At 29.1% G+C, this 72,089-nt stretch overlaps 4 protein-coding genes, 1 non-coding gene and 1 pseudogene across 5 annotated transcripts; 3 read left to right on the plus strand and 3 right to left on the minus strand.

Annotated features, from left to right (window-relative positions):
• The first annotated feature begins 15,247 nt into the window (after window positions 1-15,247).
• LOC111298488 (putative serine/threonine-protein kinase At1g54610) lies at window positions 15,248-21,302 on the plus strand. The gene is made up of 8 exons (XM_022893202.2): window positions 15,248-16,190; window positions 16,772-17,056; window positions 17,239-17,556; window positions 18,263-18,490; window positions 18,872-18,972; window positions 19,369-19,483; window positions 20,091-20,564; window positions 20,814-21,302. The coding sequence occupies exons 1-8, from the start codon at window positions 15,741-15,743 to the stop codon at window positions 21,027-21,029; spliced, it is 2,187 nt and encodes a 728-aa protein (XP_022748937.2). The 5' UTR covers window positions 15,248-15,740; the 3' UTR covers window positions 21,030-21,302.
• An 867-nt stretch (window positions 21,303-22,169) lies between these two features.
• Window positions 22,170-22,242, minus strand: TRNAF-GAA (transfer RNA phenylalanine (anticodon GAA)). Its single transcript has one exon. It is a non-coding gene; the product is annotated as a tRNA-Phe (tRNA).
• Window positions 22,243-22,657: 415 nt separating this feature from the next.
• LOC149514243 (uncharacterized) lies at window positions 22,658-28,760 on the plus strand (annotated as a pseudogene).
• A 1,082-nt stretch (window positions 28,761-29,842) lies between these two features.
• Window positions 29,843-31,130, plus strand: LOC111298487 (transcription factor bHLH162-like). The gene is made up of 3 exons (XM_022893200.2): window positions 29,843-30,054; window positions 30,169-30,494; window positions 30,613-31,130. The coding sequence occupies exons 1-3, from the start codon at window positions 29,881-29,883 to the stop codon at window positions 30,707-30,709; spliced, it is 597 nt and encodes a 198-aa protein (XP_022748935.1). The 5' UTR covers window positions 29,843-29,880; the 3' UTR covers window positions 30,710-31,130.
• Window positions 31,131-35,394: 4,264 nt separating this feature from the next.
• On the minus strand, window positions 35,395-36,330 carry LOC149514244 (uncharacterized). The gene has a single exon (XM_089745718.1). It carries the CDS (start codon window positions 36,328-36,330, stop codon window positions 35,395-35,397), a length of 936 nt encoding a protein of 311 aa, XP_089601844.1.
• A 4,985-nt stretch (window positions 36,331-41,315) lies between these two features.
• LOC111298486 (transcription factor bHLH162-like) lies at window positions 41,316-42,683 on the minus strand. Its single transcript, XM_022893199.2, has 3 exons — window positions 42,413-42,683; window positions 41,976-42,302; window positions 41,316-41,859 (listed from the first exon to the last, which is right to left on the minus strand). The coding sequence occupies exons 1-3, from the start codon at window positions 42,584-42,586 to the stop codon at window positions 41,719-41,721; spliced, it is 642 nt and encodes a 213-aa protein (XP_022748934.1). The 5' UTR covers window positions 42,587-42,683; the 3' UTR covers window positions 41,316-41,718.
• Window positions 42,684-72,089: the final 29,406 nt, after the last annotated feature.

The raw sequence follows: 72,089 nt of genomic DNA on the forward strand, positions 1-72,089 counted from the left end.
AACCTTTCCTGCACTTAACCGACTTCCGAACTTAGTTTTATTCATGTAAACTATAACCTATTCTTTTTAGGATTCCTTAGTCAAGCTTAGGATAACCTTAAAAATGATAGATTCACATAAGTGGTCAATCTTTAGATAAAAAAGATTGGTGATAACTCTATATTTTTGTATATAATAGACAAGTTCTCGAACTTAAACGTTATGATAGTTTGGTGACCCTGTTGGGGACATTAAAGAGTCAAATCAATAGTTAGTCATATGTTATGTTAACTTCATTTTAATGGTTTTTATTATGTAATTATTTATGATTTTTTTATGTTCACTAACCTATTGTTTATTTTGTAGCTTATAATTTTTTATGTGTACTAATTTATTTGTTTATTTTGTAGATTTTGATTTTTTATGTGTACTAATTTATTTGATTATTTGGATTGGTATGTTCCTTCACATACATTACACTTGCATTAATATGTAATCTCTAGATCTAAGTTTTGTCCTTTCTTAGAAGAGAGTAATTACCTCCACTTTCGTGAGGAGATAACTTTTGTGTAAGCTAGTGAAAACTTCCAATTGAATTGATAATTTATTTGTTTATTTTGTAGATTTTGATTTTTTATGTGTACTAATTTATTTAATTATTTGGATTGGCATGTTCCTTCATATACATTATACATGCATTAATGCATAAGCTCTAGATCTAAGTTTTGTTCCTTTTTAGGAAGGAGCAATTACTTACACTCTCGTGAGGTGATAATCTCTGTGTAAGCTAGTGAAAACTTCCTCTTGAATTGAACCTTTTCCATTTGAATGTATAATGGTGGGTAAGGATTAGGGTGCTTTACTAATTTGTAATAGACGGTGATGTAAAGAATAATTTGAGAGTTTCTAGATTATCAAACTTTTAAACCCATCATGTAAATAAACCCTAAGTATCCAAAACTAAGTTAAAGCTCTGTCCTCCCCTTTGTATAAAAAACCTTAAAATAAGACATAGGAAGGGACATCTCTTACCTTTTACCTAAAAATTGTATTTTTTTTCTCTTTTTTATTTGTGTATGCATTGTATATACTAACTCATTTTTTTTAATTGTATATTCATGCATCATCATAGTTAAAATTTTATAATATGTTGCATCATATTGATTTATACATATTCATTCATGATATAGTGCCCTAATTATGGTAATAAAGGTGCAAAGATAGCTCAATCTTCAAATAATTTGAGCTGATACAACACTTCGTATTAAGCTAGAATTATGGCAGAAAAACAAGCTCTCTGCATCCTAAAGACGGAAAAGTTACAAGAGGAAATAAAGGGGCAATTAGAACATATAGTTGAGTTATTGAAAATTTTGAACAAAAGGAAACCAGTGGCCAAAAAGGTTGTTGTCCAAAGTGAAAATGATGATGATCCACTATACCCATTTGATTTTAGCCCATACCAAACTCAAGCATATCAAGGGGCCCAACCTCAAATGCCATTCACTAAAAGATATCCCTATATGCATTTTTGCATGCCGTTAAGAACTATATATGCTTACTTTCAAGGACTCATCACTTCTATCCTTGATGTGAAAGCATTTGATCCAACTTAAGTTTCTAATTTGGTTGACCCAAAAGAGCAAGCAAAACTAAAGATTAGCACATTGGAAACACAAAAATACCTTGAATCATAACAAAAGATAGATTATGTAGATACCCCATTTTGTCTAAGAAAAATTTTTGGAATTGAAATAGGCTTCAATCATGAATTGATCCTTAATACAAAAGTTTTAGGCCCAAAAGATCAAAAGCCTAAAAAGGTGTTGATTTTTATTTTTATTTTAACTTTGATTTTAATTTTTAATTTGATTTTTGATCTTTTAATTTTAATATTTTTGGTTTAATCTTGTTTTGATCAAAGGTCAAAATTGGAAAAGTAAAAAAAAGTTAGAAAATGAAAAAACATGAGATTTGTCTTGGATTCGATTATGGGATTTAATTATTGAATGACTTTGGCATACTTGGATCCCAATCTTTATGCAAAAAGGAAAAAATATGAAATCAAATCAGATCTAAGAAAAATCCTAGATTCAATAAGACTAAAATCTTTCCAAATCGAAGGGGATTGAATCCTTATATAAAAGACTTAAATATATAATCAAATGAGGGAAACGACAAGCAAGAATAAGCAATACGTAGAAAAGTAATTGGCAAACCACAAAAATCGGAGTATTTGAAAAAGTGTTATGGGTTCTTGGTTTTAGGTTCAATCTTTTTGTGTTTGAGAATTTGTTCTAAATTTAGGTTATTTGGGTTTGATTTTTGAATTTTGGGTCTTTTTAAAGTTTGTTTGAATTTTTGGAACTTTTTTTGGTTTTCTGGGAATAAGTTGAATTTTTTGGTGGAATTTTGAGTTTTCTAGTGAAGTTTATGGTGGCCGGAGGGTTTTTTTGGCAATCGAAATTTGGGATCTTGGATTTTTTGGGAAAGTTTAAATATTTTGATTGTAGATCAAATTTTCTAGTGCCAGATTTCACAATAAAAGCTTTAGAGATAAGGCATAGGAAATTAGAGACAGTGAGAGATAGTAAAAGAGTAGTATGAGAAAAAGCTAAGTTTTTTGCCTTTTATACCAGACCGAAGTGACATCATTTTGGCAAAGAAGCTGACTCATGCTTGACTCGATTACCCACTTACTGATTGTATTTTGACCCAACTCGAATTGCAAGTTTCTTTTTTTTTTTCCTTTTATTTTTTATTTTGATTTTGATTTTATTTTCTGGTTTTATTTTCATTTTTTAATTCTTATTCTATTTTTATTAATTATTATTTTAATTGTTTGATTAGATTTGAAAGGATAAGGAAAAGAGAAAGAAAATTTTTTTATTAATTTATTATTTCATGATTATATTTATTATTTGCATGATATTACATGATGTTTTTATTGCATGAATATATAATTGAATGATATTTTGCATGGTTTAACTCAATGCATGATATATTTAATTGCATGATTAGATTGTCATTTGCATGATCTTATATTTATTGCATGTTTTTGCATGGATATATAATATATATTTTGCATGAGTTTAATTATTTACATGAATTTGCATGATTGCATAATATTTGATTTGTGTGATTCATTAATTGCATGATTTATTATTATTTTATTTACATGATTATATACTTGCATGATTATTTATTAATTGTATGATTATTATTATATTTGCATGATATTTTTTCATGTTTATGTTTTTAGTATGATTATTGCATGATGTGTTTTATATTTAATTGCATGATGTCTCGACATGATTTTTTATAGAATTTTTATATTGGCTATTTTTTTATATTTGCATGATTGCATGGTGATTTTATACTTATTGAATTATATCTTTGCCTGATTGTTGGTATGATTTATAATATATTTGCTTGATACTTGCTTGTTTTGATATGGTTGTATGATTGCATGATTTAATTTTGATAAAATTTTTATATGACAATAATTTGTAAATAAATAAAAAGATTGGAATTAATGATTTGTATGATCAAAACCCATCTTGGATTAAGGCTTAGGTAATATAACAAATAGTTAATTTGGTATCAATTTTGGGCGTAATGGGATGTCAATACCTTTCCTACACATAAATGACTCATTAACCTTAGTTCTATTGAATTAAAGCAGAACCTATTCTTTTTCGGGATCTTTAGTTTACACTTAGGACAACCTTAAAAAGGATAGATCCACATAGGTAGCCAATCACACTTAGATAAAAAAGATTGGTAGCTCATTGAGGAAAGGTTCCAGGTTCTTGAGATGATGGATTTTTATGGTTCAATGTATGTTGTTGAATTGTGCTTGTTTCCTGATATGGTCATTCTACCTAAGTTTAAAGTGCTTGAATTCAAAAAGTATGATGAAACCAAATGGCCCATAAAGCATTTCACTATGTATTGTCATAAGATAACTGCACATGTTCATGATGAAAAGTTGTTTATCTATATTTTTTAAGATAATCTTACTGGATCTGCTATAAAGTGGTATGTCTAATTAGATAGATCTTGCATCCATGGTTGAAGGGAACTATACAATACAAGCATATCATAGATTTGGTTCCACATCATTTGTCCTTATAAAGTATGGAAAAGAAATATACTGAAAGCTTTAAAGAATATGCCTAGAGTTAGAGGGATGTTGTTGTCTAAGTTTAATCACTACTTATTGAAAAGGAGACTATAGTTCTATTTGTCAATACTCTTAAATCTATATATTATGAAAGGATGATTAGAAATGCCACTAAAAATTTTGCTAACATGGTGATTTCTAGCTAGATAATAGAGAATGCAATCAATAATGACAAACTTAAGGGAATTCCTACAAATAATGCAAAGAAAGTTGATGTACCAAAAAAAAAAGGAAAGAGATGCTTAAGCAATGATTTATGAGGGGTAGTAGTTAAAGGTTTTACCCTTTACTAGCTTTATTCGATATACCCACCTTATTACCCTTCTATAAACAACCTTTTCCAAAATCATTATTTTTGCCAATCTATATAGTAGTTCGGCTTTCATAGAAATCCTTATCCCCAAACAACTGCCCTTACCCCTGTCACTTAATTTGCTACCCAACCAGTGGGCAACCAAATAAGATTAAGGAATAATCAAGAGAGAATTCAAATTCAAAATCCTAACATTTTGCCTTTACTAATAAAACACTAGTTTCTTACCTTTATGCCTTTGAAAACAACTTCAAGTCCATCAGCAATGATTTATGATCTAAATAGTTGATGTGATTATTACATAGAGGTAATTGGACACAACTAAAAGATGTAGATAATTGAAAGAGAATATTGAAAATCTTATTAATAATGGCACTTTGACTTTGAAGCTTATGGAACAATGGAAATCTACTTTATAATAATTTTTCTTTTAGATGTAAAGTATCAAACAATTTATTTATAGGAAGATTTCAAATTTTTGTGCTTTCAATTTTGTTTGCATATAAATTTTTGCATTACTTATGAAAATAATTTTGAGGGAACTGGTGATTACTATTAGTAATGAACATGCTTAGTTGTTTCACTTATTAGTTGTTACTCCAATTCAATTGAGAATCATACCACTCTAAAGTATGACTCCCAAGTCTCACAACCCTGATTTTCACTTGACCTAAAGGGATTTTAATGTTAATAATCTTCGTTAAGGCTATGAGCAATAAAATTTACACAATCTTTATAAGCCAACACATGAAGCATACTTTTAAGGATTCTAGATTTTGGTAATTTATGAGTGTCAAGGCTAGTCCAAACATTCCACTACCTAAGTTTCTACACAACGCTTAACCTTTTCAATTCTTTCCTTGAGGCATAATTTTAGGCCTATTTATACTACATTTTGTCTTAAATTACCTGTTGCTCATATCTTGGGGTATATTTATAACAATGCCTAATTACTTGATGCCCCTAATATCTTTTTGATTCATGCAACAACAATTTGACCTTCACTTGGTATGACAAATTAAGATGATACATGAGTTGCAAAAAAAAAAAAAAAAGAAAAAGAAAGAATTGATTGTAGCGTGATGCATATAAGATATTAAAATGATTCCAAAAACAATGAAAAAAATCTTTTTCCTGAGAATTGATTTTTATTGTAAGCATCCACATTTGATATGAGAAATGACCATGTTCATTTCAAAAAGAGAAAATTTTCATTTGCTACTCCCTTTGAGCCTATTGAATTCTTTTTGAAGAAACTATAACCAAGGATCACCCTTACATTATGGGCAAAGTGTGAATGAGGATCTATTTAAGATAAACATTAGATTTAAAGTTAAAGACAAGGAAGAATGCCTACAATCAAAAGGCAAGTTCCAAAATTTTGGACTCAATTTATCAAAAGTGAAAGCTTGTGAGAAAAAAAGAAAAGAAATGAAAAGTGAAAAAAGAGAGAAGAAGATGAAAAATGCATGTTTCAAGAAAAAGGAAAATGTCTTTGAGAAAAGAAATAATCCTTAGTTTTTGAGCTTATTTCTTTTCTTTTAAAACTTCAAACCTTAGCCTAGTTATGCCATTAAAAAGTCCATTTTGATTAAGTGTGGATATCTAAATTGAAAAACTTTTCCTTGGGAAATCACCATCGCTTTTTGATTTTAGATGAATTTTAAATTTTCAAATGCATGATGGAATAGTAAAAAAAATGTAAATTATAATTAAATAAATTTAAATAAAAAAATCTTAAATGAATATAAATAAATCCAAATAAATATAAATGAATCTTAAAATAAAATTAAGATGAAGAATAAAAATGTATTTATTATTATTATTATTATTATTGAATAATAAACAAATAATGAACAAAATAATTTTAAATAAAATTGTTTGTAAATATAAATAAATCAAATGAAATTCTGTTCGTATTTGATTCGTTTAATTATCATAAAAAAAAAAAGCATCTAAAACTATTGTTGAGCAACTATATATATGATGATAATTATGGTGATCGGTGGCTACAAAAAATATAACGGAATGCATTAATTCAATAGTAGTAAGAATTACATATTATTGTTCAGTGATGAATTCAATATTTTTTTTTAGATGTTCATTTATAATAATATATAAAATATTATTAATAAAAAATGTTTAAAAGAAAATTTTTGACGTATCCAAAAGAAAATTTCTTTTAAATTTTTTTTTCTTTCAAATTTTGAGGATAGACATCCCGCCAAAGCATTTCCATCCTTATTATTGTATTGGAAAATTAGTTTAAAAAGTTGGAATAAGATGGAGTTTTCACTTCTGTACATGTAAGAGGTACATCAGCCCTTTAATTGTGGATTGAAAAGGAAAGAAATGCTTTTGCTTCCAAGGCTAGGCAATTGTGGAACCCTACCTTTCAACTTAAGAGCAATACTTGAGTGCTATCTAGTCCAAGATCAAGGTCAACACATGCAAATTATGAAATAAGATTATCTTTTTTCTTTTAGATAAGATTGTGTAGAAATTGGTTTTGATAGAAAAAATTGATAAAAAATCAATTTATAAGTTAAATTGATTTTAGTTTTAATTAAATCAGTTAGACAATCAATTTTTAATTCTAAGACTCATGAACTGAATCGATTAAAAAATCTAATTAAATATTATTAAAATATTTTATATTTTTATTAATTTAATTTTTTATATTCTTTTTATCTTTTACGTTTTATAAATTGTATAAAACTAAAAGTCTAAAACTCTAAAAGTGAAATTGTGAAACCTTATTTCTTTTGTTACTTTCTCTCACTGATGGCCAACGTAACCTCACCCAGACACCCATTCACCCTTGCAACCATTTCCCGATCAATATCGAAGGCACAAGTTGAATTGACAACTATTGACCACCGATGACCACTGCAACCTTCAATCAACTTCTCTCACCTTTCACAGCTCTTCATCCATTCAATGTTTTCTTTTTCGCAACTTAACTTTAGGTAAGATCTTTAATCCTTCTTTACCCATGCTTTCAACATGTTTGGGAAAGACCTTGTTTTATTTACCCATCTTTATTTACCCAGTCCTAATAAATGTGCTATTTTTGTAATTTTTTTTTAATTTTCTTTCATTAATGAAACTTTTTTAAATGACCAAAGGTCCAAGCACAAGTCAAATTTTGCTCACTTTGAGGCTTTGTTTCAATTAATTCTCACCATAATTTCTGAATCTTCTTCATCACATTGAATCTTTATGACTTTCTCTAATCATGTTGTTGGTTTGGGTTTTACTGATAATATGTTTTTTAGTGATTTCAAGTGATAGTTTTTTACATCCCAAGTTTTGGATTGCAATTATGTTGTTGAAATTAAAAATAAAGAGCACTTACAATAAAGAATTGAGAGTTAAAGAAAAGACTTAATAAAGTTAAAAATAGTATTATATAGGATTCATGACTCAATTCCCATCTCCTAATGTGTTTGTGTTTGGTATGATTAAAAACCTAAAATTTTCTTAAGAACTTAACTCAAACATTTTTACCTAAATCTTTACGATTCTCTTTACCTCAATTTGTTGGCAACAGACCTAGATGTAAATTTACAAAAAAAAAAAAAAGATTATTTTGAGATCCATGGGCAATTAAACCAATAGTTGCAACAACATGAGAAAACAAAGTAAAAGGTTACCTTTGAGAATCCATGGAGCTTTCAAATGCTAAAAATAATTAATTAATGGTGCTTTTCTCTTGTGGGATTGTTATATATATAAACCAAATAGGCTAATTCCTTAATAGTTAGGAAAACATCAACTATACATTAAAACTAGGTTTTCCTTTTTCAATTTGGAGTTGGGTTGTTTATATATTGCAATCCTTTTACTTCTATATTTGATTTATTTTCTATGCTAAGTAATTCAATTGTTATCTTAGGAAAAGAAAAAAAAAACAAAGTAGATAGAATAAAAAAAGTAAGGAAATTAAGAAATCTTTAAATTTTGTAAGTATAATAATATAATTCATGAGTTTAAAAACTTGAAAGAAATTAAAAAAGAAAAAAGAATTCTTATTTTTATTATTTTTGTCGTTGTCCATTATGTTTTTTTCTTCTTGTATTAATAAAAAAAAAGATTGTTTTGAGATCCCGAGGCAATTAAACCAATAGTTGCAACAACTTGAGAGAACAAAATGAAAGGGTTGTTTGAGTACGACCACTATTTGTTTATTCAACAATGTCTAATTCTCAAGGAAAGAATGTTTTTGCTTCTTTAACTAGTTTAACACTGTTGTCCAACATATTTTATCTTCTTTAAGACCCAATTGTATATTTCTAAGTATTGAATAAAGTTGCTAAGATACCACAAATCCATTCTCTCCATAATCCACCCTACAACAACCTTAATAAGGCAAGCCACCCAACACCAACATAAAAAAAAAAAAATACAAAATTAGACTTAGTATGCACCAATTGACTTCTTTATTCATGTACCGGTAATGCAAAATTTTCTTATACAATTTTTTTGGTATGCTTTAGTATGTATATCTTATTTTCTTTTTAGCATCTAATGTATATTTAATTAGATCTTTTTGTTTAATAATTTATAGAACGGTATTATTATTTATTATTTATTGTTATTTGATTGGACATTTATTTTATTATTTGATTGAAAAATTATTTTTAGCATGTAATGCATATTTGATTGGACATTTATTTGATTATTTTTTCAGTTTTGTATAAGTTGTGTTTACTTTTGAAACTTACATTTTAGTATTTTTTTGTTGAAGACGAGTGATAAAGATACTACACAAATGGATACTCAATCAATCCCTCAAGGTAAAAGAGACACGCATGGAACAAAAAGTGAAGATGTAAGCACAAAATCAAAAAGGAAACAACCAACACATGTTCGGATGTATAGGATCATTTCACCAAATTTCTAGTGACAATGGTGATCTCAAAGCTAGATCCAATTGTTGTGATAGAGAATTTTATGCTCACCTTAAAAGAAATGAAACCTCTACATTAAAGAATCACATGAGTGTTTTTACTAAATTTTCTCGTGCTAGTGGTGATCTTTCCCAAACGAAATTAGTTTTAAGCTCAAGAGAATGTGCGTCTTTAGGTACTTGAAAGTTTAATGAAGACGCCATTATAAGAGGTGTGGCTGAGATGATTATTAGAGATGAATTACCTTTTAGATTTGTGGAAGCTAAAGGATTTAGGTGTTGTATGCCTATTGCTTGCCTTAGATTTCGTATGTCGTCATGATGGACTATTACTAGGGATTGCTATCAAATTTATGTAGATGAAAACAATTTCCTAAAGCAATTCCTAAAATTGTTTCCTACGAAAGTATCTTTGACCACTGACACATGGACCTCTTTGCAAATAGTCAATTATATGTGTCTTACTACTCATTTTGTAGACAATGATTAGAAACTTAACAAAAAGATTTTAAACTTTTATCTCATTTTTAGTCATAAAGGTAAGGCTATTGGTAGGACAATTGAGAAATGTTTGCATGATTGGAGGATTGATAAGGTTTTCACTATCATAATCAATAATGTTAGTTCTAAAGATGTTATAATCTCATACTTGAGGAAAAAAATTTAATAATATAAGAACTAGTATTATAGGAGGCAAATATCTTTATTTGAGATGCATTGCTCATATTATTAACCTTATTGTAAGTGATAAGTTAAAGGAATTGACTAATTTAGTTACTAGTATTAGAGAAGCAATTAGATATGTGAAACAATCACCTTTTAGATTAGTCAAGTTTAAAGAGTCTGTTGTCAATGAACGTATTCAAAGTAAAATCGTGTTGTGCTTGGATATTAGCACTAGGTGAAACTGTATTTTATTGATGTTGGAATAAGCTTAAAAATTTAAAAGAGCTTTTGAGGTATTTGATGATGTTGATCCTTATTATAAAGTTGAACTCTTATTGGAATACGGGGTGTCCGATCAAAATGATTGAACCAGTGTTAGAAAATTATGTCTTTTCTTGCAAAAATTTTACAATCTCTTAGTTAGAGTTTTGGGTTTTACATATATCATCATTAACAATTTTCTTGAAGATATATATGGTGTTTATAGTATTTTGCAAGATTGGCAATTGAATGTTGATGTTGAGTTGAGTGCAATGGCTAAAAGAATGAATGATAAGTATGATAAGTATTGGGGGAATGTGGAGAAAATAAAAATGTTACTTTATATTGCTTCTATTTTTTATCCTAAAAAAAAAACTTGTATTTGTGGAATTTTGCTTTATGAAAATGTATTCTCGTAATCAAACTTTAGTGATGATTAAGAAAGTGCAAGAAGTAATAGTTGAGTTGTTTGATGAATATAAAAACATATTGCAACTTCAATATGAACAAGTTGGTGATAATAGCCATGCAAGTCAACCACCACCATCCACAAATAAATTTGGAACTACGGACCTATATGACTCATAAGCTATTATGGTTGGGTTTAAAAGGTTTAGGAAACAACAAGATAAAGAAGAGAATAAATCAAAATTGGATAAATATTTGAATAAAGAGCTTGATGCTATAAGGAGGGGTGGACTTTGATTTAGAGCTTGTGTATTGCTCATTGATGTTATTTAAGACTTAGACTTACTGTGTATTATGTATTGCTCATTGATTTTATTTGAGACTTAGACTTACTGTGTATGAAGCTTGTGTTTATGAAGTTTGTGTTTAGATTTTATGAAGCTTGTGTTTATGAACTATATGAATTACATTGAAAGTTGAATACATGAAATAAGAAATCAAAACATATAATATTGAAAAAATCGATTGAAATTGACAAGATTAAATTGGTTCAGTTTTTTCAGTTTTATATTACTATTCAATTGATTCGGTTTTATTTTTAGGCTAAGTCGGTTAAATCAATTTTCGAATTTTTTCAACCAAATTAACCGAATTGACTGATTACTCAACTGTACTTTTAGATAGGATTTCAGAATAATATAAATTTTAAACAATTTTTAAAAACGAGTCTAACACTTTATTTAGTAATATGGCAATAAACTAGATGGAAAGAGAAAAATGTAGTTATAGGATAAATGAAGTAAATGAAATAAATCGTGAATAAAAGATTAAATTTTTGGTTGAATAATATTTTACTTCAAATTTCCTTTCACTAGGGAAATTATTAAATTTTGCACATAAACAAATGTGAATTTACTTAATTTTTATTTTCATTATATCATGAGTGTCAGTGACGGATTTAGAATTTTTTCTTTTGAAGAAATCCATTGATAATACGTATAAAAAATTATAGATAGATTTATTAATTTTATCTAAGAAAATAATGTTCAAGAAAAGTTTTGGAAGTGTACAAGAAAAAAAAAATTTAACTTTCTTTTGTTTTTCAAAATTTTTATGAAATTACAAATATAAGAGAAGTTACAATCATAATAAGGTATTATATTCATATATAAAAAATTAATAAATAATCAACTAAAAAGCTAAAACATAATTAAATAAATTTGACATGAAATTGAATAAAACTTACAAAAGTTGAGACTTGGACCTAGAACTTCAAGGTTCTAAGCGTTCTTCTTGTCACTAAATCAGTGCCTGATTGACATAATTTTTAATCCACATGTGACGAGGGCAAATATATAGTAAGAAGAATTTCCTCTTACCATCTATTTTCTTAATTGCTTTCCTCATTTTCTTCACCAACCAAACAAATATTGATTTGAAGAGTGGCAAAACCAACATTCTCCCCCTTTTCCACTAGCTTTTCACCTTCTATTTGATCAATCCGTCACCTTAAAAGAAGAATACTACCCTTCTTTATTTGCACATTGATGCTTTTGAAGATATTAGCCAAATTCTAAAATCTCATGATTGTACATCTTAAACCTATTTCATTCAACATATATCGCACTACTTGTTTCACTTCAAACACCTTTCTCATACAGTTGGAAGTTGTGATAACACTCGTTTGCTCACTTTTTTATCGCAATAATTTGAACTCTGCACGTCAGCTCTAACTAATTTCAATAAGAAACAGAAAAAAAGAGAGAGAGAGAAGCAGGTTTTTTAAACGGAGCTTAGCTGCTTATTTATTTAGCTTCGCACTCTTGCCCTTATTAAGAAGCAAGGAGGCCGAAATTTAAGAGATAAAAATGAAAATTATTAGTGATGTAGGTTGAATCTCAATTTTGCATAAATTTATAGGTTAAACAAATAATAAATCATTTGAGTTATCCGTGAATTAAAAAAAAAAAGGGCTTTGACAGCGTCCAATTGAAACTTCAAATCTATTTTTTTTTAACAAAATTTTAATCTTGGTGCAGATTTAAGTGATGTTGCAAGAAGCTTTGGTCAACGAGTTTTTGGTTTTGCGGCTTCAAATTTTAGCATTTGAAAGGGTTGCTCCAGTCAAAATGTAATTGCCTTCTCCGTCAAGGCAAATCCTCTAACTAGTGGGATCGGGTGGGATTAGGGTAAGGTGGAGTCTAGAACATATAATTCATAATTATTATAATATAATTAATTAATTATAATTTAAAATTATATAAAAATTATAAAAAATTTATATACAATTTACATTTATAAGTGATGAATTTTTATATAATTTTTTATTATAATATTATAATAAAAGGATTCATACATAAAGTGTTTGAGAGACTTAAAACAATGTTTTTACTGTTTGGTGGTCTCTAATTTAAACTACTTGAAGGCTAAATTAAAGTTTGAGAAAGGATCTTCATGAACCCAAAAAAAAAATTTATCTTCTAGAGAATTTTATTGGAATTAAAGGGACTAAGATTAAATTTATCATTATGTAACATGACTCAATATTAATTTTATCACTGTATTTTAAATCAATTTCTTTGATTTTTATATAAAAATTAACGAAATTGAAACGCTTCACTTAATATTTTTAATGTAAGTGATCATTTTGGTTAATTTTATTATTTTTTTTAAAAAAAGAAAATTTAGAATATAGTGATAAAACTTAATAAAATTAAAATATAATAAAAAAATTTAATATTAACTCATAATATATTAATAAATTTAATCTTAATTTTGAAAACAAATAATAAAATAATAATAATTTAATTTTCTTTTTCAGGCCTCGTATTTCCCGTGGACTAGCGGGGTTGCACGACCTCATTTTTGTTGGAATAGGGTAGGTTAAATGAAATAAGATGGTGTTAACAATTATATAATTTATTGAGAAAGAGATAAATTTTTAATTTTTGTAATTACGATTTGATTTTTGATAATCTCGATTATTAAAAAAAAAAAAAAGGGATGGAGTAAATCATCCCATGCATAATCATAATTTGTTTTCCTTTTTATTAACTACCGAGGTTTTTTATTTTTATAAATTCACATTCAAATATTGCATTTTATGCAAAAAAAAATGCACATTCATATAGTAGTGGATTTAAGATTTTTATTTGGAGATATCCACTTATAATATATAAAATATTATCGACAAATTTATGAACTTTATCCATGAAAATGGTATTAAGAAGAAAATTTTGATATGTTCGTGAAAAATTTTCTTTAAATTTTGATTAAAATATTAAAAGACTTTTAAAAACTTTTCACTTTACATAAATAAATTTTTATATTTTATTGTATCGAAATAAACTTTTATTTTTTTTTATTTGTATGTAAGTAAATTCTTATTTCAAACAAAAAATTTATTTATATTAAAAATTTATTTAGGTATAAATTAAAGGTTAATGATTTATTTGGATGCAGAATAAAGATTAAAGACTTATTCAGGTGTAATAAAAATATATGAATTTTCTTAAATAAAATTATAAATTTTAGGGTTTTTTTAAATTTTTTTAACCTTAAATTTTTCTTATTTCAATTTTTGAAGATACCTAGAAGGAATTTTTGAAGGTATCCAACATAATTTTTTTAATTTTTTTTAATTTTATTTTTAAGTTCATGAACACCCAAGGATACCATTAAATCTGTCACAGAATTAGTCAATATATACCAACTAATGTAGTATAAGAAAAAAAAGTGATAAATATTTTTAAAAGAATTAGTCAATATATACCAACTAATCAAGTATAAGAAAAAGAATGATAAACATTTTAAAAGAATCATTCTCTGAGATTATCTAAAAAAAAATAATTTTTTAGTAATATTCTAATGGATCATTAAAACAACCGAAACATAGGTTTCGTTGATCGTAAGAGTATGAAAACTAATTCTAATTTCAACAGTCAATTAGTGCAAATGCCATCAAATACTATCATACATTGAAGCTTTTGCCTTTGAAACTTGTATGGGATGGTGCTAGTAAAATTTTATTTACATTGCACTTAAAATTTAATTCAATTTCAATTAATTTATATAATTATTATTAAAAACTCATATTTAATAAATTTAAATTTTAAATTTTAATACTGATAATTTTAATATCTTAAACTGTAATTTTTTAAAAAATTTCTATTTACTTTAGTTAAAAAGAAAAAAAAAAAGTAAAAAGTAGAGATTACTAAAAGGGAAAGGAAAAAAAAAAAAAAAACTCTTAACCATCCAAAAGAAAAAAATTTAACTCTCACAGATGTCCCGATTCTGATAGACAAAAAAAAATATTTTTTAAAATTACAATCATAATCAACTAAAACATAATTAAACAATAACTTTTACATAAAAAGAGAGAATGGTTTCTGTTGACTGAGCCAGAGCCGGCAGAAGCCGTCTGTTTCTGTTGTATAAATTAAAAAAAATTGTATGGTATTTTTAAGTATGCAAAAAATATACACTCCATATATTTATATACATATCTTAACATGTTTAAATTTATGCATTTGTCATAGCTCAAAGAGAGCCACAGTTTCCTTGGTGATTAATTGAAACTCTCTTTTTATTCTATCTCTTTGCTTCTCAAGTTCAACCTCTTAACAGATTTCCAAGTAGTGTGAGTTTGTTGCCGGTGTTGTAATCTTGTGAAATATTTCTGGGTTTTGATTGTTTCATGGATTGGAGTTATTTTCATCTCTTCCTGAGGTTCAATGCTCACGTGTACGTACTCTAATTTGGAAAACTTGGGTCTTGGGGGTGACTTTGAATGATTTAAGAAGAAGCTTGGATATCTATCGATCATGTAGTAAAAATTCTTCGACTTTGGCTATTTGGTGGATTGGATATAGAGAATTTTGGAATTCTTTGGCGGTATTGATGGGAAAGGATAGAGTTAGCTAGTTTGATAGTACTAGTTTTTAGATGGTGAATTAAGGCTGTTAAAGGAGGTTATTTGTTGTTGGTGAATGTAATTGTGTATATATAGAAACATGGGTTGCATGAGTTCTAAGTCTGCGGCAGTTGAAGATAGCCTTGAGAACCACAAAGAGAGGCTGACGCGAAAGGGGTCATTAGATAAGCTTGTTCCACAAGCTACTTCATCAAGAAGAGAGGAGGTGGTTCGATCAAAAGATAAATATGATGGTGGTGATGTGAAAGTCTTGTTGATCGACGAGAGAACTAGTGGTTCCAATCGTTTTTGTTATAATGATCAGGTTGAGAAGAGGATCATTGATAAGTTTGACGTGAACGAGAAAAATAAGGTAGAAAAGTGTGAGATTACAGTTTCTGGTCATCATCCTGGTCCACGAAGGATGCTTCATGCCATCGAAGGAGAGCAGGTTGCAGCAGGATGGCCTTCTTGGCTTGTTGCTGTGGCAGGTGAAGCTATCAAGGGATGGATACCGCGACGGGCCAATACCTTTGAGAAGTTGGATAAAGTGGGTTCTCTTACTTAGCTTGACCCTATATTACATTTATTTTGAAGCGTGATCAATGCTCATCATATACCGCTTAGCTAATAAAGTGTCTACAACTCTGGAAGATAATTTTGTTCAGCCAATTATGCTTTATATTTGCTCATTAGTTTGCCTAGTTTAATGTTTACATTGGCATCAGTTTCACTTTTTCACTTGGACCTTTTAGGATTGAACAGTGTTTTGTATATTTATTCTATAATTTCCTTGATTTTCAAAAAACACGCCGCCCTCATCTGCAGACAAGTATAGTAACTAATTTGGGGCGTCAACAACTTACAGCCTTTATATGAGTAATGAGTTCGAATAAGCAAAGATCTTTTGCTTTTTGATGAAATAATGAACAAAGATCTAGTCTAATTAGTTTCCCCTTTTTATAGGTAAACTAATCACACATCTGTGAACATATTGTACTCTGTAGTAGGGTCCATGGTGATTTAGCTTGTCATAGAAACTCATCCTATTATGTATCTATATGAATTCCCAGGTTGGTATTCTCATTTTCCTTCACTCTGTTTTCGCATGATAGTGTTTCATTCTTGCAGATTGGCGAAGGAACTTACAGTAGTGTGTATAAGGCTCGTGACTTAATTCATGATAAACTTGTGGCTCTGAAAAGAGTGCGGTTTGATAATCATGATCCTGAAAGTGTGAAGTTTATGGCAAGGGAGATTATTCTTTTGCGAAGACTTGATCATCCGAATGTTATTAAACTGGAAGGCTTGATCACATCCCCAATGTCATGCAGCTTATACCTTGTTTTTGAATATATGGAACATGATCTTGTGGGACTTGCATCACTTCCCAGGATCAAGTTTTCAGAGCCTCAGGTAATCTTATAATGGTTTTATAGTTATCTCTGGCAGCTGTTCAACATTGTCTTTAATAGAGCAGTATCTAGATGCAATCTTGGTGCAACAGTCACCTACACACCTTTATTTTGTAATTTATTAGGACATCTCTTTAAATTTAGTGTTTGTTTGTTCTTAACTTTCTTTCCATTTTCGGGCAGATTAAATGCTACATGCAGCAACTTCTAAGTGGACTTGATCATTGTCACAGCTATGGTGTCCTTCATCGTGACATAAAGGGTTCAAATCTACTCATTGACAGTAATGGAACCTTGAAGATTGCAGATTTTGGATTAGCATGTCATTTTGATCCTCACGATAGTGTTACAATGACCAGCCGTGTGGTGACTCTTTGGTATCGACCACCAGAACTTTTGTTAGGAGCTTCTCATTACGGGGTTGCAATAGATTTATGGAGTGCCGGTTGCATACTCGGGGAACTATACTCTGGCAAACCTATTTTGCCTGGGAAAACAGAGGTACCAGGTTCAAGAGCCTAATTTTAATGAATTTTGATTTTGTTCTTTGCTACTAATATAACAATTGTTATTATTCTAAGCGAAAATATTTGAGAAAAAAAAAATGATCACAACTTCCTAGCCTTAACTCAGGTTTGTGACGGTAAAAAGAAATAAACGGAAATTGCTAGATAATTATATTTGCCCTTGAGCTGAGAATTTTACTGAAATTTTGTGCAATCCATGCTTATATTGATGTTTTCTTGGAGTTTGAATCTTAGGTGAATAAATGAATATTCACGTGATATCCCTCTTAGAATATGATTGTTTCTAATAATTGATTTTTGCTTTATTAATTTGTCTTTACTTTGAACTTGATTAGACTTAACTGGTAATCTTTGTGTTTACACCCTGGTAGCTGATGTTTGCAAACAAAAAAGGCGGATTGGATTTGTTTTAATAAATGGTTTTATTGTATGATTTTTTGGAATGAGACATGTTTTTCAAGTGTGCTTGCATACCATTCTTCCTTCGAGAAGCTATATGATTTTTAAATCCAAAATTTTCTTTAGGTGAAATTATCTCCTATCCATGTGCTAATTTGCACGTTTCTATAAGTTCGTTTCTATTTTAATATTCTCAAAGTAAGCATTCTAGTGGTTGGCTTTTAAAAAGAAAAAAAAAATAGCAAATGACAGGTATGAATTAAATTTTACATACATTGTAGGTTGAGCAATTACATAAGATTTTTAAGCTATGTGGCTCACCGTCTGACGAATACTGGAGTAGGGCAAACTTACACCATTCAACGGTGTTCAAGCCTCTACACCCATATAGACGATGTATTGCCGAAACTTTTAAAGACTTTCCTTCTCCTGCTTTAAGTCTCATGGAGACCTTGCTTTCAATAGATCCTGTTCGTCGAAGAACTGCTGCTTTTGCTCTGAAGAGTGAGGTATGCACGATATGATCAATCATCACCAAAGAATTTATATATTAAGAAGGAATGCTGAGTGTTTTTTTTTTGTTTTTTTGCATGGACTAAATAGTTTGGAGTCAATTCAGGATAATTTTACTGATCTCTTTCTAGGTACTGGAGTTAAAACATTTTTCTTTGCAACTTTCAAGATAGTTTTCTGAGCAGAACTACCATGGGTGTGTTGCAACCGTGAAAATGGTTCTTTAAATACATTAACTTGTTTTTAGCTCTTGTTGAGTCATCAATTCTTTAATTTTTCATGGATAACTTAAGTTATTCCTGTTCACCTGGAATTTACGGTCTTATTAGCTGTTATGAATTTTCACGGATTATTTTTCTCTGCCTTTTTTTTGCCAGTTCTTTACAACACAACCTCTCGCATGTGATCCTTCAAGTTTACCCAAATATCCTCCTAGCAAGGAGATTGATGCTAATTTGCGGGATGAAGAAGCTAGAAGGTACTGTTAAAGTTGATTCTTATCAACTTCAAAAGTCAGTATGGTGTATATTTTATTTTTGGTATAAATTACTTGTCTGTCTTATTATCTAGTTATGTACGCATGTTGCTATCTGCTACAGTTCTGATGTTGTCAATGGCAAATGAATGATTAAACCTTGATAGGTGGTGAAATATACCAAAACCATTGAAGTTGAAATGTGTGCATCGTATGAACTGCACTTCTCCAATTGCTTCCTTAGAAGTATTTGGGTTTTATAGCATAAGTGTTTCTCTCTCTTTTCTTCTGTGGACTTGTAATGGCGCCTTTTTATTTTCATAATTTGGGCCGGGGAGAGGCTTACTTCCTAGTAAAAAGTCTTCTTCATAAGATTAACCTCTTCTCATATTCCCTTAGGCGAAGAGCAGATGGGAGCAGGGGTTCAAGGGTTGACATGGAAAGGAGGGGACAGAAGGAACCACTTGCAATACCAACATCCAATTCTAATTCTGAGCTGGCCACATCAATGCAGGTAATTTTTTTAAATGAAAAAAGATCTGATGGCTATTCATTCAAATGCTAGCCATAAGCAACTAGATGACTTTGTTTTCTGAATTTTCTTTTTGTAGTAAAGGATTATAAATTTGAGATGTAGATTGAAAAAATATCTCAAGGGTGTAAACCTTGTCACAGTCACTTTTGCGCTTTTTTGTAAGGACACGAGAAAGCAAATTGAGCATTTCTTTTATGTTTGTCAGTATACTCAAATGTTGGTAAGAGATATGCGAAATGAATATCTGTGTCTATCTATCTTTATGGTATTTAGTTCATATTTGTCAAGGTGGAGAAATGCAGCTTACAGAGTTACATGTCAAAATGGTCACAGGCAATCTAACATGGGCAGATGACAGAAATTACAGTTCTTTTAACACGCATTTCTTCACTAGATATGCACTAACATAATCCTTTTGGGACCAAATGTAATTGGATTTTTAAATTCATCCTTTTCTGTCATCTTTGTGTTTATATGGTTGTAAATTTGGTTTTCTCTGGCTCTTATTCTTCTAAATGTCCCTCGGTGCCTTTGCCTCTTGCTTCTCTATAGCTAACCATATTCAACTTTCGCCCTCTAATTACAGAGAAGACAGCCTCATCCTAATTTGAAGAGTAGGAGTCAGATGTTCAATTCTCGTAAAGCAGCTGCCTTTTCCGGTTTTTTTATTGATCCCACTAAACAGATACCTGCTGCAAAAGAAGAAAGGAGAGATTTCTTAGAATACAATAGAAAGAAAGTTTCACTTTCAGGTCCATTGGTCCATGATAATGTTTTTGAGAAGTGTGGGAAGGAACATGATGATCTTCCTGTGGTCTCATCCAGAGCTGATTTATCGAAATTATCTGGTTTAGTAGCAACTAGAACTTTAGCTTCTGAAGATCACAGAGACAAACCTGGACCTTTGACTCTAGAAGCAGTAAACCAAGCAGGCAGGTCTGGCAGATTATTTAATGAATTAGAATCTGCCGGAAAACAGGATGCCAGATGCCATATGGCAAAGACTGCAAAATCCCCGGATACAGGAGGTGGAAGAGCCTGCATTAAGGAATCAAGTCTGGTTAGTTCCTTACATTGCTTTTTTATTTTTTATTTTTTTTAAAGCGGAGATCACAGTTACAAATTGGTCAAGCGTATACAACCAACATTGACCACATTATTTATTCTTCCCCTTTAGGCTTCAATATTTCTGTGGTCCAAATATGTTTTCCCCTTTTAGCATTCGTACCATACAGGCATCTATTCTAACACCTGGCTTTTATCTTATCATCTATTCTAAAACCTGCATTCTTATGAATACTGTTTCCAGCATGGTCGTGGTCCCAGTGGAAACAAAATTTATGTCTCTGGTCCATTACTTGCTCCATCCAACAATGTTGATCAGATGCTCAAAGAGCATGACCGTAAGATCCAAGAATTTGCTCGAAGAGCAAGACTTGACAAGACAAAACTTGGGAAACTACAAGCTCAAGGGAAACAAGTGGAAGAAAATTCGTTGTTTGTCTCTGCTAGCAGAGCTGGATAGATGTGTTATCCTCTTTTCTCTCTTGTGGTGAAGCTGGAAAAATCAGCTAACCTGATATACCCAGATAGATAATTAATTTACAGGATCTTTTATGTATAGTAAGTCCATCATTTACTTTCCTGTGATTTGGTAAAGGTATAAATGTACATTTTATAGGATATAATTCTTTGGCTTTGTAGGTGATTATTACTTTTTATACATCAATAATGGAATCAAGTGGCAGCATTACAATTTTGAAACTATTCTTATTTCATAGAATTAGAATATTCAGAAATGATGTGAAAGTGGATAAACAAGAATGTTTTCTCGCCATCGGATAGGTTTGCAAAGTCTATAGCTTTCCGTAGCTAGGAAATGGTCCAAGCATCAGCATGAGATGTAGCCTGCTCTCCATCAAAACAGCCTAACCTAAGTTGTAGATTTGCTCGATGTTGATGGAATATTACACAAACCTTGGCATATTTCTAGAGTCTGACAGTTCTAAATTTCGAGTTGTTGACTGGTAAAAGCTGACCAATACATCAAAGTTGGAATTCATTTTAGACTATCAGAATCTCAATTCTGATACAGTGAATAAAAAAATTTCACCTCTTATGAGAATGCAGAAAATGTTTATAGTAAGAAAGGTTAAGAAAAAGGGTCTTTGTAATTTCCTGCAATCTATGATCAGATAACTTGCTTTGGTTATATAATAATATTAAAAACTTCGACAATCTTGAGTTTAATTCAGATGATATGAAATTGGAATGAATCTTGTAAGAAGATTGAATGTAATTTTTCATGAATTCATTAGATCTTTATATAAATAATTATGTTTGAATCAACCCGAAAGAGATGTACTAAAGAAAATCCAAAATCCCCTACGGCTGAAAAAAATCAACCATCCCACCAAACAATTATCGAGTAAATAAGTTCTAAGGAGTCAGGTTGTAGGCAGGGCCCTAACCGAACCTTGGACATAATTCTACGAGAACAAAGCCCCGTTTTGTTTGTCCTTGTGTTTCATTTTTGTTCAAAAAGTGAATGCAGGTGAGCAAAAATCTATTTCCTTTGGAAGCCAAATAGAAAAAGAATGGGAATACCCTTTAACTTTAAATATGGGCCTCAAATGGAGCCCAGGAAAATTTTGAAAACAGAAAATGCGGTGAGCGTGGATCGAACACGCGACCTTCAGATCTTCAGTCTGACGCTCTCCCAACTGAGCTATCCCCGCGATTGACGTATGTGGATGATTAATTATATTTGTCTTTCTTACTATCAACAACAAAACAAACGCTATGCTGATTGTGGTAGACCTGTCATAATCAGGCAACGCTGAGTAGCTTTTGTTTTAAAAAACCTAAAATATTATTAGGAACTGAGAGCTTAAATTTGTATTAATCGAAGAAAAAAAAATCCTGAATATTGGAAAAAAGGAATATATGAATACGACTACAAGATGCCATAGCCAATTTTGGGACTAGTTCAAGTTTGGTGCATGAAATAGTAGAATGTTATTGATGCGTTTAAAGTTGAATCATAAAGGTTAATTTGCCGCTTAATCCAAATCCAATGGATGAATTTTTTGGTCGTAGATAAATAAATGATATCACGTTTGCTATTTTTGGGCGCCTCGTGCCTTGTGGGATATGGCAATCCGATGCCATTTGCGACCGTCTTATGATGGTTTGTCGTTGGTCCAAGCTAGATTCAGTTGGTCATCGGAATCTCCCTCTTTATTTCTTCCTCTCCCTGCTAAGGTTGGTTGAAAGTGTTATATTTTATTCCTTTGGTGTGGACTAGTCAAGTCATTAATTCAAACTTAGCTTAATTGGTGTTAAATTATGTGAAACTATATTGATTTTGATTTTGATTTTGATAATACTTGAATCAAGTAATATAATTTACGTTAAGTATGATCTCTATGCTAATTATATTTTTAGATCTATAATGTGATGTATCAATATTGACTAACTTGTTAAGAGTGGTCCTACTCTCACCCATTGATGGTGTCACATAGGGGAATGAGGGGACCATGGTCCCCAAAATTTTAAAAGTTGTCTGAGTCTATATAATATTATCAATTAATTAATATATTTTTCAAAATAAATGAATGGCCCCCTTAAGATAATATAATTATTTTAATTTCTATTTGTAAATTTCTAACTTATTAAAATTTTTAAAAATCTTAAGAGCATTTTTTTTTTTCAAGTTTAATAAAAATTTAAACTATCTTCACTAAAATAAAAAAAATTAACATAACTGAATATATTTGTAAAGTAATTCTTTCTATAGAAAATTTTATTTATAGTGTTATTAATTAAATAGTATAAACACTTTAATACTAAATAAATGACAAGGTATATACATTTGTAAATTAAATTTATGAAGTTTACAAGTAAATATAGTTTTATACATAATGAGAACTACAACTAAAAATCAAAACTAAAACTACAATGTAATTAATAGCTTGTTGAATGTACTATTTATATGTAAGTTTTGAAAATTTTAACAAATTACATATCTTTGTTCTGTTTTAAATAAAAATATTTGAGTTTCCTTCATTTTTAATAGTTATATTTTTTATTTCAATATTTCAATTTTTTATGTATGTTGTATATGATTACAATATGAAATGTTATATTTCACATATGTTTTCATAACTTTTGATAAAATAATATGATATTAATTGCTAAATAAAAATTTTCAAGTCATAGATTTATTTTTGTATAGTTCATTCTATTGCAACATGTGGGTTCGTGAATCTGATCGTAGGATATAAAATTTTGGAAATAAAAGAAAAATTAGGAGTTACGATAAATTTTTTTTACTATGTGTGATTGGTCATCTAAAAAGTTTCTCTTTTTAATAAATAAAAAAAAAAGAATTTAAGGTTTATCAAAAAGATTTTTTTTATCTTTAAAAGCAAAATTTGTTTCAGGAGTATGGTTATACGCAAGGAAATATTAGCACCTCACAACGCTTGTTTAGAAAATAATACCAATTAATTATGAGTTATCTTCGGTGTTAGATAAAAATGATTTCAATTTGAAATTTAATAATAATTCCCTTCACTTTTTGAAAAATAAAATCAATTTTATTAAAAATCTTTATTTAGAAATATTGTGAAGATCTTTAGGTTAAAGAATTACTTTAAAATTCTCTAATTTTAGGTAGAATTTAAAGATAATTCTTTTCGCCTACGATTCACCACGACATTTCTTTAAAATACAAATAACATTCTTTGTAGATAATAATTGTTGGTGACTCTTCAACCTCTAGGTAGAGTACTAAGAATTATTTCTTTTGGAATATTATTTTAGTTTTATTTCAAATTTTATATTTTGTGAATAATATTTTACATGAAAAAAATTTTTATGCAAAAAAAAAGAAGATATGCTACAATTAACAAATAAATAGTAATAATTAAAAGGCATAAACATATGAAATGAATGCAAATAACAATCCAAAGACAAATATGTGCTAATGGATGTTATACATGATGATGACATACGATTTTTTAAATCAGGTCTTTAAATATAAAGAGTCGATCCAAACTCCCCAACCTCTAGGCAGAGTTTAGTTGCGACTATTTATATTTAAGATACTATTTTTATTTCTTTTTTTAGTTAATCTTATTATTATTTTTTATTTAAGAATCGTACGAAAAAATTTAATGAAATAAGATTTCCTAAATATATTATCTTTTAAGCGGTATTTAGTAACATATTATTTCATATGAGGTTTTCCTACAAATTCTTTGATTTTTGGGGTAGCTTTGGGTGTTGACATGGGTTCAATGTTTTGAAATTTGACTAATTTCAAGGTCTGGATAATTTAAGGTTTGGGGTTGGATTTATGGCTTTGATTATATTCAAAGTCAGGGGCTAGGTTCTGGGTTTAAGGTTTAGTTTATGGTTTAGGGTTTAAGGTAATGTTAGGGTTTGGTTTAGGTTAGATTTAGGGTTTAAGTTAAGTTTAGGGTTAGTTTAGGGTTTCCACTAGGGTTAGGGGTTGACTTTGGATTTTAAGGTTTGACTTCAAGGTTTAAGGTTTGATTTTAAGGTTTAAGGTTGACTTTAGGGTTTATGAGTTAACGTTAGGGTTTAATATTTGACTTTAAGGTTTAGAGTTTGAAGTTTAGGGTTATGGTTTGGATTAGGATTAGGTTTTAGGATTTGGGTTTGGGTTAGGTATGGCCAAATGTAGGGTTTAGATTAGGGTTTGGTTTTAGGGTTTAATTTTGGAGTTTACGGTTTACCATGATTTTTATAAACCTCCCAAAAAAACTCCAATATCTAAGTGGACTTTCGAAGTAAGCCAAACAATCATGGTTTTCGAACTTATTTAAGGCTTGATGATTATGCAAATGCTATGTCAATAATGCACATGACAATTAATTAAAATGCAAATGATGCATGAAACTAGACTACCATGCCATTATATGACTAATGCAATTTCACAAAACACTTGGAAAATATGGTAGAAGACCACATTTCTATTTCATCAAACCATAATTATTAATTTTATTTTGATACTGGCCATACCAGTCGGTATGCTTTAAGTATACCAAAAGATAGTAAACTTAAGATGATTTGTTGTACCGAATTTAGTATTAGGTAGTATTAGTTGTTTTTGTTAGTTTTGGTAGGTTTCAGTAAGTTTTGGTGGATTGGCATGTTTTAGCTAGTAAATGAATGCGAAATATATTTTATAATTTTTAACTTGTCTTTTGTTGTTTAACTATTTTTAATCAAATAAAAATAAAATTAATTGACAAAATAACCTTTGAAAGTTGAATTTCTTTATTTTTTATTGTAACTTATGTTCTTTTATACTTTATATTTTTAAATAAAAGTTTTTAATTTTATATTTTCAAATCAAAATTTATAAGTATTTCAATTTCTTTCAAGAAAGCAATTATGCTACTTTTATAAAGTTTAGCAATCATAAAACCTTAGTTAATTTTTCATCTTTTTGTTTTTATCTTAATATTTACATAAAAAAATACTTATTGAAATATCATATGATCATATTAGGTATTTAAAAATATTATGAAAAATTTATGATATTATTTTTTATACTTTTAAACTTATTGATTTGATTTTTAAAGATATTGCATATTTATTTTATAGATTATTAATAATATTATAATGTTCAAATTCATGCATGTTTATAAATATATTTGTAATAAACCGAAAAATCTAAAATAATATGCCAAAACAATTGGTACCAGTATATATCATATTTTTATAAAAAATCAAAAAATTATCTAGTATGATATCAACAACCCTAAATCAAACACTTAGGAAGCATATTAAAAGAAACCATTTTTATTAGCACAAACATTTATCAAACATATAGTAAATTACCAAAATAACTAGTTGAAGAAAATAATTTCCTAAAATTACAAAAAATGTAGCTAACAAATCACAAAGCAAGAAAACATATTATAATAAGATTGCATTAAAATACAATACCCATCTTGGCCTCTAGTGTAACTGTCCTAATGAGAAAAAATCATTTTACCTTTATTAATATTTTTTTCAAGCTTTTTCATGATTTTCCTAAAATCTTATGGTGCAATTTTTTATTTTCATGATTTTAATGAATCAAACTTCATAAAAAAAAATATAACTATGATTTGGAGCTTTTCACAAAAAATCAACCTTAAAAAACTCAAATTAAGAAAATTAGCCTTAAAGGGCATTTTGGTAATTTTATCATTTTGAGGTGCAATCAAGGTTTTCAATGGATCAAAATTCATGGAAAAATATTAAAATAAGATATGAAGCTTTTCACAAAAAATTGACTTCGAAAAGATCAAATTATGAAAATACTTCTAAAAGATATTTTAGTAATTTCACCATATCTGAGGTGCAATTAAGGTTTTCAATTCATTAAAATTCATGAAATAATATTAAAATATGATCTGAATTTTTTCAAGAAAAGCCAACCTCGAGAACATCAAATTACGAAAATACCCACAAAAGGTATTTTGGTAATTTCAACTTTTCAAAGGTGCAATCATCGTTTGCAATGCTTCAAAACTCATGAAATAACATTAAAATATGATATGAAGTTTTTCATAGAAAATCAACCAAAAAAAATCAAATTACAAAAATACTCCCAAAGGGCATTCTAGTAATTTCACCCTTATAAGGTGCAATTAAGATTTTCAAGAATCCAAATTATAATTTTATTAATATGAAATCTTAATAGTTCCATTCAATTGTGAATTCCAATGGTTGACCTAAGTTCGACCAAGTTTGATCGAGTTTGACCATTTTTAATCGTGTTGACACATGTTTGACCAAGTTTGATCATGTGACATTTTGGTCATTTTTACTCAAAATTCATTTTCAAAAATTTAGAAATCTTAAAGTAATATTTGGACATGAACTAGGCCCGACTTTAATTATCATAACTGGCTAGAACGTGTCCAATAAAATTAAATGTTTATAGTTGTCCTTCTTTACATATTTCTGAGAATAAAAAATAATGTAAAAACAAAGACATTAATTTTGTTCGAAATTTTTTTATTTTTCATTTTTTTATTTTTTATTTTATAATTGTTTTTTTTTTTATTTTTTGTCTTTTGTTTTGTTTTCTTTTAAACGCACTTGAACTTGGAAATGTTTTGGACTAAACTGCAAATTGGAAAATAAAATGACTAGGATTGAACTGCAAGCCCAAAAATTGAATATTTTGAATTTTTTTGGATTTTGAGCCTTTTTTCATGATTTTTCTTCTTTTTTTCATTGTTTTCTTTCTAATTTTTCCTTTTTTGAAAGCTCATTTTGTTACCGACACTACAATTTTTGAAAACAAATTTGAAAATTTTTTTTCAGAATTTTATGATTTTTTATTTTTCAATTTTTTCAATTTTTTTTAATCAAGATTCACAATGAAATCGAAAATTCAAAATTGAGAAACTCTAGATTCACATCATAATAAGACATTCACAACTGAATCCCGAAGCTTTCATTATATAGATATATCAAAGTTGACTCTTCGTCAAATCAAGGAAAGTGTTATCAGGCCGCATACTAATGTTATAAAGCCTTATCTAATTGATGCAAACAAAAGAGCAAGATTACAATTTTGCTTATCAATGATTGAGCAAAGTACTCTCACCACAAACCCTCTGTTTATTGCCATGTTTAATGTAGTGCATATTGATGAAAAATGGTTTTACTTGTCAAAAAATCAGAGAGATATTACCTTCATCTAAACGAGGTTGAACCTTTTCGTACTTGTAAAAGCAAACAATTTGTCACCAAAGTGATGTTTTCAATTGTAGTAGCTAGACCACATTTTGATGATTTTGGTAATTGTGAATTTTCTAGAAAAATAAGGTTTTTCCCATTTGTATACAAGGAACCAGCTAGGCATAATAGAAAAAATCGACTGGTTGAAACTTTAGCGACTACAAGGAACAAAAGGTCCTGATTTGAATGTGTTGGATCTTAGATTTTTAGAGCGATACAATCTTTACGGCACTAATAAGCTCCTACAACAATTGATGAGTTAGCGACAACTGTAGAAAAATCTTTTAGTGAGTTGTCACCAGAGAGTTTAAAACAATGTGTTTTTGACATTACAAGGGCTTGCATGGTTGAAATTATGAAAGTTAATGGAGGAAACAATTATAGGCTACCACGTATAGGTAAGCAAGGATTGGAAAGAAATGGAGAACTTCTGGTCCAACTTCATTGTGACCAAAAATTGTGCAAAATGCTTTGCAGATGATTCAACTTCGAAGTTGAATGCAAAAAAAATCTTGGATTTATGAAAAAAAGATTTTTTTGTTATATGGATAGTGATATTTTTGCATGTTTTACACTATAAAAAAATGCTACAATGTTAGATAGACAGCGATCTTTCTGTATGTTTTTGTTTAACCATGGCGTTACTTTTGTAAATCTTGAGTATATATGGCTTAAGTAATTATGGTGCATTTGTATAAAGGTTAGATGGTATAGCTCCATTAAATTTAAAAAGATTTTACATAGATTTTGTAAGCACTTTGTAATGAAAGGTTTTAAATATAGATTGATAGTTTTGTTATAGAAATTATTTTTTTTTTAATTTTACTCAATTTTATTATCAGATTGTTTTCTAAACCTTGAATTTGTTTTTTAATTCTTGATTCATGTGACTGCTAAGTATAATGGTCTAAAAAACTTATAGTTATTACGTTGAATTTTTTTTAATAATTTTAAAATTGAAGTATAATAAAGGTCAAAGAAGCAAATATAAACGTTAAAATTTATTGACATTTTATGGTGAAATTTTGAATGGGATAATTTTAAAACTCAAAAGTGATAAATTTATTGAGACGGGGGAATTATTAATACCGAAAAATTATGTGGACAGACAGGTATAGTTTTTTTTTTTTTATTGAGATGAAGAGATTCGATCTCAATTTTTATAATAAGGAAAAACATGCATGAATCTTTCAGTTGACTGTTCAGGTAATACAATTATTTTAAATATTATGCTACTTTTATTCTTTTCGTACGAAAGTACCATCAGGAATAGTAGTCATTAGTAAAAAAAAAAAAAAGATATTGAACAAGTGAAGATATAGGCAATTAATGCTAGGATCATATAATTCTAAATAGACGGCTGGCCGCCCATGCCCCAGTGCTGCTGATCAGTGACAGGTGACCAAACACAAATGACAACGCCTACTTATTCTCATTCGTCCCAACTTTCCTTCATCAGCATCGGAATCCCTTTCACTAGCTTACTTAGTCCAGTTTTTGGCGTTTTCTCTCTTTTCCCACCCCCTTTACTTATTTGACACATTTCTTTGTGTGTTAGTTTCTATACAAACCAACATAAGATAGCTTAGTCGTGTACAAGAATGAAATTTCAAATGGAATACTTGGTTCATGATTTGGGAGTGAATAAGGGAATGAAGAGGTCTCGTTGTTCTTCAGCTAAGGTAGAGAGGAAGATCATTGAGAAGAACAGGAGAAATCATATGAAGAATTTGTACTCCAGGCTCAATTCTCTTCTCCCCCATCATAATTCTAAGGTTTGTTTTTTTCTTTTTTTCCTTTATAACATTAATACCGGGGATCCTAGTTTTAGAGGAATTGATCTTTAAGAAGTTCAGTTGTTATTTCAATGTGGATACTCTTAATTGCAGGAGCCATTGTCATTACCTGATCAAATAGATGAAGCTGTGAATTTCATAAAGAGCCTGGAAACAAGCTTGAAGGAATCCAGGGAGAAAAAGGACAGTCTAATGGGAAGAAAGAGATCGTACAGATGCACCAATACTGCAAGCTTGAGATCCCCAGAAATTAGGATTAACGAAAAGGGTTCTGCTATAGAGGTGGCTTGGATGACTGGCCAAGACAGTCAGTTCATGTTTTATAAGATGATTCGCATACTTCATGTAGAAGGAGCGGAAGTGCTAAACGTCAGTTTTCGACTGTTGGGAATACAATTTTCCATATTGTTCATGCCGAGGTAATACACTGCTTCCAATTTTTATACCATTTCTTCTACTTTTTCACTCAAAAAGGAAAATTGACAACTGTGCAATTTTGAAGTTCTCTAAAAACACTTTGAATTTCTATGTTCGCAGGTTGAAAATTTTGGTGCAGCAAAATTATAACGAAGAAACTAAACAAGTTTGTGCATGGATCCAGCAGCGAACAGGAACTCCAGCAGGAGCTATGTGACTACGAAATCGATCCTGAAACGTTGGATTTCCCAATCACGTGATCCAGGTGCTTGACTTGACGACCTCTTTCCGTGCATGCATAATTAGGCACTGAAAGCACAAGCTTATAATTAAGAGTGCAAACTTCAAGACTGTAGCATTGAATTAGGAAGAACAGCCTTAATAAAATGACTGGTAGTTTTTCCATCTTTGTAAACAGTGAGCATACATAATTAGTCAGGCAACGGGTTTAATAAATGACTGGTAGTTTCAATTCTACTGTTAGAAATATCCTCTTTGGCTCATATCTTGGCTGATGAACTGATTGGAGTAGCAACAGATTTTATGAATACTTTTAAGACTCCAATTCCTCTTCCCTTAGGTTGCTAATTTTTCATGTAACCTTCTATTGGTTGTAATTGTTCACCTCTTTCTCTCTCTCTCTCTCTCTCTCTCTCTTGTTTTAAGCCATATGTATCTATCTTTAACATTGTTAGAGTATGAAGTGAAGAACGGAAATGTTTTAGTTGATACAAATTAAGCTATTGTCGCAACATTTCAGGACTTGGGAAGTGCTCGAGCATGAATGGGGAATTTGAAAAGTGGGGAGTTAAAATGCATTTTCAATAAAAACAAAAAACAAAAAATTGCCACAAATATTTTTGAGGGTATGATTTATCATAAGAAAATTTGTCTTTTTTAATAAAACATTAAGAGATTTAAAGATTTTATAAAAAAAAAAAATTCAGGTTTGCAAAATCAAATTTAAGATTTGAGAGCCAATTACGTGTTGGAAATAATTAACACCCTTATAACATCTTTTAAAAAAGGTACCAATTAACTGTATATTATTCTTAAACTTTGGTTAAAAATGATCATATTCTAATGTTTAAGGTTAATTCTTCTTTCTTTCCTTTTTTTTTTAATTAAAAAAATATTTTCCTTTTTTTTTAAAGATAAAACATTTTTAATTTTTTTGTTGAAAAGCGAAATAATTTATTTTTTAAATTCAAATGAAAATTTCCTAAGTATGGACATACCTTGTTCACTCTCCTATAGCTAGGTAGAGTTTCAAAAATATTTCTAACTTAGATATTTTTAATTTGTCATACAAAATCGGGATAATATCTTATATAAATAATAATCACCGAGAATCCTCTATATTTATGCCTGATCTTGATGATTATAATTACTTGAATTATTATCTTATTTAAAAACATTTATTTTGAAAACTCATTTTGAAAACAAATGCATAATATGCATGAACATAATAAAATGAATGAATGTATGAATGACATAACATGAATGCATGGCAATTTAAGGATGCATGTAGCAAAGTAAAATGTGATATAAATGCATGAGTGAGATTAAGGGTTGGTTTTAGGGTTTAGGATTTTATGGAAAAATGCATTTGGCCAAAATAAATTACAGTAATACCATTGATAAAAATGTAAATATTTGATGCATGTGACATGTGTATTACACGAGAACAAACTAATTACAAGTATAGGCATTTACAAAACTAAATTACAAACAAGGTGTGTGTCATGGGCTAATCTTTCTCTTGATGAAGTAATAGACCATACAACACTTGGATGGATGCTTTCACATAAGTCAACCAAGAATAGCTTGATATCTGAATAGGTAGCCAACAAGCCATAAGTTAATCTCAAGAATGCACAACGATATATCGGGGCATAATAAAAGCACACAAAGGTGACCTTCAGTGTTTCGATAAGAAATAAATTGTTTTATTAATGTCGAGAATAGTACAACTAGTATAAAAAGAGCATCGAGTCTTTCCACCATCTTCAGGGCTAAAGGAACAACTCTAGATGAGTGGTCTAGTATGTACCTTAGTTAGTGAGGTAGCTTAACAACATGCTGATTGCTCACCCCCTCTAAAGAGCTTACGAGATTTTATAGCTATGCTATCAAGAATTATTACAATGTTTGAAATAAGGACACTTTTTCCTAGCATATGAAATCTACCCTTCCATTTGGCACATATACCTGATCGTGGCCTTATACATAGGTGGTTCATGATATCTTATACCAGTTCATGGCCTTATATAAGGTTGGCTCATGATATCCTTTCCCACCTATTCTATCAACACCCTCATGACTTGCTGGCTTGGAAATCTTTAATCTTTTACTTGAATATTTAGAGGTCAAAGTCTTTCTTCCAACTAGTTTCTTCTGATCCTAAGCTTTCCCACTTTACTAGATATTCTTGGACTATTCTTTGAGATATTCAGGATACCCTGTCAGCTAAAATCTTTTCAACTCAATGTTGTGATGGTGGCTTCATGGTAATGGCAGCCATGGTTGATTCATTACAACTTGCATCTATGAGGTCTGCATGATAGGGCTTTAAGTTACTCACATGAAACATTGAAAGCACTTTCATCCATTTTAATGGGTTGATTTTGTAAAAGTTATTCCTTACCTTGGAAAGAATTTTCACTAGACCTTTATACTTATGCACCAACCTACGATCTTGTTTCTTTGGGAATCTGGTTTATTCAGGCACTAGTTTGATAAGAATAAGATCACCAACTTTTAATTGTTATGCCTTTCAGCCTTTATCTACCCACTTTTTCATGTGCTTCGATGCTTTCTCTAAGTATGCTTATGCAATTTTTGTGTGCTGTCTCTATTTTTTGCTAAGGTTGAAGGTTCACGGATTCTTCCCTAAATATGGTTCAAGGAATGTATACAGTAATCTTCGTAGTTGTTCAGTGACCATTTCAAATGGACTTTTATTTGTTGAAGAACACTTGTTAAAATTAAAACAAAGTTAAGCTACATCCAACAATGAAGGCTAATTCTTTTGATTAGCTTGAACAGAGTGTTTTAAGTACTTTTTCAACAACCTATTAAATCGTTTGGTTTGACCATCAATTTGTAGATGATAACATGAAAAGATATTAAGCTGAGTTCCCAAGATCTTGAAAAGTTCTCTCTAGAATAACTTAGTGAATCTCGGATCTCTGTCACTGACAATGGTTTGAGAAACTCCCTAATACTTGATTACATGCTTAAATATTACATAGGTCATATCTTCTACGGTGTAATACTTTTGGGCTAGAATAAACGTGACATGTTTTGAGAAACAATCAATCACTATAAGAATAGACCTGAGATCACCAATCTTAGGAAGACCTGATATGAAGTCAAATGAGATACTTTTCTAAGGTTTCATGGGCATAAGTAGTGGTTCAAGCATGCTTGTTAGTTTCTTCTTTTCAACTTTATCCTGTTGGTAAATAAGGTAAGTTTTTTTATAATCTATCACATCTTACCACAAGTGAAGCCTGTAACAGCCTTGTTTTAGTAAAACCAAAGTATAATGCCAAGTAGGGTGACCTACCTACAATGTGTTATGGCATTCTTTCATTATCATCTGTCTCAAACCTTTTATTTTCGGCACAAACAATCGATGAACCTTTGTTAATAAAACCTTATTTTTCTATCAAAAGTATTTGAGTTTTCTTTTTTTTACTAGCTCAGGATGGCACTGGCTAGTGGATCTTTCTTTAAATTATCTTTAATTAGCTTACGAATATTTGTTGTGACTTTACTAGCTGTCATTAGGGTAATTGTCTTGAGGGTAGCTAACTCTGCCCATTTACTTAATGTATCTACCACTTGATTCATTCTTCTAGCTGTGTACTAAAAAAAAAATTTAAATTTGACTAGAAACTTTTGTCATCTAGCTTGCTTAGTCGTGAGCCTTAGCTGGGTGAGAAAATAACTAATCGTAACATTGTCCATCTTAACCACGAATTATGAACCCACCAAATAATGCCACCATGCTTTTAAGTTATGGATTACTACTAGGAGCTCTTTCTCTTGAGCCATGTATCTTTTTTTAGTTTTACTCAACTTTCAACTTTCAAATGCTATCAGATACCGTTCTTGCAAAAACATTCCCCTAATAATGAAATCGGATGCATTTATTTAAACTTTAAAAGGCTTTTCAATGTTAGAAAAAGCCAAGACAAGGTCATTAATCATGGCTTCTTTTAAGCCCTCAAAAGCCTCTTGACATTCATTTGTCCAACACCATTTATGCTTTTTTTTAATAACTCCGTGAGGGTCATTATTCTACAAGAGTACCCTTTCATGAATCTCTTATAATAGTTGGCCAATCCTAAAAGTGAATAGAGCTCACTAACATTCTTTGGTGTTGCTCACTCCTTGATAGCCCTAACTTTTTTCATGTCCATTTGAATGTGGTATTGTTCAACAATGTGACCTAAGAAGTGAATCCATGTTTGAGCAAATGCATATTTCTTCCTTTTAACATATAATTAATGGTCTTGTAGTCTATGAAACACAAGACATAGGTGCTCTTGGTGCTCTTTCAAGGTAGAACTATAGACCACCATGTCATCTAAATAGATGACCACAAACTTGTCAAGATAGTTATAGAACACTTAATTCATCAAGGTACAAAACATGGTAGGGGCATTAATCAATCCAAAAGGTATAATAAGAAATTCAATACACCATACTACGTTGCACAAGTAGTTTTTAGCTCATATCCTTTAGCAATTCTGACTTTATGATAGCCAAATCTCAAGTCCAATTTAGAGAAGTGCTTGTCCTGACTTAATTGATCAAACAAATCCACAATAAAAGGAAAAAATATTTATTTCTCATATTGACTTTGTTCGAGGCCCTGTAGTTCACAAATAATCATAAACTCTCCTCATGTTTTCTTTGAAATAATATTGATGCCTCAAATAGTGCTTGTAATGGTCTAATGAATCCAACTTGTAAAAGCTTATCTAATTGTTTTCTCAATTCAACCAACTCTGGTGGAGTAATGCAATATGGGCTTTTAGCTGGCAGCTTAACTTTGGGGAGAAGATCAATCTCATGGTCCACCAATCTTCGAAGAGGTAAAAACTTGGGCAATTGCTTTGGCATCATATTCTTAAACTCTTTCAATGCTTTCTGCACCCTATCGGATATCGATTCTAGGTCAATCCTATTTTTGGAAGTGAACATGACTATATAAGAAGGCTTCTCTCTTCTTACCTCTTTCTTGAATTGTAATGTTGAAATAATTTTCTTCTTACTTTTAAGGAGGATGTTGGCTACCACAACACACGACCGTTCTTTTAAGAATAATAGACAACTAGCAATAGGGATTGGAATCGCCTGAGCCAACATCATGAAGTCCAATCCTATAACAACACTAAAGTTATCCATTGGGGAAACTGTGAAGTTTACATTTCCTTCCCATGGCTCCAACTTGGTCATCACACTTTTGGAGCTTCCACTGATCATAAAGGCTAGTGAGTTAACCACTTTCATTTGCCCACAATCCTTATTAACCTTGAGACCACACCTTTTTGCTTCCTCTAGTGTGATGAAGGTATTGGTTGCCCTCGTATCTACCATGGCCTTTATGGTTTTACCATTGAGTGTTAGGTCCACATATATTAAACCTTTCCTAGGTTCTTTCTTTATCATGTTTAGTTGGGTACAGAGGGCACTAAAGAACTGTATTGAACCTATCTTTACTGGCTCCTCCTCAACTTTTTCAATAGTTTCAAACGTTTTAGAGGACTCTTGAGAAAAAGTTCTCAAGCCATTAAAAGAACCTTTATATGGGCATTTAGCCATCCGATGCAGCCTTTAGCATAAGAAGTAAGCTAATGGTTGCTTCAACTTGAAATTCAATGCATTGTTTGCTTCTCATAAACTCTCGCATTGTTCTCATTTGCACCAATTCTCAAAGCCCATTCGGGGGCCATATACTCCATATTTTCAAGGCAGAATTGGTTTTTGAACTTTTGCTTAAGATCTACTCAAGTTTTAATAAGACATTCATCATTTATGAATTTTGAATGCCACCATAGCCTGGCATATCAAGCAAGGTACATTGAAGCCATTGCAACCTTATCCTCTTTTGATTTTGTGTGTACAATTTAAAAGTATTTTTTTATGCCAAAAAATAAATTCTCAAGCTCTTTGGCATCTTTTACCCCTTCATAACATCGAGGCTTCGCCATTTTGCCCCTTTTCCTTTTACCCATTGAGTTAAAATTGGACTTGACCATAGTCATTTATAATGCACTCACTTGGGCCCTGAAGTCCTCAAACTCTCTCTAAATGACACTTAAGGCATATTTGGTCTCATCATCCAAGCTATACAGAGTATCAAACAACTCTCACTAAGCTGTCTTAATCTCTTTTAGTCGATTATGAGTTACCATATGAGCTTTTAGGGCAACCACCGCGGTCACAAGTTCCTCAATCTTTTGTCAATTATCAAATCCATTCGTAGCCATTTTATCAATTTTCTAGCACTTCTTAACTATACTCTGATACCACATGTTATAAACTTTCTCTTGATAAAGCAATAAATCATATAGCATTTGGATTTATGTTTTTATATAAGTCAGCCAAGGATAGCTCGATATTTGAATAGGCAACCAACAAGTTACAAATTAATCTAAAGAATGCACAACGATATATTATGGTATAATGGGAGCACACCAAGATGACCCTCGATGTTTTTGTAAGAAAAAATATTTTTTTAATATCGAGAATAGTACCATAAGTACAAAAAGAGCATCGAGTCTTCCCACCATTGTTACGGCTAAAGGAGCAACCCTAGACGAGTGGTCTAGTACATACCTTAGCTAGTGAAGCAGTTCAATAATATGCTGATTGCTCACTCCTTTTAAAAAGCTTAAGAGATTTTTTAGCTATGCTACTAAGAACCATTACAATATTTGAAACAAAAACATTTTTTTCTAGCACATAAGATTACATTTCCCCTAACACTTCTACCTGGTCATGACTCTATACATGGGTGACTCATGATATCCTATGCTCGGTCATGACCCTATACAAGGTTGGCTCAAGACAATAAGCATGTGAAAACATGTAAAAATGGATTAAACATAGATTTTTCAAACTTTGAACACATGTTCCTTCGTTGTTCTTCCTTGAAATCTAACCAAACAACCATAAAAAATCAACAAAACAACCTATTAAACTAACTTTTTTATGAAGAAATTAAATCAAACACATTGAAAACTTCATAAACTAGCCAAAAACACAATCAAACATATATAAAATGAACAACATTTGGCCATGAACAAGGTTGGAACTTTCAGCCAAGCATGGGAATGGCTTAACTGAATCTATTACCAAATCATACAATCATTTACTAAGGCAAATCATACATCAATCACTTACCCAATCACCATATGAAGGGATTTATACCATGAAAGCAAGAATATTAGCTAAATAATCAAACATTCACTAATAAACCAATCAAAATTTAAGTAAACTAGTAACTAAATCATCCATAATCAGCACAAAGAGTAAGAAAAGCATTTGAGAATAACCAAGAAGAGGTTTGGCCATGGTGGAGTTGCTTGGCCGAACCTTCTAATTGGTTTCAATAGTAGATTTATTCTTTGTTACGTGATTCTTTTGATTTCAATCACAACTATGGTTTAGTTGGATGAACTTTGAATCAAGATTGAATGAAAAAAGAAACTTTAAACTTTCAAGAAAACAAAAAAATATATATATATAGAAAACCAATATGAAAATGTTATGAAAAATGTGATGAGAATGTAATGAAAATGCAAGAAAAGGAAAAAAAATTATACCTCCTTCAAGCTTTCTTTAATTTTTTTTCTTTTTCTTTCACATTTTTTTTCTTTTTCTTTCACATTTTTTTTCTTTTCCTCCTTTATATCATGCCCAATTCTTCCTATCTTTTCACCTTACACAAAACCTTTTCTCCCACTAAGAAAAAGATGGGAAATATCCTTCCAAGATTAAATTCTAGCCCTTAGATTATAAATGCATCCAATGATCCAAAATACACCCTTGTTTTCTTTGCAAGGAGCTAGTTTTTACCATTAGGTCAAGCTCCCTAATGTCATTTTATGGTCCAAAATGCACATTGCCAAAAATTGAATTTTTAATGTTTTAGGTTCAAGTGGAAAGACCATTTTGTCTCATTGCCATTTTTTAAAAAATTAGTGTTCCTTTATTCATTTTTTTTTAATTTTAAACACCAAAAATCATCAAATAATATGAAATTAAAATATAAAAATTTTTGTGAAAATCTGACCACCGGAAGATCAAATTAAAAAATTACTTTTAAGGGGTATTTTTGTAATTTCACACCTCTTAAGGTGTTACTGGAGTTTTAAATACACAAAAAATCATCAAATATTATAAAAACATGATCTAAAAAGTTTTATGAAAAATCAGCATCGAAAATATCAAATTACGAAAATACCCTAAATGGTATTTTAGTGATTTTACACCTTCCGAGATGTAATCAAAGTTTTCAATATTCCAAAATTCATTAAATAATATAAAATCATAATTCCAAGCTTTTTGCAAAATTTTGACATCGGGAAGGTCAATAAAATACCCATAAGGTTATTTTTGTAATTTCACATCTCTCATGGTATGATCTGAATTTTTAATATATAAAAAATCATTAAAAAAATTCAATATGATTTGAAAGTTTTCATGAAAATATAGCTCCAGAAAGGTAAAATTATGAAAATAACCTTAAAAGCGTTTTGAGAATTTTACATTTTTTGAAGTACAATAAAGTTTTTCAATGTTTTAAAAATCACAAATTTCAATTTAAAACAACATTGTTTGGTCATGAATTTTAAAAATTGACCCGAGTTCTATCTATTTTGACCAGTTTTGATCAAGTTTGACTTTTTTGTTTGATCGAGTTTGACCTTGAAGAATTTCGATTAAATTGATCCCAATTTTAATTTTTTAAAATTTATCAAAATTGAAGAAATGTTGATTTGAACCGAGTTAGATTTCAAGAGCTTCACAAATGGTTGGATTTTGTTTGAACAAAATTAGTTGTCTACAGCTATCCCTTTTTATATATTTATAAGAATCGAAAATAATATAAAGACCAAAAATACTGATTTTGTCCGAGAGTTTTGCTTGTGTGCTAAGGGTGTTTTTGCTTATGTGCTGTTTGTTTGTTTGCATGTTGAAAATTATTTTTTTTAATAAAAAATCTTATTTTTGAAGGGAATCCTATGAAGATAGGTAACAAACTTTAAAAATTCTCAATTTGAAATGGGCTCCTATAAGTAACAAACTTAAATTTTATTTTTTTTGAAAAAGGGTTCCCATAAAAATAGGCAACAAACTTTAAAAAATCTCTTTTTGAAAAGGGCTCTTGTGAAGATAGGCAACAAACTTTAAAAACCATTTTGAAGAGGGGCTCCAATGAAAATAGGTGATGAACTTTTTTAATTGGAATTTCCAGCCAAGGAAGAATACTATACTAGTTTGCCCAATTGTGTATCAAATTTTGCTTCCTGTTTGTGTAATGGATGCACCGATATTGCCTTTGTTTGTTTTATCACTTGATATATTAATGCTAATGTATGCATATTGTCAACCAATTCTCCCTTGGGTTAGTCATTACAATTCTTTCCCTCACGGAGAGAGAATGGTAAAATACTGATTAAGCCAGCGGGTGAAGTGTTTAAGGTATGAGTTCATTAATGGTTAATGGCATAACACGTTGGTGGCTCAATTCATAGGTAGGGTTCCAATTTTAGTCAATTTCAACGTTTGGTAAATATGCTATGGGAAAGGAAGGAACTATTAGCATTATGTCGACTAGTAGAAATATGTTCATAATTCAATTCTCTTCCGAGAAAGACAAGGTAGGGTGCTCGAGACAAAGTGCTCGCGACAGGATCATGATATATTCAAAATAATCTCATTATTGTTCGTAAATGGGAACCAAGCATGAAAACCTTGGAGTTAAAGATGAATAGGTTGCCGGTTTGGATACATTTGGGAAATGTTGCTCTGGAACTATATACCACAAGGAGACTGAGTTACATTACTAGTGCTTTAGGCATTCCATTGTATATGGATAGAATACTGCAAATCATGGAAGGCTTGCATATGCTAAAATTTGTGTAGAAACCGAAGTTGCTATAAATTTACCTCAATTCTTTGATGTTGTGCTTTGAGATAGAATGATTACTTTTATCTCTGTGGAAGTTCTATGGATGCCTCCAAAGTGTAACCAGTGTAAAGTATTTGGACATACTGATAAGGATTGTGCGCACAAGCCTGTGATTGAAGCTACCAAGGTCTGGCAGCAATAAAGAAGAATAAAAGGGTCGTGAGAGAGGCTAACAAGGTGATGGTTAGTTAAACATCTAAGATTAAAGAGAAGGATTTCAACTCTTGCATTAATGAAAGAATATAAATGAATCTTTTTGTTCATACAAGCCATAAAAAGAACAAAAGGAGTCAAATATATATAACAATAAGATGGTGTTTAAGTGGAGGTCCATAAGATCTACATATATGAATTCGTATAATCACTTACATTAGCAAGTATTTTTTGTCTGCCTTTTTTTAGTAGGTAGAAAATAAAGTTTTCAAAATCTACTTCTGGGACATCGAATTTCTTCCTGAAATAGCTTAATTTGTATTAGCTAAAACATTTCTGTTCTTCACTTCATACTCTAACAATGGTAAAGGTAGATACATATGGCTTAAAACAAGTGAGAGAGAGAAAGAGATGACCCCCCTTTTTCTTTTTGGTAAATCATAACAAATGTTAATCAAAGTACAACCAAATTCAACTATTCAATTCATATAATTTGGAAACAATTACAACCAATAGAAGCTTACATATAAAATTCACAACCTAAGGGAAGAGGAATTGGAGTCTTAAAAGTATTCATAAAATCTGTTGCTACTCCAATCAGTTCATCAGCCAAGATATAAGCCAAAGAGGGCTTCTAACAGTAGAATTGAAACTACCAGTCATTTATTAAAACCGGTACCTGACTAATTATGTATGCTCACTGTTTACAAAGATGGAAAACTACCAGTCAATTTATTAAGGCTACTCTTCCTAATTCAATGCTACAGCCCTTGCAGTTTGCTCTCTTAATTATAAGCTCGTGGTTTTATTGCCTAATTATGCATGCCCAGAAGAGGTCGTCAAGTCAAGCGCCTCGATCACATGATTGGGAAACCCCATGTTTCAGGATCGATTTCGTTGTCACATAGCTCCCGCCGGAGTTCCTCATCGCTTGTGGATCCATGTGCAAACTTGTTTAGTTTCTCCGTTATAATTTTTGCTGCTTCCAATGCTCCAATCTGCAAAAAATTAGAAGTGTTTTTAGAGAACTTCAAAATTGCACAGCTTTCAGTTTTACTTTTTGGGTGAAAAAATAGAAGAGAAGTATAAAAATTGGAAACAGTGTATTAATTACCTCGGCATGAACAATGTGGAAAATTGTATTCCCAACGGTCGAGAAACTGGCGTTTAGCACTTCCGCTCCTTCTACATGAAGTATGCGAATCATCTCATAAAACATGAGCTGACTCTCTTGCCCAGTTATCAAAGCCACCTCTATTGCAGAGCCCTTTTCGCTAATCCTAATTTCCGGGGATTTCAAGCTTGCAGTATTGGTGCATCTGTACGATCTCTTTCTGCCCATTAGACTGTCCTTTTTCTCCCTGGATACCTTCAAGCTTGTTTCCAGGTTCTGTATGTAATTCACAGCTTCATCTATTTGATCAGGTAATGACAATGGCTCCTGCAATTAGCAGTATCCACATTGAAATGAAAACTGAACTTCTTAAAGATCAATTCCTCTAAAACTCAGAGCCCCGGCATCAATGTTATAAAGAAATAAAAAAAACAAACCTTAGAATTATGATGGGGGAGAAGAGAATTGAGCCTGGAGTACAAATTCTTCATATGATTTCTCCTGTTCTTCTCAATGATCTTCCTCTCTTCCTTAGCTGAAGAACAACGAGACCTCTCCATTCCCTTGTTCACTCCCAAATTATGAACCGGGTATTCCATTTGAAATTCCATTCTTGTACACGACTAAGCTGTCTTATGTTGGTTTATATAGACACTAACACACAAAGAAATGTGTCAAATAAGTAAAGTGGGTGGGAAAAGAGAAGTACAAAACGCCAAAACCGGTGTAAGCGAGTGAAAGGGATTCCGATGCTGATGGAAGGAAGGGTGGGACGAATGAGAACAAGTAGGCGTTGTCATTTGTATTACGTCACCTGTCACTGATCAGCAGCACTGGGGCATGGGCAGCCAGCCGTCGATTTAGAATTATATGTTCCTAGCATCACGTGCCAATATCTTCACTTGTTCAGCATTTTTTTTTTTGTTTTTTTGTTTTTACTAATGACTACTATTCATGATGGAATTTCGTATGAAAAGAATAAAAGTAGTATAATATTTAAAATAATTGTATTACCTGAACTTTCAACTTAAAGATTCATGCATGTTTTTCTTATTATAAAAATTGAGATCGAATCTCTTCATCTCAATAAAAAAAAAAAAAAAGCTATTTCTGTCTGTCCATTTAACTTTTCAATATTAATATTTCTCCCGTCTCAAAAAATTTATCACTTTTGAGTAATCCCATTCAAAATATCACTTTAAAAAATCAATAAATTTTAACATTTATATTTCTTCTTTGCCTTTTATTATATTTCAATTTTAAAATTATTAAAAAAAAATTCAACATAATAACTATAATTTTTTTACACCATTTCACTTAGCGGTCACGTGAATCAAGAATTGAAAAACAAATTCAAAGTTTAGAAAACAATCTGATAATAAAATCGAGTAAAATTACAAAAACAAAAAAAAATTTCTATAACAAAACTATCAATCTATATATAAAACTTTTCATTACAAAGTGCTTACAAAATCTATATAAAATCTTTTTACATTTATTGGAGCTATACCAGCTAACCTTTATACAAATTCACCATATTTACTTAAAGACATTTGTATTCAAGATTTACGAAAGTAACCTTATGGTTAAACAAAAACATACCAAAAGGATTGTCTATCTAACATTGTAGCATATTTTATATTCTAAAAACTTGCAAAAATATCACTATCCATCTAACCAAAAAATCTTTTTTCATAAATCCAAGATTTTTATTGCATTCAACTTTGAAGTTGAATCTGCAGCAAAGCATTTTGCGCAATTTTTGGTCACAATGAAGTTGGACTGGAAGTTCTCCATTTCTTTCCAATCTTTGCTAACCTATACGTGGCAGCCTAAAATTGTTTCCTCCATTAACTTTCATAATTTCAACCATGCAAGCTTTTAATGTCAAAAATAAATTGTTTAAACTCTCTGGTGAAAACTCATTAAAAGATTTTTTTTACAGTTGTCACTAACTCGTCAATTGTTGTAGGAGTTTCTTGGTGCTGTAAAGATTGAATTGCTTTAAAAAATCCAAAATCCAATACATTCAAATCAGGACTATTTGGAGGTTAAAAAAATAGCTGAAACTCAAATCCACCCATAGTTGCAGCTTGAAAAAATTATTCCTCATCAATGTCGATATGTGGCTTTACATTATCTTGTTGAATGAAAATTCCTCTTTCACTGGAAAGAGGCCATTTGGCTTTGATTGATGGCAACACTTTATCAATTAAACATGAGCTTATGACATCTTTAGTTATCAATAAAATAGGTTTAGTTGCTAGAGTTCCAACTAGTCGATTTTCGCTATTACGACCAGCTGATTCCTTGTATACAAATGGGAAAATCCCTATTTTTCTAGAAAATGTTTTTGATCAAAATGTCCTTTTTCTACAAGTCTAAAATGATGTTTTTAACATGTTTAAATTTTATTTTTGACTAAAAACATCAAAATCTTTGATTTGAAATTAAAAAAAAGCTACAATTTTTTACTGTTTTATTACTCTAGTAGAAAAAGGAATCGATTCTCTCTTTAAAGAATTGATTGATTTTTTGGTCAAAAAGCAAATTTGGTTTGATAAAGCAAGAAGGAATCAATCACCCTATATGAGGGATCAATCACTCCAGTAACAGGATCGATCCCTTCATAGAGGTAATAGAAAATAACCAACAACGATAAATAAAAAAAGAAAAAAAAAATAGAAAAATTAAAAAAATCCAAAACATTATAAAAATTTATGAAAATATAAATAAAGAAAGAAATAAAAAATCAACCAAAATAAAAAATAAAAATAAAATAAGAAAAAAATATTAAAGCAAAACAAAAAAGATAAATAAAATACAAAAAATATAAAATATAAAATAAACAAAAATACAATAAAAAATATAAAAAGTAAGAAAATCAAAAATAATGAATCAAAAATAAAAAAATAAAAAAAGATAAAAATTGAATAAAAATTTCAAAAATCAAAGGAAATGACAAAATAGAAAAAAATATTTTAAAAAATACAAAAAATTGAAAAGCATATAAGAAATAATAAGAAAATAATATAAAAAATCAAAGAAAAAAATTAAAAAAGAGAAAAGTTATTGCAAAATAAAAATAAAAACCAAAGAAGAAAATGCAACAAAAAAAAAGCTATAAGAATTTGAAAATGAAAATAAGAAATAAAAAGAAATTTTTGAAAAAATTAAGAAAAGAATAAAAATGAAAAGACAAAAGATTTATGAAAAATAAAAAATCCAAAACATTCTAAAAATTTATGAAAATTTAAATAAAGAAAGAAATAAAAAATAAACCAAAATAAAAATAAAATAAGAAAAGAATATTAAAGTAAAACAAAAAAGATAAACAAAGTACAAAAAAAAAAGAAAAAATAATTAATCAAAAATACAAAAATTGAATAAAAATTAAAAAAGTGAAAAAAAATGACAATAAAAAAAATAGTTTTGAAAAAACAAAAAATTGAAAAACATATAAGAAATAAAAACAAAACAATATAAAATGTCAAAGACAAAAAATTAAAAAAGAGAAGTTATTGCAAAATAAAAATCATGCAAAATGCCACCAAATTCATTTTGAGTATTCAAATGGGTTAGAATCACATGTGCCAAGCTTTTGTTACACCTTCTTAACATTTAACCTTTTGACTTTAGATTTTGACTTTGACCATAAATTTTTCAATAATTTTAAACAATAATAATAATAATAATAATAATAATAATAATTATTTTTTAATTAAAAAGGGTATTCATTATGAATATTTATCTGATTATACTTTTAATCTTGAAACAAGTATTTATACTAAAATTAAGAATTTGTTTTCAATGCTTGAACTATTATTTCTCATTCAATTTCATTACTTTTATAAATCTCATGTGCACATACAGATGAAAATTATCTCTTAATGCAATGCATAAGTGGTTAAAATACTTGATTATTGAAAAATGCTAAATTGATTATTTCTTGATTTTTTGTGAAAATTTTGAAATATATTTTTATGTTTGATTGTTATGTCACAATTCATTTGATTGTCTATGATATTGGATTGTGATGAAATATTTTCGAAATATGCTTGCTTTTGTGCTTAATTGACTTATTTCTTGATTTGTAATTTTAATTTGATGCTTGATGAGCTAATTGATCTTAAATGAAATATATTATTGGCTCATCTATTGTTCTTGTCAAGTATGTGTGCATATATGAATATGATTGAGTTTTACTTGACATGCTTGCAACATGGATTAAGTAATTTTCTTATAATGCTTATGTTTCTCTTAAGTCATTGTTGATTATAGCCTATAATTTGTGTAAACATATTTATGCTTTTGTGATGAAATTTTTTTGATTATGTTTTTGATGATAAATATGTCTTTCTTAAGTTTTTTGAATTCTATAGGGCCTGAAATTGGTTTTGATATATTCTTTGGTGATTTATTAAATATATATGAATATTGAATATATCTATTTTGTGTTCATGATGATCTAAAAGTTAGAATTTTGCACATTACATGAGAACTTTAGCTTTGGTGCTAATATTGTGATATTTGATGCTTAACTTGATACATGGCCTTTAGTTTAAGTTTATATATATATATATATATATATATATATATACATATATATATCCTTTCCAATTGGAAATTGAGCTTAGTGAACAAAATTTCTTTTTTCTATAATGATTAGAATATGGAATTTATTTTCTAACAACTGATATAATTTTTATCAATTGATTTTCTTAATGCTTTTAATGAAAATCTTTTGTCAAGAAATTTTTTTAGGTCTATGCTAAGAGAACTTAAAATGAGCATGAATGAACTTACATTTTTGGGATTTTAAGTGAAACAAGCAAAGCAAGTCATCTTTATCAATCAAGTCCAAGTATATCAAAGACTAGCTCAAATTATATGGAATGGAGGATTCAAAATCTCACTTAACTATAATGAGCACAACAACATAGCTTGATAAGGATTGAGGTAATTATATTGAATCTATGTTATGTGCCTATGATTGATAATATTTAATGCATGATTTGATAAATGCTTGCTTTGATATGTGCAAAAATGAGATATTATGTTTGAATTTGTGAACACTTTGTACAAATTAATCACCAAGCTACTTGATAGAATTTGTCTTAACTTTGTTAAATGCTTGGATTGATTAATATTCATGCCTAGTTCTTGATTGCTTTGATTAATAGTTTTTATTGCATGAATATTTGTTTGAATCTTTGGTCATGGATATGAGTTAAATAGACTAATTTCTTTAAACATGTTCATTGATTGAGATAAATGAGATAGCAAGTACAACGTTATGTGTAAATGTTTGTATCTTTATTGGTATATTGCTAAATGTGATTTGAAATGTTCTTGCATATGCTTGTATGATTTTGATTGAAAAATATGTTTGAATTATATTTATGTACTTGTATATGTTTGGATTAGGAATATTGCTTTACATTGAAATAATTTGAAATATATTTGAATAATTATACTTTTATTATTTCTTTGTTATAGCTTATTTGTTCATCATGTTTGAAAAATGTTTGAATAATCTTTGATATGGCATGATGATAATTGAACCTTATTGCTCAGTATTCTTGCTTTATTAAATACATATGAGCTTTTGGTTCTTGTTTGGATATGATAACTTATGAAAGATTACTATTATCATTTATGCATGTATTGAATGAATTTTTTATATGCTTGAAGTATGTGTGCTCTATGAAAGTTGTTAAATAAAATTGCTAACAATTGATAACAAAATCGCTAAAGATTTTTTTTTAACTTTCATAAATGCTTATTTATATGCATATCCTTGATATAGCTTATACATTTCATGTAAAATTATGTGTGTCTTAAATTGATTAATCCTTATTTTGAAATAAAAAGTAATTTTAAAATATAATTTTGCTTGATTTGTTTTGTGATAACAATTGTTATGCTATGTTATAACATTTTTTGAACAATTGGTATCCTTAACAATTGGTATGAACTTCTATCCATGTGCTTGAATTTATGCTTAATTGCTATTGATGTCTTAAGTTTTAAGCACATCTTATGATAACATGATTTATGAGTAGGTTGCATATCATTTATTATCCTTTTGCTCATAAATTTCATGCCGTTAAGTTGAATGAATGATTTTGTGCTGTAACGTTTAAATGGGATACACTTATGCTTTTGGGCTTGAATATATGTATGTGACCTTCATTGTGTATATTACACTTTAGTACATGCATTCAAAATACTCTTGATATTATTGGTATCAAGCATTTTGCCCTATCCTCGAATTGGTCTCTTTTTCTTTTACTATGAAAAAAAAGGGAGAGTTTATGGATATTTCTTCTTATATACTTATAGCAATTGATATAAGAGCTTTAAAATTTAGTATAAAGAGGTTAACCAAAAAGGGAGGAAATGTTTCATAAATATATCTATTAATACTATCTTTTTGTATTTATTTGCCCATGCTTTTTTGCTATGACAAAAAAGAAAAAAAATATCATACGGACAAATTTGCTTAAGGTTGACAAATGTTTAATTATGCTTTTTTGATATATTTGACTAACATATATTTGTTGAGTTGTGTTGGATTAAGATGCATTAATTGAGGGGGAGCTTTGCCATGCAAAATTTAAGGGGAGTTTTTCAAAATATTTTTCAAAAATCTTAAATGTCGTAAAAAACATTTTTCATCAAACAAATTTATCTTTAAGTTTTGTCATATCAAAAAGGAATAGATTGTTAGCCTTGAATTGATCTTTTTTTGAAAATGACAAAACATTAAGCTAAATAAGCTTGATTAAGATTTTGAAAAAGATTTATTTAGTACATGTTCTTAAGTTTCATTATTTTGGTACTAAATAAATAATACGATTTTCAAAGTTTAAACAAATATTTCTTTATGCTTTCTTATTTCTCAAATCAAAACTATCTTTAAATATTATTTATTTCAGTTTAAATGAAAGTCAAATTATTGTTTTTAAAGTGAGCTTATTCATTTTGGACTTAATACAATTTTAATAATATTAGCTTTGAGAAATAAATTAACTTAAGAAAGTTATTTTACAAGAACAAAGTTTTTCAACATTGAAATTATTTTATTTTTCTATATTAATTAAAAAAATTTTAATATTTGAATCTTATATGGTTGGAAAGCTGTTTGAGTCTACTTTTTAATGGATCAAACAAAATCAAAATTCAAATTTTATAAGAAAAGATTTTGAATTTTTACTAGACACTTTGTAGTTGTCCAAAAATTATACAATTTGTAGATTTTAAAATTCACTATAATTTATATACAATGAATTAGGTGATGAATTTTATATGGATAGAAAGCTTTCTAAGTCTAGTTTTTAAATCTTCAAACAGTTTAAGATTTGGAATTATATAACTCAAGATATGATCAAATTAGTGAGTAGAGTGCAAAACTAAAGACAACTACCCAACTTGATCGGATCGATCCCCTAGGTTATAGGATCGATCTCCTGGCTAAACTAATCAATCCACTTTTATAATGGATCGATTGATTTTTCTTACGGAAAAAAAATAGATTTAAAAAGCACTAAAAGGGTTCAATCCTCTACAAGAAGGGATTGATCGGATAAGGCACAGGATTGATTCCCTATTAAGCCAATCGATCCCCTATGCCTAGAAAAAGCTCCAACGGCTAATTTTTCAAGTTTCAACATTTTTTTTTTGACTCCAAACCATGTTAGTTCTTCAATTTCTCTATAAATTGGGTATTCTAACACACCAAGAACGTTGATGAATCAAGAGAGCAAGATCAAACAAGTAATATTTTCATTTTCTCAAAGAAATCAAAAGTTTTAGAACTTAAATTCAATATCATTTGTATTTCTTGTATACAAAATATTGTTGTGTTTCATTCACCATTTTTTTGTACTTTTTTAGGCAAACACTCAACCTTGAAAGATATTTTAGTTTGCAAAAATCATTTAGATTATCTTGTAAGCAAGAGGTGAGATATCCTCTTAATTATGTAAGAGTAGAGGTTTTTATCTTAAGCCTTAGAGAGAAAAAGATAGAGCTGTATTTTCAATTCAAGATTAGTGGATTGAAGTCTTGGTATTGACAACTAAGAAAAAAAGACGTAGGTACCTTGTAGAGAAGGACTGAACCTTTATAAATACTTGTGTTTGATTGCTCTATCTCTATCTCTTTATTTTGCATTTACTTTAAGATTATCAATGTATTGTTATTTGCATCATATTTTTATATTGATTTTAATTTTTCATTCAATTATATTAAAATCATTGCTTGGAAAAATTTTGAAAAAATCTATTTTACCCCTCTCTTGGATTAGCATCTCACCTAAAAAGCTCACACTTTCTATAATTGGCTCAAATCACCAAATGAACATAAAATCTAACTATAAAAATAAAAGCAAATAAAGCATAAAAAATTAAACCGTAACGTTAGTGCAATATTGAAAAAACAAACTTTAAGCTATTATTTTATATTCAAAATGAAACAAAAACAAATGAAAACAAGCTGGAAGTGTAAAAATCTATCAAGGAATGTTATGAGAAATAGATTTGATAAGCACAAATTGAAGATAAATCGCACATTGCAATAAGAAACTAGTAACACCAAGCTAGCCATCTAACTTGTAATCGACTTGAATCATTAGACCTAAATCTCAATGATGCTAAAACAGGTGGCTATGAGCTAGAAAATTAAAGTTCAACTAAAGAACAACATGAGATATTAAAGAGAAAATCAAAAACTAAAGAAAAATCATGTGAAGGAACTAAAATTTAACCAAACAGAAACTATTTTGATGTAGAATTTTACAAATCAAGAAGAAAAAAATGCAAATATGGAAATTTATAAAGAATATGAACTTAAACTAAGCTAAAATAAGATTAATCAACAAGTTTACTATAAAATCCAACAAGAAACTTGCAACCAAATAAAAGAAAAGAAGTATAATGAAGTAGCAACTCTAGATCTACTATGCTATGAAATAACTACATAATACAATATTATGTTTTATCAAAAGTCAATGCTAAAATATAAATTTTTAATTTTAGTTATTGAATATCAATCTTTGATAATTTTAAATAAAAAATTATATTTTGAAACTTAATCATTTAGTTTTTTATTGGCTAAAGAAACTTAATCATCTAAATTCAAATTTTAAATAAAAATTAATTCAAAATATACAAAACTATTTCATCTTAAATTAATAGGATTAAAAGTAAATATTTATCTTCGAATTATACGTAAAAATTGAAATTTGCCATTGCAATTTAAATTTAATGAATTTTGAACTATATTTTAGGTTTTAATGAATTTTTTGTCCAAAAAATTTAATGATTTTTGAAAATAATAAAAATAAATATTTTTATTAATATTTTATTAAAATAAAATTTTAATAAAATAGAAAATATGATGCACATATTAGGTCATTTAGTCCCCGTTTAACGGAAAGTCAAACACAGACTGATGGACCACCTAATTCGGTTTCCTGGCTCGATTAGCCCCCGTAATATAGGTTACGTGTGAAGTGGGAATTGAAGATCAAGATGTAAGATCTTACTACTTTAGACTTTTGACCTTCGTTCATATTCTAGATAGGTATACTTTCGTGGTAATAATTTATTTATTTAGTTTTATTTTTATTATTATTATTTTTAAAAAATAAAATTTATCTTTAATTATTTAATTTAGTGATTAAAAATTTTTTAAAAAGACATAAGGTTAAAATCAAACCTCAACCTTTTTTTTTTTTCTTAATGTAAGGTTCTACTTTCGTAAAATCAAAAATAAATAAATAAATTTTTTTTTTGAAGAGAGCATTTTCTTACTTCTTTGTTAGATTTTTTTATGAATTTAATATACTCTTTTTTAAAATTTTTTAATAATATTCAACTTTACTGTTTAAATTTTGAGTTCCTCAAACACTGTTCTTCCTTTACCCTCCCAATATTCTTCATAGGTCTTCAAACTCAAGCTAATCTGAATGGATAAGATCTTCAAACTCCTATATAATCAAATACCAAAGGTCTCATGTTTTCTTACTGTTAAGAAAGAAGAAGAAGATAGGTCATAATTTAAGGGCTCGTGGGTTGCTAAACAAGCTTTTGGGAAGAAATATTTTGGAGGAAGATAGGAAGAGTTACATTGAATGGTTAGCCTTAACCTTTGGATTTTTTCTCTGTGGGTCTTCAATTGTTTATAGTTAAGCTTGAGAAAACCAAAAACAACAAAAATAGAACTATAGAAATGAGCACCCTTGTTATTACAAGTTTTCGGTTTCATATCTTAAGTGGGAGATGACGTGGCTCCTTAAAGAGCACAAATGTTGAAAAGCAAATGTCCAGCCGACTGCCCCTAGCATTCCTCTAATCCTAATTTTAGGAGATTTCAAGCTTTTAGTATTGGTGCATCTGTAAGATTTCTTTCTTCCCATTAGACTGCTTTTTCGCCTTAGATTCCTACAAGCTTATTTCCAGGCTCTTTATATAATTCACAACTTCATCTATTTGATCAAGTAGTAACAATGGCTCCTGCAATTAGCAGTATTCATTGGGGATTTAAATCACAATTACAGTTTCATTTTCGATCGTATCGTATTTATTACAATTGCAAAAATAACAGATAAAATAACGGTAATTACGTTTATAACAATTCGTGAATTTTTTAAAAAAATTTTTAAACAACTTATCATAAAATGAAATAAATAATAATTATAAACATGCTTATTATATTTAAAATAATTAATAGTTTTTTAATTTTTTAATGTATATATTAAAATAAATATTTTAAATTTTTTAGTTTTGAGTCATAAATCAATATACATATCTAAAATATTGATCATTAATATATCCATGAATTTTGTCAATATAAATGTTATAAATGCATATGATTGATGACAAATTATCATTATGAAATTAATATTATAAATTAGTCTAATTAAAAAGAATAATAATGAACAGTTAAATATTTTAAGTAAAATTATTAAGGTAAATGGATTAAAAGCTAATTCTGTGGAATATATACATGTAAAATCACTTGTACATATTAACTCTCATTTTCTTTCAAAATTTTCATCTAAAATCTTCAAAACATTCCCAAAAACTTATTTCCCATCATTATTTGCTTTTGTTCTAAAATTTTTTATCTAAAAATATTAGGTATAAAAAAAATTAATAATAAATATACTTAATAATATTAACATTTTATTATAAAATTATTTTTTAGATAATTAAAAATTAAATTAACTATTTAATAACTAACAACTCTATTAAATTTTTATCCAAATCATAAAAAAAAAAAAATTCAAATACCTATTTTCCAAAAAGTAAAAGAAAGCGATGGCCAAAATAAAAAAATAAAAATCAATTATATCTGACATCAACCTCTTTTTTGTTTTTTCCTCTCTATTTGCTTTACTTTTTATCCCAAAATAGAGTCACTCATGACCCTATCCAACCTCTTTTATGTCTTTCCCTCAAGCGATTTTAACTCTCTTTTCTATTGGATTGATTTGGGAGTTGTTTGCAATTGTTTTATGGGATCATACAGTTTTTAAGTTGTTAAACCAAAAGATCCCATACCCCGATGAAATGGGTTTGGCGGTTTGAAGGTTGGTTCCTTTACTGAAGCTTTATCTTTACATTGCTCTATTCTAATTATTTTGGTTGAGGTTTAAATTTAACTAAATAGTTTGGACTTGGGGCATGATTTTCTTACCATTTTGGTATGTGTTTTCATTTTATTTGATGAAAGAAAAACATAAATAGTGACTTTAACGTCTTGTTACAATCATATTTTTTTTGTTATACCATTATTTATGGTAGTAAACAACCATTACAGGTGTGATTACCAATTACACCTCATCATGGATAAATAATGGAAACAATAGGTGGCGTTACCGCTAAATAGCAACCGTTTTATCGTGTTGCAGGTATTATTTAAAACCTTGGCATCCACATTGAAATGAAAATTGAACTTTTTAAAGATCAATTCCTCTAAAATTCAGAGCCCCAGCATTAATGTTATAAAGAAAAAAAAAACCTTAGAATTATGATAGAGGAGAAGTTGAGAAAAGAACTGAGCATGGAGTACAAATTCTTCATATGATTTCTCCTATTCTTCTAAATGATCTTCTTGTCAACCTTAGTTGAAGAACAACGAGACTTCTCCACTCCCTTATGTTAAAATAAAAGTCTATTATCCAACTATATTAGTTGAAATTAAAGGCAACAAGCTTTAAGCTTCAGACATATTAGGCATAAAACAAAAAAAAAAAAAAAACCAAAGTGATGCATAGGGTGATGTAATTAAGAGAGATTTGAAGCTTATAAAAAAGCCTGGTTTGTGAAGGGAAATGTATCTCATTCTTTATTCATCATTTGTTAAGTTATTTTTAGTGAGTAAAAGTATTGTGAAATGTTTATTCTCTTAGTTTTAGAGAAAGTACAATTGTTCTCTCCTTAGAGTAGAAAGTGGTTGTATTCCTACATTATTTTTTATAATAAAATTCCTTTTTTACTTGCCTTTAGACGTAGCAAAATTGATGAACCATGTAAATTCTCATATGCCTCATTTTCACTATTATTCTTTCAATTCTTAGCTTAGTTGCATGTTGTTGTTTTTGTAAAGGCACCCAAATCCTAATAAATGGTATCAGAGCAACAAAGTTAGAGTTTTTTGTATACAACACTGTTCAAGTATAAGGTATTACTCACAAAACATATTGTTTACATATACGGTGCTATTCACATATATCAAAAGTTAGTATTATAGATAAATAGGTTCTAAAAAGTTCTATCTAAGGAGGTTGGTTTTTAAGAGAGATTGCTTGTGATCCCTCAAATCTTTCCTAAAAGCATACTTAGTGAAAGTATTGTCCATACATTACTATTTTTTGTATATGCTATAGTTCATTAGTGAGACAGTAGTAAGTGAACAAATCGTATGTGAAATAATAGTGGTAAAATACGAGATTGAGAGGTTTAATTGAAGCAATTTTTCATTGTGAAAAATAAGGATAAAGGTAATTTAAGGAAAGAAAATTGTTTGGCAACAACTGAAGGTAGGCCCGAGGAGATTATTGATAATGCCAAATAGAACTAGATGAATGGAAATGTTATTGCCACTATTCATTTGCATTAGGCAATGTAGTGTTATCTAGTGTAAAAAAAAAGAAGACTACAAAAGAGATATGAGATACTCTCACAAAATTGTAAAAGGCCAAGTCACTACACAACAAAATCTTTGTAAAAGCAAAAACTCTATATAGATACCCCATTTTGTCCGAAGATTTTTTGAAATTCATTGGATTTCGAATTTTAGTTTTGATTGTGCAATTAGGCTTTAATTGGAAAAGTGAATTTTGAACCCAAAGATAAAGCCCTAAATTTTATTTGTATTTTAATTTTTTAGTTTAATTTTTGGTTTGATTTTTGTTTTAGTCAAAAGAGTCAAAGTCAATTGGTAAAAAACAAAAGGGTAAAAAATAAAAAAAAAATGGGATTTTGCATGGAAAATATTGGATTTAATTCAACTCTTGAATTCTATTTCAAATTTTAACTTTAATGTTTGAATAACTTTGAAAAGATTTTAGGCTCAATCTATTGAAAAAGGAGAAGATTACTAAGAGAATAAAATTATGAGAGAAATCCTAGATTCGATTGAATTAATTCCTTCCAAATTGAAAAAAATTCAATCCCTATATAAAGACCTTGAATCAATGATCAAAGAGGGGCTTGACAGTAATTGATTTCAAAATCAAATAGAGGTCATTGAAAAGAGAGAAAATTTGGGTAAAATTTTGAATCAACGAGAAAGAAACAATCAAACAAAAAAATTTTTGCAAGAAGATTAGGTTGAGTTTTTTTGGAATGAAGGTTAAGATTTATAATAGGAAGCATTAGTTTTTAAAAGATGAAAAATTACTGAACCTATGATCCATTGAGGTAATGTTAGCTTTCTTTTCTTAGTGATTTTTGTATAACTTTTATAATATTTAATTGCTTATTCTTATTTTTATATTTATTGCGTGGTATTTATTTTTGCATGACTAATATTATATTTGCATGATAATTTATTTACCTAATATATTTGTTTGCATGATTAATATATTTATTTATATGATTATATTTAATTTGATTGCATGATTATTAATATATTTATTTGCATGATTCTATGTTTAATTACATGTTTATTTGCATGATTATTTTAATTGCATATTTATTTGCATGCTTGATATATTATTATTTGCATGATTATATATTTAATTGTATATATATTTGCATGGTTTATGTATTTTTATTTGCATGATTATATATTTAATTGCATGTTTACATTGTTAATTATATGATTATATATTTAACTGCATAATTATTAATTTATTTATTTGTGTGATTGTATGATTATTAATATATTTATTTACATAGTTATTTATTGTTATTATTATTGCATAATTTTATATTTATTGTATGATATGATATTATATATTATTGCATGATTAATATTATATTGAATGATATCTAATTGCATGTTTTTATATTTATTGTGTGCATAATTGCATGACTATATTTAATTGCATAATTATTAATATATTTGCATAATGTTATATATTTACATGATTGTTATTATTGCATGATAATTAATATATTTGCATGACATTCTTGCATGAATATTTTAGCATGATCTAGACATGATATTATTACATGATATTTGGTATGATTTATAGTATTATATTTGCATGATAATTTTTGCATGGTATGATTTAATGTTTATTGCATAATTGCTTGATATTTTGATAGAATTTTTATACCACTATGTTTTGTAAATAAATAAAAGGACTGGAATTGATTAATTTGCATGATAAAACTATTTTTGATAAGGCTTAGGTAAGAAAACATATAATTAACTTCATACCAATTTTCGGTGTAAAGGGATGCTAATACCTTCCCTGAACGTAACTGACTCTTGAATCTTATTTCTGTTAATGTAGACTAGAATCTATTCTTTTTATGGACCCTTGGTTTAGGCTTAAAATAATCTTAAAAATAATAGATTCACATAGGTAGCCAATCACACCTAGCTAAAAAATATTGGTGGCGACTCTATGATTTTTGTGTTTAATGGATAAGTTCTCCCAACCTAAACATTATGACAGTTTGGTAACTTCGCTTGGGATCTTAAAAAATCAAGCCTTAAGCCTTACTTTAATAGTTTTTATTATGTAATTATTTATGATTTTCATGTGGACTAACCTCTTTGTTTGTGTTTTTTTTTTTGTTTGTTTTGTAGATATTATTTTTTATTCATATCTATTTATTTAATTATTTAACATGTCCCTTTACATACACCATACTTGCATTCATGCGTAAGCTCTATACCCAAGCTTTATCTTTTTTTAAAAAGGAGCAAGTACCTATACTCTTATGAGGTGATAACTTTCGTGTGACCTAGCGAAAGCTTCCATTTAAATTAAACCTTTTTCCATTTGAGCTTATAATGGTGGGCGAGGATTAGGGTGCCCCACTAGTCTATAATGGACGATGATGTAGAGAACAATTTGTGAACTTTTAGATTGTCAAGCCTTTGAACCGAGCATATACATGAATGCTAAAGATCCAAACCTAGGTTAGGGCCTTATCTTTCCTTTTATTAGAAAAAACCTAAACAGGACACATGATGGGACAGTTATTATTCTTGTAAATTTATGTTATTCTATATATATATTTTTTTGCATACTAACCTTTTTATATTTTGTTATTCCTTGTATATATTATACCATGTTAACTAATTTTTTTTTTACTTTTTTTTTTGCATGCATGCATCATTAGATTTACATAAAGAATGATTGCCACAAAACAATCTTAACAAAAAGAATTTTAATTACATCCATAGAGAGCCTATCAAAGTTCTTTATATGCTTAAGAATGAATTCTGAGGAAGCTTAACTTAAAGGAAGTGATTGTTTGCTAGCTAATTATGTAACTACTCTACTTACCAAAATCCATCTCAATCTTGAATGACATGATCTTAACGATTGGGTTAGTATTTAGAACCAATGATGTGTCACTATCAAGGAGACCTTCCAAAAGAAGTTTGGTGACCTTGCATTACTTCTTTCAGTTTCTATTGATGATTAGATTATTAGGGCCATAATTCAGTTTTGGGACCTTTTATATCATTACTTTTTGTTCGATGAGGTTGATATGGTGTCAACTATTGAAGAATATTCAATTCTCCTTCACTTGGATCTCTCTAATCCTGATAAGGTATATTGGAAAAATAAAAAAACTAGTTACCAAAAAAACTTGCTCAAAGAATAACCGTAGATGTCCAAACTATTGATATTTATGTAAAAGAAAAAGGTGAAAGTGTTGGTATTCATTGGTCCATTGTTCGTGACTTTATACATAAGTATTTCAATACTGAAAGAGGAATGGATTTAATGGCATTGGCTCTATATGGGATAATGGTATTTTCAAAAGTAATTGGTTATATTGATGTTGTAGTGGTGGATTTCTTTTGATCAACTTGGTTACTAAATTAACCCTAGTCCTGTAATTTTGGCCAAGACTATTAGATCTTTAAATCATTGTCATTGAAATGAAGAAGTTTGTTTTACTGGATGTGCTCAAGTGCTAACCATTTGGATGAAAGTCATATTGAAAATAATGCTGGTAAATTTCGTAAGCCACATTTCACTAAAAGCACTCCCATCAAGGAATTTTATGAAAATAAATGGCCTACATAAAAATCCAAGGAAACATCGATCTTATTTTTGCTTAAGCTCACTAGCCAAGATGTGATATGGAAAACTCTTTGGATGCCTTTTGGACCAGTATTATATGGTTTTGAAGATAAGCTTTGAGTTCTTCTTTTAAGCCTTTGGGGTGTAGTGAGTTTTTCTCGCATTATGGTACAAAGACAATATGGCTATGAATAGTTTATCATAGGCACTTTCAAACTTTGGAAAATGGAGTTCTCATATGTTGAATTTGATGCCTCCATGAAAATAGCTAAAGCCTTGTAAGCTTGAAATTTGCCTCAAAAAGAAGATAAAAAGAAACACTCAAATGAGGTTACCTTGAGTACTTTGTGTGGCACATTAAACGAGGTAAATACATTACATTCCCTAAAGAAATAACTCTAAATGACCCAATGAATCACCATAAGTTGATCCCTTATTGGTAGTGGAAACCACTAAAAGAAAACTTCAAGTTGAAAAAGATGAAATGGAGCTTGAAAACAAAAGGCTAAAAATGGAGTTAGAGGGAATATTGGACAAAAAGGTTTAAGCACTTAAACAAGAAAGAAATGAATGGAAGAATTTTTTTTTTTGATCTCAACATCCTATAGTCATCCACCAATCATGAGTTAGCCCAACTTTTGAAAGAAAATGGACAATTGCAAGCAAAGATGCAAGAAAATGATGAAACGCTCATCAAAACACAAAAGCATATCCAAATACTCAATGGGGTAGTGGTTGAAATGGTGGTAAATTTCACAGGCCATATTTCATTACAAGCACTCCCATCAAGGAATTTTATGAAAATGAATGACCAAGGAAACATGGATTGTATTTCTGTATAAGTTCACTAGCCAAGATGTAATATGGAGAGGTCTGTGGATACCTTATAGACTAGTATTAAAGGTTGTAAAAATAAGCTTTGGGTTTTTCTTTTAGGCTTTTGGGGTGCAATGAGTTATTCTCCCATCATAATACAAAGATAATATGGCTATGAACAGTTTATCCTAGTCACTTTTGAACTTAGCAAAATGGAATCTTATATGTTGAAATCGATGCCTCTATAAAGATAGCTAAAAATCTTACAAGCTTGGAATTTGCCTTAAAGGGAAGATAGGAAGAGACGCTCAAATGAAGTTATCCCTAAGTACTTTGTGTGGCACATTAGGCTAGGTAAAGGCATTACATTCCCTAAAGAAATAACTCTAAATGATCCAATGAAATCACTACCTCTTGATGCCCTATTGGTAGTGGAAACCGTTAAAAGAAAGCTTTAAGCTTAAAAAAATGAATTAGAGCTTGAAATTAAAAGGCTAAAAAGGGAATTAGAGGAAAGAATGGACAAAAAGTTTTTAGCATTCAAACAAGAAAGAGATGAATGGAAAAGTTTTTTTTCTAATCTCAACCTCATGTAGTCATCCACCAATTGTGAGTTCACCCAACTTTTAAAGGAAAATGGACAATTGCAAGCAAGGATACAAGAAAAAGAGAAAGTCCTCACTGAAGCATAAAAACACATCCAAATGGTTATTGGAGTAGTGGTCAAAATTGAAATACAAATGGGTGTTATTAGTGAAGAATGTGAGCAAAAAAGAGGCATATATAAGATAGCATAACCAGTTGGAGTGCTTGCTTAATCAAATCACTATGGCTACTTATAAAAGTCAAAGAATGGTAAAAAAAGTTGAAGAATGGAAAGATGCCACCAGTGAGAGCACATGGCCAAGAGTTACTAGCTTTCCTTAATAAAGTGCAAGGCCAATATCAACAAATTAGAGATTTTTTTTCATAATAAATTTTAGACTTTTCATGGATGTAATATTGGATTTGATTAAAAATAACTTTCAATTCAATAAAGATATTCTTTGTTAACAATTATTATGTCGTAAATCCTCCCTATTGTATTTATGGATTCATACATAAACATATCTCTAAAGTGCATGATAATAATTTATCCTAATTCTTAAAAATTATGAAAAATCAAGATTCAAGGATAGCTCAATCTTCAAATAATTTGAAGCCCTACAACACTAGATATCAAATAAGAATCATAGAAGAAAAAAAATACTATTTGCCTCCAAAATCTAAAAAAAGCATAAAAAAATTGAAAGGGTAATTGAAAACTATTATCGAATTGTTGAAAAACATGAGCAAAGGGAAGAAAGTGGAGAAAAAAGTGGTGATACAAAATAAGATTGATCCATTATATTCCCCTAGTTTTGGCCCATATTCAGCACATGCATCTTAAAAGGCCCAACACCGAATGTCATTCACTATAATCTATCCTTATGTACAAACTGACACTCTGACAACTAATGCTTATGCTCTTATTTTCCCTGTTCTTGACATTAAGACATCTAATCTTACACAAGTTTCAAATCTTAATGATCTAAAGAAACAAGAAAAGATAAAGATAAGCTCTATTGAAATTAAAGAAAGCTCTGATTCTCAAAAGATAGATCTTATAAAAAAAAGGCTTAAAGCCATTGAAAGAATAGAATTTTATTACTCAATAGATACTACTGGATTATGCCTACTTCCTGATGTCATAATTCCACCAAAGTTTAAAGTGCCTAAGTTTGAAAAATATGATGAGACCAAATGCCCTAGTACATATGCTATGATGTATTGTCACAAGATGGTTGCATATGCTCATAATGAAAAGTTGCTCATCCTTGCTTTTTAAGACAATTTTACTGATTCAGCTGCTAAGTGACATGTGTAACTAGATAGATCTTGCATTTGTGGATGGAGAGAACTTGTAAGGCTTTTATTGCACAATACAAAACACATTATAGATTTGACACTAGATCGTATGTCTCTACAAAGCATGCAAAAAAAGGATACTAAAAGTTTCAAAGAATATGCCCAAAGATGAAGGGATATTGCTATCCAAGTTCCACCACCACTCACAAAAAAATAGACCATAATCTTATTTATCAATACTCCATGGCTTCTTATTATGAAAGGATGATTGAAAATGTCACTAAAAATTTTAATGATATGATAATTTCTGGAAAGATCATTGAAAATGCCATCAAGAATGGAAAGCTTGAAGGTGGTGATGTAAAGAAATAGGCTATGCTAAAAAAAAAAAAAAGAAGATGCTCAAGCTATAATTCATGAGGGGCAACAGGTTGAGGCTTCACCCCATATTATCCTTACCCAATGTACCAACCTTACTACCCAACCACTAACAATGAATCCCTAAGACCTTATGCTCATCAACCAATCATATAGTCACCCAACTCTTGGCTAATTGCTTAACCTAAGAATTAGGTGAAAAGAGAAAGCTCTTATAAATCCTATCCCGATGACATACATTGAGTTACATCTTTAACTCATTAAGAACTATTGGTTCGTACCAATTTATTCAGAACCTATGAAGCCTCTTTACCCTAAGTGGTATAATGCTAATGCTACTTATGACTATCATTTTGGGATTGTTGGCCATTTTACAAAAAAATTACATAGTATTAAAATATAAAGTGCAAAGTTTGTTCAAAAATGAATTGGTGAATTTTGATCAAGAAGAAGCAACATTTGTCATCACTAACCCTTGGCTTAACCATATCGAGGCATAATTTTGAAAAAGTTTTTATAAATGTTTGTCACTTTAGAAACTTTAAGAAATAATACAAGTTTAGAACACTTGAGTCTTTTATGTTAGTATTTTATTTATCTTTCATCATTTCAATAAAGTGGCATATACATTTTCATTACATTTCCTTATTTGTTCCATTGCTTTTATATACATGCCTTTCATATCTCACCCACTGTCATGTTTTAAATAATAAATATTTAGACAATCATGACAATAATTAAAAATTAGATTTTGAAAGCATCATTCATATTAATGGAATTGATAAGTTGATACTTTTAATCTATTAGGATCATTGAAGTAAAATATGATAGGTTTCATAAAATGAAACTAGCATAGGATTTTGCTTATTAATAGACAAAAATGATGTAGTGTGTGGTTTTTTGTGATGGTTCGCTAACGAGTTTGCTTTTAATTAATAAATGTTCTTCATTGAGAGTATTCATATTTGAAATAAGAAATGGTTTTCTTCTACCCTTCACACAAGGAGTAAAATTATTCATTTGCTATCTCATTTAAGCCTATTGAATTTTCTTTGAAAGAAACCCTAACCAAGGATCACCCTTCACATTAGGAGCAAAGTTTGAAAAAGGCTTGATAACAAAGAGAAAAACAAAAAAAAAAAAGAAAAGTGAAGTTCCCTAATGACTTTAGGGACAAAAAAAAACTTCATTGGTGCTCAAATATTTTTTGAAAAAAAAAAATAAAAAGTACAAATCAAAAAAATGTGAAAAAAGGAGAATTGATGAAGAATGGGGCAAAAAATCAAGTTACTCTATATCATAATAAATGATCTTTTGGTTTATAACCCTTTGAATTAATTTTGGATCTATTTTATCCATTTCTTTCATAACCCCTCACCCTAGCCTACGTTACGTCCTTTAAAAATTCATTTTAATTGAATGTGAATGCTTAAACTAGAGAATCATGAATTGAACTAAGACAAACTTGTAATGGAAACGTCACAATATTTTGATTGAAATGTCACAATAGATTAAGGGAAAAGGGGTAATAAAAAGGAAAAGATGTGAAAAAGATGTGCAAAAAAAAAAAAGTAAAAAAAGTAAAACAAAAAAATAAAAAAAAATAAAAAATAAAAACTTAAACTGAAAATCTAAAAGGGCAATTTAAGTAACAAAAAAAAAAAGAGAAATAACCTTAATGAGGATCCTTAAGAAATAACGGTAATACTTAAATTGATGAAAGATTAAGAATACCGATGGAATGCGCTTTTGAAAAGGAATTTAGAATTAATTTGTCTAAAATTGTCTAAATATTCATTATCTTAGATGTTGCATACCCTTCCCAGCATTTATCTTGATGATTCATCTTAAAATGATTTATTTGCCTATTTACCAGACTTGTTCTTACAATGAATACCATTTCTTTGATTTTTCTTGTTTTTCACCATTTATTTCTTCTCATGATGAATTAAAGAAATGTGATGGATTATATTTGGCATTGAATTAAAATGATGACGAATGAATAAATGACTATTATGAAAGATCCTTGCATTATTTTTGAAGTGATTGGGGCATATTGAAAATGAAATGTGAAAGATTAAAGAAGTTTAAAATGGTGTTGATACTTATGGCTTACAAATAAAAAGAAACATTTCAAATGTTGAAATCAAATGATGAAGCTAATAAAAAGGAATTTTGGGTCACAAATCAGTTTATACATTTGTTAGCCAATTCCAAAGAAGTTGAATAAAATCATGATGAGAAACTGAAAAGAAGACATGAAAAAAATTCTTGAGAACTTACTGAAAAAAAAAATTTTTAATTTGGATAATAAAATGGATTAGATTACTTGATAGGGTATGATAACTCATGTTAAAAATCACAAATGTTAAAGAGTTAAAGAAAGTAAGAAGATAAATCAAGAGCCTTGAGAATCCTTTGATTTACCACAATTGAAAAGATAAATAAATTGCATAGCATACATTGCATTCACTATATGCATTACATGCATGCATCATACTAAGAATATTGCACTCATTCATGGCATTCATCATGCATTTTTTGAAAAAGAAACGAAAGTTTAAAGTTTGAAATTGGGTAAGAATTTTGCATTCATGGTTGTATTCACTGCATTCAGTACATGTTGCAAATATGATCCCATTTATTGCACTCATGCACTTCATGTTTGGACAAGAAATATCAAAGTTAAAGTTGTGAAATTAAGATAGAATTTTGAAAAATCTTTGGCTCATACATTCATTGTATGCATACATTATGTTCATCATATTCATCCCATGCATCATGCATGTTTGAAAGGAAGAAAGATTAAAGTTTGAATCTTGAAATTGAATTTGAGAATTATGGAAAATCTTTTCATTCATTGCATGCATTTATTGCATATGTTTGGAAAGTAAGAAGGAAAAACTAGATGAGGAAATAATTTTGAGAAGAGATATTGGAAGGCAATCAATAATGATTTAGATGAGATGCAAAAACTCAATTTAAGGTAAAATTTTTTTTAAGTTTCAAAGTCTCTATCAGGGAGGAGCTTTTTTAAAGGTATGAATGATCTCATTTTATTTTCCAAAAGTTTCAAAGTATCAGTTGTGGGAGAGCATTTTATTTTTCAAAGTTTCAAGGCCTTAGTTGTGGAGGAACATTTTATTTTTCAAAAGTTTCAAAGCATTAGTTGTGGGGGATCATTTTAGTTTTCAAAGCTTTAAAGCCTTAGTTGTAGGGGAGCATTTTATTTTCAAAAGTTCCAAAGCCTTAGTTGTGGGAAAGTATTTTATTTTTCAAAGGTTCCAAAGCCTCAACTATGGGGAAACATTTAAAAAAAAAGTTTCAAACATCTGAGGAGGAGCAGTTGTAATTTTCTTTTTTGATTTTTCTTAACCCAAACAAAATGAATGTCTTTTATCTTTTTAAAATTCCTGTTTCACAAAAAATGTACAAAAAGAAGCAACTATTGACACTCTATTTTGTCCGGATGAAAATTCATTCGGCTTCGAATTTTAATTTTGATTGTGCAATTGAGCCTTAATTGAAAAAAAGAATTTTCTACCTAAAGATTAAGCCCTAAATTTTATTTGTATTTTAATTTTTTAGTTTAACTTTTGGTTTAATTTTTATTTTTTTAGTCAAAAGAGTTAAAGTCAATTAGTAAAATAAAAGGGTTAAAAACTAAAAAAAAATGTAAGATTTTGTGCGAAAAATCTTGGATTCAATTCAACTCTTAAATTCTATCTCTAATTTAAACTTTAATGGTTAAATAATTTTGGAAAGGCTTTGGGCTCAATCTATTGAAAAAAGGGAAAATTACTAAAAGAATAAAATTAGGAGAGAAATCATAGCTTCGGTTGAATTTATTCTTTCCAAATTAAAAAGGATTCAATTCCTATATAAGGACCTTGAATTTGTGATCAAATGAGGGTTTGATAGTAATTGACTCCAAAATCAAATAGAGGTCATTGAAAAGAGAGAAAATTTGAGCAAAGTTTTAAATCAACAAGGAAAAAGCAATCAAACAAAAGGTTTTTGCAAGAAGATTTTGTTTGAGTTTTTTTGGAATGAAGGTTAAGATTTATAGTAGGAAGCATTAGTTTTTGAAAGATGAAAATTTATTGAAACCCGTGATCCATTGAGGTAATGATAACTTTCTATTTTTTGTGATTTTTATATAACTTTTATAATATTTAATTACTTACTCTTATTTTTATATTTATTGCATGGTATTTATTTTTGCATGACTAATATTATATTTGTATGATAATTTATTTGTCTAATATATTTGTTTGCATGATTAATATATTTACTTGTATGATTATATTTAATTTGATTGCATGATTATTAATATATTTATTTACATGGTTATATATTTAATTATTTGTTTATTTGCATAATTATTTTAATTGCATATTTTGCATGTTTATATATTATTATTTACATGATTGCATGATTTATGTACTCTTATTTGCATGATTATATATTTAATTGCATGTTTATTTGCATATTTATATATTATTATTTGCATGATTATATATTTAATGGAATGTTTATTTCATGGTTTATATATTACTATTTGCATAGTTATATATTTAATTACATATTTATTTGCATGGTTTATATATTTTTATTTGCATTATTATATATTTAATTGCATGTTTTACATTGTTAATTGCATGATTATATATTTAATTACATGATTATTAATTTATTTATTTGTGTGATTGTATGATTGTTAATATATTTATTTACATAGTTATTTATTATTATTATTGCATAATTTTATATTTATTGCATGATATGATATTATATGTTATTGCATGATTAATATTATATTTGAATGATATCTAATTGCATGTTTTTATATTTATTGTGTGCATAATTACATGATTATATTTAATTACATAATTATTAACATATTTGCATGATATTATATATTTACATGATTGTTATTATTGCATGCTAATTAATATATTTGCATGACATTCTTGCATGAATATTTTAGCATGATCTAGGCATGATATTATTACGAGATATTTGGTATGATTTATAATATTATATTTGCATGTTAATTTTTGCATGATATGATTTAATATTTATTGCATGATTGCTATATATTTTGATAGAATTTTTATATCACCATGTTTTGTAAATAAATAAATGGATTGGAATTGATTAATTTGCATGATGAAACTATCTTTGATAAGGCTTAGTTAAGATAACATATAATTAACTTGGAACCAATTTTGGGTGTAAAAGGGTGCTAATACCTTCCCTGCACATGATCGACTCTTGAATCTTAGTTTTGTTGATGTAGACTAAAACCTATTCTTTTTAAGGACCTTCAGTTTAGCTTAGGATAACCTTAAATAGGAAAATTTCACATAGGTGGCCAATCACACTTAGCTAAAAAAAATTGGTAGCGACTCCATGATTTTTATGTCTAATAGGTAGGTTCTCCCAACCTAGTTGTTATGACACTCTATACTCTTTGAATGTTAGAACCTGCATTGATAACCAATCACATCAAAACATTAGATGCTATTTTTTCATAGTTCACTACATTGGGTCAAAAAATAAACAAAAATGAAGGTGTAGAGCTCTTTTACTTAAAAGTTTACCAAATTCGTATGATCAAGTTGTTATCAATTTGACAAACACTGTACATTTAGGTTATCTAGTCTTCAAGGATATTGTCATCATTGTTTTGGAAGAATGGGGCAAAAACAAAAAGACATAGTAAGTAGTTCACATCAAGTAAAGGCATTGTAAATGTCAATGGAAAGATCAATGAAACGTAGCCCTAATAGGAGTTAAAGATGGTTAGATGACAATCTAGAAGTAAAAACATGAAATGTCACAACTATGGCAAGAAAGAATACTTCAAAAGGGATTGTTGGTACAAAAAGGGTGTAAAGAACACCCCTAGTCATCAAAACCTCAAGGATGTCTAACAAGCACTTCAAATGAAAGAGAAATCCTTTATAGTGAAGCTATAACAATTTTCAAAAACAGAAATTAGCTCACAAATATTTGGTTAATGGAATTGGGAGCACCATGGCATATGACTTTTCATTAAGATAGGTTTTAGACATATGAACCTATCTCCGATGGATCTGCATTCATGGGAAATGATGATGCCTTAGAGACCACTCACTTTGGCATCATCAAAATAAAGATTTACGATAGGTCAATTCATATTATTCAAGAAGTATGACACGTGAAGGGCTTGAAAAAGAAGATATTGTCTTTAGGACAATTAGACAGTCTTGGCTATAAGACTCGTGTTGAAAATAAAATTACAAAGATTTTCAAATGATTGCTTGTGGTTTTAAAGGCAACGAACATAACTACAAACTTATTTATGTTAATAGGAAAAATAAACCAAGAGGTAGAGGCATTTATTGCATCAATTAATTCTACAAAAGAGATGACAATGCAGTAAAATAAAAAACTAGGCTATATGTTAGAAAAAGGCTTGAAAATTCTCTCTGATCAAGAATTACATGTAAATAGCACCAACTAAAGTTCAACACATCAACTGCTAAGAGCAAACGTATCTTAGACTTAATTCACTATGATGTTTGGCAAGCACCGATTATATCCATGAGAGGAGCAAGATTCTTTGTATCATTCATTCATGACTTCTCCTAAAGATATTAGGTGTATCCAATCAAATGGAAGGCATATGTGTTTCTAGTTTTTAAGCCATTAAAGTAAGAATAAAGTTTGAATTTGAAAAGAAGTAAGAATAAAGTTTGAATTTGAAAAAAAGATAAAGTGTTTGAAGACTAATAATGGAGGAGAATATACCAACAAAGAATTGATGAATTTTGTTAATAGGAAAGAATCAAAAGGCAATTCACAATGCCATACACACCATAACAAAATGGAGTGATGAATGGATAAATAGAGAACTATTGGAAAAAGCTAGAACAATGTTAAGGGTTGTAAGACTTGCCAAGTCATTTTGGACAAAAGTAGTCAAAACTACATGCTATGTGATTAATTAATCTCTATCAGTTGTAATTGATTTGAAATCACTAATAGAGATGTGGACATGTAAACCATCTGATTTTTCTCATTTACATATATTTGGGAGTTTCGTGTTAGTGATGTACAATTCTCAAGAAATCACTAAACTAGATCTAAAATCCAGAAAGTGTTCTCTTAAGATATGTTAATGGAATAGAGGGGTATCAGTTATGGGATCTCACTACCCGTAAGGTTGTCATCAGCAAAAACATAATATTTATAGAAGATAAGGTAAAGGAAAATGAAAGCAGCCCAATAGAGACCTATCAATTCAAATGGAAGATATTCAAAATAGAGAATATTCAAACTCTTCTGAAGCTATACCAAAGCATGAAGCACAAGAACAAGTTGAAGTTGAAGTTCATAATATCTATCAACTAACTCATAAGAAAAGATCTCAAGCTTGGCACTCAGAATACATTACTTAAAGTAATATTGCATATTGTCTTCTAATAGAGGATGGAGAGCCATCAACTTTCCAAAAGGCTACCAAAAGCTCAGATGTATCCATATGGATGACAAGAATGCAAGAGAAGATTAAAGACTTACACTAGAATAAAACATGGGATCTTGTTTCGCTACCACAAAAAAAAAAAGCCCATCAGAATGGGTCTATAAGATCAAGCATATGGCAATGACCAAGTGGAGCATTATCATGCAAGATTGGTGGTAAAAGGATATGCTCAACAAAAATATATTGACGTCAATGAAATATTTTCACCAATGGAATAACTTACAACAATCAGAGTAGACTTGGCTATGTATGCCACATTTGATTTTCATTTAGAGTAGTTAGATGTAAAGATTGTATTTCTTTACGAAGAAATAGAAGAAGAAATTTATATGCTCCAACCAAAAGGTTTTGTCAAAACAAGTAAAGAAAACTTGGTTTGCAAGTTGAACAAATCTCTGTATGGTTTCAAACAGATGCCAAAGTGTTAGTACAAGAGATTTGATTCATTTATAATAAGTTTTGGGTATAACAAATTCAATTTAGACTATTATATATACAACAAAATATTTAAAGAAAATGATTTTATCTTTCTACTATTGTATATGGATGACATGTTAGTAGTAGGCACCAACAAAGGTAGAGTCTAAGAATTAAATACACAATTGGCTAAAGAGTTTAACATGAAGAACTTAGGACCAGTAAGATTTTGGGGATGCAAATTCATCGAGATAAAAGTAATAGGAAGATTTGGCTTTCCTAGAAAAATTGCTTGAAAAAAATCTTACAGTGTTTCAACATACAAGATTGTGAGCCAATTTTTACGCCACTTCTTTGTAACTTCAAATTATCCTTAAGTTTGTCTTCTAGCAATGGAGTAGAGAGGATGGAGATGTCTTGACTGTTATATGCATTAGCAGTGGAAAGTTTAATGTTCATCGTGGTATGTACAAAACCAAACATTGCACAAGTAATGGGAGTGGTTAGTCGATACACGAGAAATCTTAGTAAAGAGCATTGGAATACTATTAAGAGGATCGTAAGATACATCAAAGGTACCTCTGATGTTGTTATAGAGGATCAAAATTTACTGTTGAGGGTTATGTTGATTCATACTTTACAAGGTGACCTTGAGAAAAAAAAATCCATTATGGGCTATATGTTCATAATTACAGAAAGAACTATGAGCTGAGCTTCAAAACTTCAAACTATTGTAACATTGTCCATAAAAGAAGCTAAATATATGCCAGTTACAGAAACTTGTAAAGAAAAATCTGGATAACAAGACCATGAAGAAACTCGAGCACGATCAAAAGAAAATTCTCTTATATTGTGATAGTTAAAGTGCCTTGCATATCACAAGGAATTCACCTTTTCATTGTAGAATAAAGTACGTAAATGTTCAATATCATTTCATTAAAGAGTGGTAGAAGATGTAAGTGTGGATATAAAAAAGATTCACACAAAGAAAAACCTAATAGATGCCTTAATCAAATTAATCAATTGCATCAACTAAATATAGTGCTTTAACTAATATGGCCTAGTAGAAACGTAAGCAACATAAAGATGGCAAGTGTAGAACATGATGGATCATAAGGGTACGAAGACATGATTAAAATCATAATTTTCAAATGGGAGAATGTTAAAGTAAAAGTCCATGGTCCAACTACATTAGTTGAAATTAAGGCCATAAGCTTCAAGCTTCAAACCTATTATGCACCAAAAAGAAAAAAAGGCCAAAGTGATGGATAGGGTGATGTAATTGGGGGAGATTTGGAGCCTATAAAAAAGCTTGGTTTGTGAAGGGAAATGTATTTCATTCTTAATTTATGAAGTGATTTTTAGTGAGTGCAAGTTTTGTGAGGTGTTTGTTCTCCTAGTTTTATAGAGAGTATAATTGTTCTCCCTTTAAAGCAAAGAGAAGTCGTTTTCTTACATTATTTTTCCTAGTAAAATTCCTTCTATACTTACAAGTAGATGTAGCTAAATTGGTGAACCACATAAATTTTTGTGTGCTTGATTTTTACTATTATTCTCTCAACTTTTCATTTAGAAGTGTTATCGCTTCTGCAAAAATGCTTAAATCCCAACACCTTATTCACACCTAATTATGAAGGTCAAATTATGCAATTAGTCTTTATACTTATATAAAATTTGAACTTTAGTCGTATATAATAATTTGCAGAAATTAGATCCTCATACTAGTTTAATTTGATAATGTTGGTCAAATTGATAACAATGCTAGTTTATCTTCATTAAAAAATTGACATGGTCATTGACCATGCTGATGTGATTGTTGACCATGCTGACATAGCCAATGACCACGCTAACATGGCATTAACTTACTGACATGGCAATTGGGATTAATGAAATTAGTTAAATTTTGCTAATGGTTCCTATACTTGCATGAAATTTAAAATTTAGTTCCTATACTTGTATGAAATTTGAAATTTAGTCCTTGTGCTCACATGAAATTTGAAATTTAATTCCTCTAATATAAAAATATTTTGAATTTTTTAAATTTTTTTACTTTTTCAAAATATTAAAATTTAAAAAATATTTTAGTTTCTCTAATATATTAGTTTTAATTATGTATAATTAATTATTAATAATATCATATTAATAACATTATTATCATTTATATTAATCAATTATAATATTAATATTTTAAATTAATATATCAAAATTAAGACTATTTTAATTAGTATAATTATATCATAATGAGAACTTTCAATATTTTTTGTCTTCACAAAAAAAAAAAAACTTATTTAAATAATTAAGTTTGAATCTAACTTAATAGTTTTTTAACAAGACTAATAACATGAAATTA

The sequence above is a fragment of the Durio zibethinus genome, chromosome 16 (assembly GCF_047325235.1).
Source record: "Durio zibethinus cultivar Kanyao isolate XHJ-2024 chromosome 16, ASM4732523v1, whole genome shotgun sequence".
In the NCBI taxonomy this organism is placed as follows: Eukaryota; Viridiplantae; Streptophyta; class Magnoliopsida; order Malvales; family Malvaceae; genus Durio; species Durio zibethinus.

Excerpts from the sequence above, each read along its gene's own strand:
- LOC111298486 (XM_022893199.2), bottom strand. The coding sequence starts at position 42,586 with ATGGAATTTCAAATGGAATACCCGGTTCATAATTTGGGAGTGAACAAG. Across the intron at positions 42,303-42,412 it reads TCCCCCATCATAATTCTAAG|GAGCCATTGTCATTACCTGA; the intron begins GTTTGTTTTTTT and ends TGCTAATTGCAG. Across the intron at positions 41,860-41,975 it reads TCCACATTGTTCATGCCGAG|ATTGGAGCATTGGAAGCAGC; the intron begins GTAATTAATACA and ends AATTTTTTGCAG.
- LOC149514244 (XM_089745718.1), bottom strand. The coding sequence starts at position 36,330 with ATGGCTAAATGCCCATATAAAGGTTCTTTTAATGGCTTGAGAACTTTT.
- LOC111298488 (XM_022893202.2), top strand. The coding sequence starts at position 15,741 with ATGGGTTGCATGAGTTCTAAGTCTGCGGCAGTTGAAGATAGCCTTGAG. Across the intron at positions 18,973-19,368 it reads CGGGATGAAGAAGCTAGAAG|GCGAAGAGCAGATGGGAGCA; the intron begins GTACTGTTAAAG and ends ATATTCCCTTAG. Across the intron at positions 20,565-20,813 it reads GCATTAAGGAATCAAGTCTG|CATGGTCGTGGTCCCAGTGG; the intron begins GTTAGTTCCTTA and ends TACTGTTTCCAG.
- LOC111298487 (XM_022893200.2), top strand. The coding sequence starts at position 29,881 with ATGAAATTTCAAATGGAATACTTGGTTCATGATTTGGGAGTGAATAAG. Across the intron at positions 30,055-30,168 it reads TCCCCCATCATAATTCTAAG|GAGCCATTGTCATTACCTGA; the intron begins GTTTGTTTTTTT and ends TCTTAATTGCAG. Across the intron at positions 30,495-30,612 it reads TCCATATTGTTCATGCCGAG|GTTGAAAATTTTGGTGCAGC; the intron begins GTAATACACTGC and ends CTATGTTCGCAG.